General features: G+C 43.1%; 1 protein-coding gene and 1 pseudogene across 1 annotated transcript; one reads left to right on the forward strand and one right to left on the reverse strand.

The window, feature by feature from the left end:
- Nucleotides 1-2821: 2821 nt before the first annotated feature.
- On the forward strand, nucleotides 2822-10909 carry LOC129406621 (GTPase IMAP family member 8-like). Its single transcript, XM_055144974.1, has 2 exons — nucleotides 2822-3296; nucleotides 8042-10909. Exons 1-2 carry the CDS (start codon nucleotides 2843-2845, stop codon nucleotides 8776-8778), a joined length of 1191 nt encoding a protein of 396 aa, XP_055000949.1. The 5' UTR covers nucleotides 2822-2842; the 3' UTR covers nucleotides 8779-10909.
- Nucleotides 10910-44199: 33290 nt separating this feature from the next.
- Nucleotides 44200-51193, reverse strand: LOC129403304 (GTPase IMAP family member 4-like; annotated as a pseudogene).
- Nucleotides 51194-72089: the final 20896 nt, after the last annotated feature.

The raw sequence follows: 72089 nt of genomic DNA on the forward strand, positions 1-72089 counted from the left end.
CTATCATTTCAAGAAAGCCTAAAAGTCAGTCTAATTTGTAATTTCCCTTCCTGCCCCCACCATGCCTGCCCCACTCAGGGAAGCTGTGAGTCCCAGTTCAGGGCATTAGTCAGAATATTGATGTTCTCACATTAACCTCCTGCTGCTTCAACTCAGGAACTTGATCAAGTTTTGGAACTCTTTTTTTTTTTGCTTTTTGGGTCATACCCGGCGATGCACAGGGGTTACTCCTGGCTCTTCACTCAGGAATTACTACTGGCGGTGCTCAGGGGACCATATGGGATGCTGGGATTCGAACCCAGGTCGGCCGTGTGCAGGGCAAACGCCCTACCCGCTGTGCTATCGCTCCAGCCCCAAGTTTTGGAACTCTTAATACAGAACTTGAGAAAGAATGTCAAATAGATTTAGATAGTGTGTTTCCTGTCGACATTTGGTAGTAAGGGATAGAGTCTGTATTGCTGTCTGAGGTCATGTTTGTATTAGTGTTGTCTGCAAAGAAGTGTTTCAGAGTCTTTGCTGCCCATTTGAAATTTGAAGTTTACAAAATATAGACATCTGGGCACCTACTATGGATTCTGAACTTGTACTTTTAAGGGAAGCAAATAAGCTTTAGAAATGTTTTCTTCCTTCCTTCCTTCCTTCCTTCCTTCCTTCCTTCCTTCCTTTCTTTCTTTCTTTCTTTCTTTCTTTCTTTCTTTCTTTCTTTCTTTCTTTCTTTCTTTCTTTCTTTCTTTCTTTCTTTCTTTCTTTCTTTCTTTCTTTCTTTCTTTCTTTCTTTCTTTCTTTCTTCTTCCTGAATCACCGTGAGGTACAGTTACAGGTTTTCAAGCTTTCGTGCTTGTGTTTCAGTCATACAATGCTTGAGTACCCATCCCTCCACCAGTGCCCATTTTTCATCACCAGTGGTCCCAGCATCCCTCCCACCACCCCCACCCCATCACCTCCACCCTGCCCCACCTCTGTGGCGGGGCATTCAAGGTAGGGATTTTCTGAAGATAGAGGTGAAATTATTTCTGGGAAAGATAATCAAAAGCACCAAATACATTATAAAACAATGCTTAATGTTAGTAACAAATAGCCATTTCCAACAGTGGTTATCTATATGAGTAATCTTCCTTTGTAAGTTAAAGACACTGACAACATATGTGGTACAAAAAGCTTAAAACAAATAACAAATATAAACCTGGTGTTTATTTGTCAAACTTCTTCAATGGTGTATTCAACTGGATTTTAAAATATAAGGGCAGTTTCATGATCTGGCATCATTGACGAAGCATGAAAGCACAGAAACTTTTTCCCAAGATTTTAAAAAAGGGGCAACGCTGGTCAGGATTTGTAAATATAACAAATATTTGTAAATATAACAAATATTTGTAAATATAACAAACGCTGATAAGTAAATATAACTCACCTACTGAAATTCTTCTCTCACATCATGGAAACTTGGAGGTAAGTTTTAAAGGCGGAAATGTCTTCATTTTAGAATGTTACACACAAAAGAAGTCATTAAGAGTGGAAAAGTGGGATTTTTTACATTCAGATTATAATTAGCAACACAACTGGCTTCTGAAGTTACATTAATTATCCTTCAAGATCCACAGTGTGAGGCATAAAACTTGATTGCTTTGATAACAGAATCCTAATGTTTCTTTTTAACAAATGGCTTATGAATGCTCTTGCAATCTAATCTTCCAAGAAAACGTAGTTTCCACTCTTCTTTTGTTCTACATACTTAGTGCAGTTCAGTTTGTTTATTCTTGGCCAATAGTTGTTTGGATCCCTTCTGAATGTAATTTCAAGCTGAGACAAAAACTTATTTATGCTAGCCGAAAGAGTTTGAGGACTGTTTGCGAGTATGTTCCTGGATGGAACACCATCAAAAATGATGATTGGATCGGCAAGGTCTGTGGACATGACCAAGTCATGCTCCACGCAAAGGTTGCTTTCCTTGCCTGTAGGATGACACGTTTGACAACTGGAGCAGCCCTTAGTCTCTGCGCAGAATCCAAATAGGCAGATGATTCCTCAATTAAATAGACATCAGCAGGTTTGCCCAGACACAGGGCTAGAAGCTACTTGCTGCAGTTCCCCACCAGACAATGTCTGGACCTCTTGATCAATGGTGTTTTCAATCTGCACAGGCTTTGTTACATCAGTTACAAATTGCAAATGAGTATAAGCGTCTGTGAGTTTTTTTCATGTAACAGCTGCCATGAACCAACACTGCCTGTTGTTTTGAAACTGATTTTCTGTGGCTTGTAACTGGGTACTCCTCCTGCATCAGGTTTAAGTTCTTCCGGCAAGCATTCTGATAAATACAGTGTTACCAGCATCACCATGATTTGAGAATCTGTAACCTTAACTGTAGAATTTCCCAGCATGCTCCATATCAAATGTAGTAATGGAATGAGAGAAATTAAAGGTTTGAGACTAGCAAAGGCCAAGCCTACTATGGTCATGTTTCTGGGCAATCTCACACTTTCTGCAGTGTGAGACAGGTGCATTTGCCTGTCACCCTTTCCCGGCTTCCACCTACTGGGTATCTTCTGACCAGGTCAGAGCTTTATGGGTTCACAGTCCTGCTATCACTGTCTATAAAAGTTGGCAGAAATGGGAATCAATCCCTGTCATCTCCACATTCATCTGCAAGCAGAGACTGAGTCTGCCCGTTTTGCCTACGGGGTCCGAGGAGATGCAGCTGCAGTCGGCCGGCAACGAGCTGGCCCCCGAGACATCAGAACTGAGGGTCCTGCTGGTGGGCAAGCACGGCGCGGGAAAAAGCACAGTCGGAAATCGCCTTCTGGGGGAGCAGGCCTTTGACAACGGATTCAGTGAAGAACCCATGACCACAAAATTTCAGTCTCAGAGTAGAGTCTGGGAAAATAGGAACATTTTGATCATCAATTCTCCAGACATCTCATCTCCAGATAGTTTTAAGGGGCGGTTTCAGAGAACCACAGGTGGGGGCCCCCATGTCATCCTGATGGTGATTCCCATCGGCTCATTTTCCAAGAAAGATGAAGATCTGCTGGAAACCCTTCGAAAAACTTTTGGAACCAAAGTCTTTGAGCACATGTTCATTCTCCTCACCAGGGAAGAAGATAGACATCAGAGTACAGAAATGTTAAAAGATAGAGATGATTCTCTCAATAGTCTCAAGAAGTGTAAAAATAAAAAATTCTCCAACTACAAAGCAGTGGGGGAGGAGGAACAGCAGCAGGTGGATCAGCTCCTGCAAGAACTCGTGATTCTGACGCAGCAGAATGCGAATAAGCCATGTGCCATGGTAAAGGAAGGTAAGTAACGCACAGAAAATCTTTCTACATTCTTTAAAAAGGAGCAGAAAATACATTTTTTTTGCTTTCTGGGTCACACCTGGCGATGCACAGGGGTTGCTCCTGGCTCTGCACTCAGGAATTACTCCTAGCGGTGCTCAGGGAACCATATGGGATGTTGGGAATTGAACCCGGGTCGGCCGCATGCAAGGCAAACGCCCTATCCGCTGTGCTATTGCTCCAGCCCCTCCTATTGTTTTCTTGAACTGAGTTCTCTCTCCCCATATGCCAGTCTCTCTCTCAATCTCTTATTCTCTCTCTCTGCCTCTCCGTTTATTACTCTCTGTGGAATCTCTTGTTTTTTTTCTCTGTCGGAGAGGGGAGGCAAATCTCTTGACTTGATAAGCTCAGGGATCTTGAACTCTCTCATGGGCAGAGTCACATGGCACTAGGTGGGCTTTGGAATCCGCGTCACTCTGTCATATCTACTGCTTAGGCAGGAGTCTCCAGATACTTCTCCCTATTGTTCTAACCACTCAGTCGGAGATTCTTTCAACTCAGCCTTACACATCCCTTTCCCTCATTCAGATGAGAATGTTTGAAGCAGAGGAGAAAGGGTTGCTGTTGGCTCGGGGTCTGAGACACATCTGTTTATTGACTTGTCATGTTCTGCATGGAGGGAGCCAGGCTCTGGGAGCCTCTTAAAGGAGGGACATGTGGGAAAGTGAGTAGAACCTTTGTGGAGAAAATACTACTTGCAGTGGGGTCCGGGGAATGTGTAGGGTATGGGGGCAGGTGTGGGAAGTTGGAAATGTGTCTGTTGGGACACTCAATTGGAATTTAAGTGCTGGATTGAGCACAGCATTTGTAGGGAACAAAAGGGACGATCTTTATGTAGATGGAGGTGTCACACTTCTTGATAATGGCAATGAGAGGGGATATCAATGATAGAGGGCGTTGAATGTCATCCTGAAGGTAGGAAGCAGAGACTAAATTAAAACAATTTTTAAAAAATTTTATTGAATCACTGTGAGATAGTTACAAGCTTTCATGTTTGGGTTACAATCTCACAATGATCAAACACATTCCTCCAGCAGTGCACATTCCCTACCACCAATATCCTGGGTATAATTCCCCTTTCCCTCCCTCCTCCTGCCTCTATGGCAGACAATATTCCCCATACTCTCTCTCTACTTTTGGGAATTATGGATTGCAATACAGACACTAACAGGTCATCATGTTTGGTCCATTATCTACTTTCGGCATGTATTTCCCATCCCAACTGGTTCCTCCAGCCATCATTTTCTTAATGATCCCTTCTCTATTCCATCTGCCTTCTCCGCTCTGCTCATGAAGCAGTCTTCCAGCTATGGGGAAATCCCCCTGGCCCTTGTACCTACTGTCCTTGGGTGTCAGCCTCATGTGAAAGCAGAGACTAAATTACATGACAAATATGGAGGTGTTAGAGGGTCAGTCTATTTCTTTTCATCCTCTAAACATAATTATGAGACTATAGGTTTAGGATAAGATATTTTAAAATTTCTCCTAGGTAGAAGTCTCTCCTTTATGTGTTGAGGTGGATATTCATCCCTTGGCAAAGGTTTTATGGCTGAGGAGATACATAAAAAGATCTAATGGATGGACAGGTCACAGTCTGTCTCAGACACGAAGACACAGGGACCCCTAACAAACATATTGTAAGATCTTTTCACCTGACATTTCATTAAGTGACATTTATTCTCCATCCACACATACAGAACCAAGGTAGTGGATTATCCTTTATTAAGATCATGAATGGCTTTTGATTCATCGTGAAGACACAATTAAACACAAGTTTAAATTTTAACTTAACATATTTTTAAACACAAGTTTTTTTAATTTAATAGTTTATTTTTAATTAGTGAGTCAACGTGAGGGTACAGTTACAGATTTATACATTTTTGTGCTCATGTTTCTCCCTTACAAAGTTTGATAATCCATCCCTTCACCAGTGCCCATTCTCCACCACCAGTAAACCCAACATCCCTCCCCCCCTCCCCAGTCCTGTCTCCCCCCACCCCACACTGCCACTATGGCAGGGTATTCCCTTTTGTTCACTCTTTCTGATTAGGTGTTGTGGTTTGCAATAAAGGTTAAACACAAGTTTTAAAGAAGTGCTCTTCTTGCCTTCCAAGTGGAGCTCAGGGGGCATGTGGCTTCTTTTAGAAATTCTTGACCAATAGGAAGGGCATGGTAGTGTCAAGTTCTTACTGTGCCAGGGACCCCAGTGGCCACCCTGGAAGTGCTCAGGGACCTCCAGGGCTGCATCAGGTAATGCCTGGTACTCAGAGGCAGTGTAGTTCTGGGGATGAAGGCCTGGCCAGGTATTTGCCCTCACCCGCCTGTTATCTCCTGGACCCCAAGTTGATTTAAATGAGAAATCATGCATGCTAGCATGATTCTGCTGAAGGAAGCATTAATCCTTCCACAGTCTGTGTAATTTACTTGCTTTTTAATAAAAATGTAAAGTTCAATAAAATAAGACAAAGTCACACGACAAACAGAAGACAAAGATAAAATATTAGACTGGAGCCAGATGAGTAGGACATGAATGAGAAAGCCAGAGCACTCACAGCGTGCTAAGAAGTCAGAGAAGATTCCAGAATAGAAGCAGAGGAGATTCAGTTCCCTGTCTGGCTTAGCACAGGACAGAGACTGGGTATCATGTCCTGCTTCTGAATTGATAAACATTATGACGTACAAGTCATTTCTATGTGTAGGGCTGGAGCTTCCAGGGGGAAGAGGGCTTGTGTGTTCTGAGCATCCTCTCATGTAATACGTGGCCTAACTGGGAAAGGTGTACTCAGGTCAACTACTTTTTCTTTTTTCTTTTATCCTTCCTTATTTGTTTATTTATTTATTTTCATTTTTAATTGAATCACTATGAGATGGTTACAAAGCTTTCATGATTGAGTTTCAGTCATTTAATGATTGAACACCCATCCCTCTACTGATGCACATTTTCCACCACCAATGTCCCCAGTGTTCCTCCCGCCACCCCCACCCCATCCCACCTCCTGCCTCCATGGCAGAGACCTTCCTTCTTACTCTCTCTCTACTTTTAGGCATTGTGGTTTGCAATACAGATACTGAGAGATCATTGTGTTTGGTACTTACTCTACTTTCAGCAAACATCTCCCTTCCTGAGTGACCCCTCCAACCATCATTGACTTAGTGATTCCTTCTCTATTCCAACTGCCTTCTCCCCCAGCACATGAGGCAGACCTCCAAATTGTGGAGTGATTCTCCTGGCCCTTGTCTCTAGTGTCCTTGGGTGTTAGTCTTATATTTTGTTATTTTATATTCCACAAATGAGTGCAGTTATTCTATGTCCGTCTCTCTCTTTCTGACTCATTTCACTTAGCAGGATACTCTCCATGTCTATCCACTTATAAGCAAATTTCATGACTTTATCTTTTATAATAGCTGCATAGTGCTTCATTGTGTAGATGTATCAAAGTTTTTTTTTAACCAGTCATCTGTTCTTGGGCATTTGGGCTGTTTCCAGATTCTGGCTATTGTGAACAGTGCTGCAATAAACATACAAGTGCAGATGTTATTTCTGTTGTTCTTTTTTGCACCCTAGGGATATATTCCCAGAAGTGGTATTTCTGGGTCATAGGGAAGCTCAATTTCTAGTTGTTTGAGGAATGTCCATATTGTTTTCCAGAAAAGCTGGACCAGTCAGCATACCCACCTACAATGAATGAGAGTCCCTTTCTCCCTGCATCTGTACCAGCACTGGTTGTTCTCATTCTTTTGGATGTGTGCCAGTTTCTGTGGTGTGAGATAATACCTCATTGTTGTTTTGATTTGCATCTCCCTGATGATTAGTGATGTAGAGCAATTTTTCATGTGCCTTTTGGCCATTTGTATTTATATTTTGAGGAAGTATCTCTTCATTTCTTCTCCCTATTTTTCTATGTGGTTGGAAGTTTTTTTTTAGAAAAGTTCTACCAGTGTGTTGTATATCCTGGATATTAACCCCTTATCTTATGGGTACTGGGTAAATAATTTTTCCCATTCCATGGGCTCTCTCTGTATCTTGGTCACTGTTTCTTTTGAGGTGCAGAAGCTTCTTAGTTTAATGTAATCCTATTTGTTTATGTTTGTTTCCACATGCTTGGTCAGTGGTGTGTCATCCTTGAAGATGCCTTGAGCTTCAATATCATGGAGGGTTCTGCCTACATTTTCTTCCATGTACCTTGTGGATTCAGGTCTGACACTGAGTTCTGTGTCAGTTAATCCATCTGGATTTGACTTTTGTGCTTGGTGTTAGACAGAGATCTGAGTTCATTTTTTTGTATGTAGTCCAGTTTTCCAGTTTTCCCAGCATCTCATGTTGAAGAGGCTTTTCTTGCTCCACTTCACATTTCTTGCTCCTTTATCAAAGATTAAATGATCATATGCTTGAGAGTCTGTGTCAGAATATTCAACTCTGCTCCATTGTTCTGCGGGTCTGCTCTATTCCAATACCATGCTGTTTTAATTACTACTGCTTTGTAGTACAGTTTGAAGTTGGGGAAGGTGATGCTGCCTGTCTTCTTTTCCCCAAGGACTGCTTTAGCTATTCGTGGGGGTTCATAGTTCCATATGAATTTCAGGAGTGTTTTGTTTATTCCTTTGAAAAATGTTATGGGTATCCTTATAGGGACAGCATTGAATCTGCATAATACTTTGAGGAGTTTGCTCAAATATTTTTTTCTTCTTCTTCTTCTTCTCTACAGATACCCTGAGCATTGTCCTTGTGGGGAGAGGCGGGACTGGGAAGAGCGCAACTGGAAACACCATCCTCAGGAGGACGGCGTTCCCCTCACATCTCAGTGCTCAGTCGGTTACCAAGACCTGCCAGAGCGGCAAGGAGAAGTGGGGGAAACAGGAAGTGGTGGTTGTGGACACGCCCTCTCTCCTCCTGGTACCCAACGACTCTGAGGGCCCATCCCAGCTAGTAGAGGAGGTCCAACGCTGTTCGTATTACTGTGAAGGGAACAAGATTCTCTTTGTCCTGGTGTTCCAGTTGGGAAGGTTCACTCAAGTGGATCAAAGTGTTTTGGTGCAGTTAGAGAAAATCTTTGGAGAGAAAGTTAAGGAATACACAATTGTGCTGTTCACCCGGAAGGAAGATCTAGGGGGTGATAGCATCGAAGATTACATTGAGAGTGTAGATTGCAATGCTCTTAGGAACACTGTTGAAGAGTGTGGAAGGCGATTTTGGGCCTTTAATAACAGGGAGTCAGGTGAATCTGGGGAAACCCAGGTGACAGCTCTGCTGACAATGGCCAATGAACTGATAAAGAGCCATAACGGGTTGGGATATTCTTTTACTTTGGATGAGATCATCCAGAGAATTAAAGACATGAGAAGTGTTCAGGAAAAGTCCAAAAACAAATCTCAGAAACAAGATTCAAGAAATAGGCCCAAAAAGACGGTCCCAAATATATTTGGTGAACGTTCTTACAAGTAAGCTCCTAAGCTCAAGAACTGGAAATTTCAATCCACTGAGCATGGCCAGGAGTGATCCCAGAGCATAGCCACGTGGGACTCCCTGACCATCCCACCCCCAATCAGTTACCAGGGGCTGGAGAGATCACCCAATGGGTTGGGCACATGTTTGTGGGTAGCAGGCAAGTTTCAATACCTGCCACCACGTGGTTTCTGGAGCATCCTGGAGTAGCTCCTGAGCATCATGTTTTTAGCCACCCAAAATAAAGTAACAAACAAACAAACAAAACGTGAAGTTCCCAAAGGTGTCTATCATAGCCAGGGCCTCTTTAATTTAGAGACCCTCAGGCTGGGGGCAGGCATGGTAGAATGTAGCGAAAGGAAGAAGGTCTATGACTTGGAGAGTTTGAGAGGCAGACACCCACTCCTCATCACCCTTCTGTTTGTTGGAGGGCTATAAATGAGCAGGCAGGGGCAGATAGTAGGGGGTCAGAAAGGAAGGAAGAAATAAGGTTGAAAAACCAGGAAAAATGTTTCGGAAACCAAGCTATATAGACCTATGTTTATATAACTGGAAAATCAGTCTTCTGTTTTTGACATTTAGGTTATACTCGTGTTGTTCGGGACTTACTCCTGGCTCTGTGCCTAGGGATCACTCTTGACGGTGCTCAGGTGACCATAGTGGTTTTGGGAATCAAACCCCAGGCAAGTGCCTGCATGTAAGGCAATTGCCTTACCCCCTGGACCATCTCTCCAGCCTTAAATTTTATTTTATTTTATTTTATTGCTTTTTTGGGTCACACCGGGCAATGCACAGGGGTTACTCCTGGCTCTGCACTCAGGAATCACCCCTGGCGGTGCTCAGGGGACCATATGGGATGCTGGGATTTGAACCTGGGTCGGCCGCGTGCAAGGCAAACGCCCTACCCGCTGTGCTATCTCTCCAGCCCCCTTAAATTTTAATTTTTCTTGCAGTTCAGGTAACAGTGATAATAGTGTTAGTTTTTACAGTTTTGATGTACAAAAGACCTCACCAATATCAAAGTGCCTAAGACCCTTCACCACTGTCCTTATGATATTTCTAGTCTCTTTCTCTCTCTTTCCCTGCTCACTCCACTGCTGGGTAATCTGTTTCATACCAGAGTTCAAGGGTTTGTCATCAGAGGCACAAGTCACAACAGTTATGTGGGCAGGTTGGAATCAGTAGACACCATGACCCAGTAGAGGTTGGCAAAGGGTCAAAGGACAAGATATTTACACATAACCAGGGGAAGCCATTTATAAATGCTTGAAAGTAGCCCACACCCAGCTAGGAGCTGAGAGTGACATCTGGAAGAAGCCTGACTCCCGTGGCCGTCCTACTACCCAGGGCTAGTGGCCACTGGCCTCGGGCAGGTGCATGGCCATGTTGCTCTTATGGCTGCTCCTCAGCCAGTGCTCTTCTCATTTCAAGACTAGGGAAGAGTGGAGTCCACCTGCCTTTTTTGGGTTAAGGACAAAGGAGTCTGTGAGTATTTGAAAGATTTTGTTGCTCATCACCACCATGAATAGACTAGGGAAAAAATCAGAATATGGTAAAATTGCCCAGATTAAATACATATGCAAAAAATTCTAAGTGCATGTCTAGGTCTTCTGGAAAAAAAATGAAATTTCTCCTCTACACTGTCTCTTTCATTTTTAAAAAATTCCTAAGAACCAGAAATTAGGTCACGACTTAGAGAACTCAAGTAATGACGTGTGGCCTCCTCAGGAGCTCATTTTCTCATGTAAGGGAGCCCAGGACGAGGTGGTCAAGGGCGGGTTGGCCCTGGGCTCCCAGCTCTGTCCTGTCTTCGTGCTGAAGGAGACTGCGTGGAGGGCTCCTCCAGGTGGGGTGTGGAAGAGGGAATCTTGGAATCTTCTCCCTTCCCAGGAGGAATGTCGGGTGTTTTCTGTGTGAACACTTTACACATGGCTTGAGGACAGGATCTGTGTCATCTGCTTCTTTCTGGGAGAATCTATCAAATTCCCTTCAAGATTAAACCAGTTGTAAGAACATGTAGTTCCACCATTAATACTTTTGTTCCTACATAACTCTTCATATGATGACTTCAGGGATGTATGTACAAATTCAGCTGAGTGAAGAAATAAAGAGATATGAAGCTCAGAGTTCATGTCTTCATGTTTCATTTTATTCATTTCAAAATGGTGCTGGTGCCCCTTCCCCTGCCCCTCCCCCCTCGATGACTTATGTGAAGCAGAGAGGGGAAAGATGCCACGTTCACTTCTTCAGACCCACTCCTGCCACCTCAGAACAAGCTGGGAAGTCCAGGACTGATAAAGTCTACGATGAGCCCCTGCATGTGATGGACTTCGAGTCCCACCAGCCCCACAGGGTAGCTCAAGCTACACCTGGCGTCCACTGGGTCTTCCAGTCACAAGAATTAATTCCCACCATCTGATTTCTCAGGGAGCCATGGCCTCAGTGTAGGAAAACATGGGGCTTGTCCTTTTAGCCTTGCCTTAGGGAACATAGTTTACCTTAAAGCAATGTCCTTTCTGTATGGACACAGGAAGACAATATTGTGCTTGTAACTTGGGAGTTGATTGACTCCAATAATATTTACTCCTGGGCATCTGCTTTTTTAACTCAGTTTCCCTCAGTTCCTAGCACCCCAAAAGCAGGATCCTGACAAGGGACAGGATGGATCCAGGGCAAGCAATGAGTTATGTGCTACCCTGGCATCGAAATGGGCCAGTCCAAAGCGCCACAATACTCAACTATAAGTTGAGAGCATGGTCATGGACAAATGCTGTCATGATCCAAAAGTAACAACGAGATTAGGACCCTGCTGGGGTTAGGAAGATTAACCTGGCCTGAGGACTGTGGTCTGAAATGTATAGTGAGATGTCCTCAGGAAGAACCAAACTTTATATCTCTTATTGTGCTCATACAGAATGACATTGCTAGAAATATTAGAAGTAGATTTACTATAACTATTTAAATAGATTACTAGCTCACACCCTGATACATCCTTGTTTGGAATCACACCCTTGAGTGGATCTCCTTAGATGAAATTTCCTTAGATGAGATTTTGTTAATCTCCTCAAGAAATGGTCTTACCCTTCTTTGTTGATTTGTTGATGTTAAACCCACCTTTGTGTCACCACCCTATGTAGTTTGCTATATAAACTAAGACTGTGGGGCACTGGAGGGGGAGAAAGAAGACAGGGGGGAGAAAGAAGACAGGAGATAGGGAAGAAAGAAGAAGGAGGCAGAAGAAGAAGAGGAAGAAGACAGAAGACGCAGAGAGACAGACACAGAGAGACAGACACAGAAAGACAGGCACAGAGAGACAGGCGCAGAGAGCACAGTGGCACACACATAAGCAGAGTACAAGGTGAAAGAAGTGAGAGCGAGCGGGGCAGAAAGGGGAATAGGGGAAGATCCAGAGAGAGATCGAGAACCGGGGGAGACTCAGAAGAAGCAGAGAGAGAGAACGAAATAAATTGATCCAGCAACCAGTTTGGCCTTCTTCCTTCCTTCACCTGGCTCATCATTGCCATCAACCTCCCCCGGGGTGGGGAAGTGGCATGAGACTACCGAACGTGGGCAGCGGGAGAGATAGAGCCTTGCTGGGCCTTCTTTTTTGTGTTTTAACACACCTCAGGGTGGGGTTAGGCATTGCTCTTTGCAGGAAAGGAAAGTCAGTTCTAGGCCTTAGCCAAGCTTGGCTTGGTCCTTTGCCTTCTCACAGAAAAGAATATCAGGAGGAGATGAGCACTAAAGTAAAAACAGATTTTATTTGGAGTTTTTTTAGGGAAGGGGAAGGAGGGAGAGAAAGGGAGAGAGAGTAATGCATTCAAGAGAGAACACGGGCTTCTCCAAGGCGGAGAGTGCCTCAGTGCATCTCAAGAGGGGAGATGCAGGTATGACATGTGCTTGGCCACAACATGTGAACACGGGCAGCATAAGCACATGTTTCCTGTGGAGAGCCTCCATGGAACCGTGCTTCGTGAACACCTGTTTCTTGTTGGTTGCACCGTGCTTCGTGAACAACACCTGATGGGGAATCAGGATGTCTTGTCACGCTCACAAGTTATGGCTGGTTTATCAGCTGCAGACACTTGAGGGCAAACAGGCAGGGAGAAGTATATAAGGGGGGAAGTCACCTAGCTAGTCGGTTCTCCCTCATGCGTCCCCTTTTCCTCCTTACTCCACGTCCCCGTTCCTGATTTCTTCTCTAACGCATGAGAAAGTTCCTGAATAAATCGCAGCCAAAAGGATCTCCGAGTTGCGTGTTTCTTTGCTGGACGAAGCGGCGCGCGACAGTTTCCTGTGTTCAAATTGGCGCTTATAGGGTTCTCCCCACCTGCCTCACATGGGGCTTTCTATGTAGGTAAGAGTCTGTTGCTAGGGTCGTTTTCGAGGGGGTAGAATTGGGAGCAGTTGATGATATTCTTTGAAATTTCTTTTTTTGTTGCAGTTTCTCTTAGAGCCAGGGGGGAGGGGGGTCCAGCCTTCTCTGGGTTTGTGTTGGTGCCAGACAAAGGTTTTATCAGGCATTAGATCTTGTATCCATGAGGTGGGTCCTGAAAGCCTTAGGGTTAGTGGTTATTACTTCCCAAGAATGTCATTGCCATGGGGCCCTTCCCTATCTACCTGTGACACAGCATGTGACCTGGAGAATGTACTATGTGTGCTTGAGAAGAATGTGTTCTGTTGCTATTGGGTAGAATTTCATATATAAAATTAATATAATTAATTGTATAAAATATATTAATATATTTTATAAATATAAGGGCTTTATGGATAGCACAGTGGGTAGGGTGTTTGCCTTGCACACGACTGACCCGGGTTCAATTCCTCCGTCCCTCTCGGAGAGTCCGGCAAACTCCCGAGAATATCCCACCCGCATGGCAGAGCCTGCCAAGCTCCCAATGTCATATTTGATACGCCAAAAACAGTAACAACAAGTCTCAAAGTGGAGATGTTACTGGTGCCCGCTCAAGCAAATTGATGAACAATGGGGGGACATTAATATATAAAATATATATCATGTGTTTCAAAACATTGAAACATACCTCATGCTAAATGTTCCTAGTATTTCTATGTTTCAATGTTTCTGCATTATTCGTTGTTTAGGTGACTTTGTTTCCAGGTTTGGAACCCCCCCCCCTCGCAGTTTGATGTACTGTTATCTCTTTGTCCCTTTGTTGTGAGGATAAATTTGGAGAAGTCTTTACTGACACCAGGCTGTCCTGTTGGCAGGAACAGCAGCCTCACAGCAGAACCACTGGCACTTTATTAGGAAAAACCTCATCCTGGTCCCCGAGCATTTTTGTAAGCACCTGCAAAACTTGTTCTGCCCACCAGCGTCCACATCCTCTTCAAGCGCTGCAAAGCAACCATTACAGAAGCGAGAAAAAGTAGATATAGCCGGAGTACATGAAGCAAACAATTAGTCACCTTTAACCATATCCCTTTGACACCCGCCCATTGTTCCTGTTTGCTATCCCTGACGGGCTTTCAGACCCTTGCAGCAAGTTCGGTGTATTTATGGAATGACGCAGTTAAGTCAGCTCAAACAAAATAAACTTTTAAAGAACGAAACTTCTAATTCCTCTTTTTCAGTCTCCCCTTTAACACCTTTTGATGTGTTAGTATTGTTTTAATGATTTGGTTGTTCCAGCATTGGTGGCACATATATTAATGATTGCTGTTATATCCTTCTATGAATTGATTTACTTATATTTATGCTTATATTTATACTTATATATATCCTACATAGAGGGAAATATATATGTATATATATGCCTCTTGGAGAAACCAGCAAGCTACCGAGAGTATCCCGCACGGCAGAGCCTGGCAAGCTACTCCTGGCGTATCTGATTGCCAAAAACAGTAACAATAACGAGTCTCATTCCCCTGACCCTGAAAGAGTCTCCAATATGGCAGCATTGGGAAAGATGAGTAAGGAGAGGCTGCTAAAATCTCAGGGCTGGGTTGAATGGAGACATCACTGGTGCCCACTCGAGTAAATCGATGAAGGATGACAGTGATAACAGTGGTGACAGTGATAACAGTGATGATATTTATAAAAATAGTTCTTTATGTTAGTGGGAAAATTACTCAGTCTGGTGGTTCTTGAACTGGGTTGTGAAAGAATTGGGTGACTGAACTGGATTTAGTGAGCTTTGAGTAAATTTAAATTTTATTGGAGTTGAGGTTATGTGGTTACAATATTGTTAACCATATTGTTAATATGCTTTTGCTAAACTGCATTTCACTGTCACCAGTGTCAAAGTTCCTCCACCACCATTTTTAGGTCATTTCTAGTCAGCCTCTTCCTTCCCCACCAGGTGCCCTCAGCAGCCACTATTAGGTCACCTCAGTGCTGTGTTTTATTTCTCTAAGTCAAGGAGCAGGTAAACATCTGACAGGGACAAATTCAGACCATTGTTCACTTAGATGGCCCAGGGTTAGGGGCTTCAAAATGCTGCTGTAAGGGACAGGACACTAAGCCTTCCCCTGGGTGGGTTCACGTTGTGACCTAGGACTTAGGGTAAGCTGCGGAGATGACAGGGGCCATAGGATCACAAAGTTGCTATTCAGTCCCTGCTCTACATGGGAAGTGGACAAGTGGCCAGAACGTGAAAAAGATCATTTTATTGAGATTTTTGGCCTTGTTATAGTAGTGGCAAAAGCCATGTCCTATAATTAAAGGGCTTTTGGCACTGACTCTTGGTAAATGACAAGGGGTAATGGAATATACAATAATTAAAATACAATAGAATAGCACTAACAATTATGTCTTGTTATAGATTTTAAGTTAAAATCTATTAAATCTGTTATAAATAAAGGCAGCTCCGTTGTTTTCACTTTTGCATGGACTAAAACTTTTATTTCTTCACTTCAGTCTATCTATGTGCTTGAAGCTTAAACGAGGGTCTTATATAGTCTGGTCTTCTCCACTCCCCATGTCTACTCAATAACTCTTTGCTTTTCTATTGGAGGACTTCACCCATTCATATTTAAAATATTTGTTGATTAGCAGGGACTTAGTAATGCCACCCTACAGTCTTCTGGTCATTTTGTGGTCTCTATGCTTATGGAAAGTGCATCTCCAAAAAAATCTGTGAGACTATGTTGGTGGTCATGATTGGACACGAAGCCAATCAGGATGCAATCAGGAACAGTATGAAAGCATGTGGACGTCCTAAGTTCCTCATCCACACAGAGCCGGTTCTGCTGAGGCCAACCACCACCGACACCAAACTTCCCTTCAGGTTCAAATTCATGGTGGTTTCTTCCCCCAGTGGTCAACACTGGGCACAAAGCTGAAGCTTCCAGCACAACTTGCCCCTTACAACTCCGAGGCCCACCCAAGGGTGGAAACAGAACTTGGATTGGCTGCTTGGCCAGAAAAGGGGAGGGGTTGAGGGAAGACCTGGAAAGAAGGGTCCTATTCTCATGTCCTCTCCTGGGAACTAAGACCCAATCACCCTACTCTCCTACTCAGTTCCTTTTTTATTTCCAAAAAAAATAAAGAAAAATCTTAATTTTCTTCCAGTGAGCTAAACTTACTTAGCTGGATTCTTGTTCTTGCAGTAAGGTCATCTGTGAATGATTTTCTTGTTACTGCTGTTGTTGTTTTGGGGACACACCTGGCACTACTCAGAGCTTACTTTGAACTCTGGACCCCGGCAGGTTCAATCCCTGACACCCCATATGGTCCCTAGAATTCACCGGGAGTGATTCCTGAGTCCAGAAATAGAACAATCTTCATACTGTTTCCTATATGAACACTTTTTTTGTAAGCATGTTCAGCAGGTCTTCATAACAGACAATACGAAATATATTATTTCGGTTGTGTTTTGGGACAGGGTTTGGAAATTGGGATGGAAACATACTGAATTTGGTGGTGGGAAGGTGTAATGGTGGTGGGATTGGTGTTTGAATATTAAATGTAATCAAATATTGTGGACTAAGTTATAAAATAAAAATTAAGAAATCATCCTGTGTCTGTCTTTCTTCTGACTAACTTTACTCAGTGGAATACTCCCCAGATTCCCCCACATCATGGCATATTGCATGATTTAGTTTTTTTCCTTATAGCTGAATAGAATTCTTTTGTGTATAGAAGTGGAAAATGTATAGGCAGAAGCAGGAAACTAAGAGACAGGACCTCTGAGTGACCCATTCTAGGAGCTGGGATGAGATGAATGAGTTGTAAATCATAAAGTTAAAACCAGAACAGAGGAGATGTGATCCCGGGGTCCGCATGCGTGTGCGGCCTCTCCACAGCTGCACAAGAGTGAATCCAGACCCAGCAAAACCTCTTTCGGCATGGGCAACTCCTCGCAGAATGTCTCCAGCCTGAGAACTAAGCCTCGGCCCCGTGCCCGCCCAGGAGGGGAAAGGTATTTCTCTCTCTCTCGCCTCTTTCTCTCCGGGGATGAAGGGCATGGTGTCCGCCATATTAAGACGACCACAGATTGGGTTTTCAAGCCTGCAATGATCCAATATCTGAAAGAAATCTCCCTGGACTTTGTGTTAAAGTACAGAAATTCAAAACCACGCGGCCGCAGTAGCGACCTTCATTGTCTTCACAGTAGGTCTGAATCTAGTGGGGTACTCCTAACAACAATGGTGAGGTTTGTGTTGAAATATTGAATGTAACCAAAGTAAACAGAATGTAAAATGAAACTTATCAGTTACAAGGTAGGGGGTGGGGGGGCGGGATGGGAGGTGTACTGTGTGGGTTTTTTTGGTGGTGGTATATGGGCACTGGTGAAGGGATGATTGTTTCAGCATTGTATAACTGAGACCTAAGCCTGAAAGCATTGTAATCTTCCACACGGTGATTTAATAAAATAAAATTTTTATTAAAAAAAAAACAGAACAGAGCAAGTGAGCAAGGCCCGTCAGGGTGAGCAGGAATAGAATAGGGTCACAGAAATAATTAATAAATTCTATATGGAACTTAAAACTAATTATATTAATCACTGATTATACCAACTGCATATGTGTCAGCAGTTATGCTAGCAACCGTTGTTAGAAGAAAAATCCCCCATAGATCCTTATGTAAGCTATAGAAACTGTGAACTACATTAGTGGCTCGGTCTGTTTTGGTGATAGGTGCGTCAAGGTCACTTGTGTAGAACGGACTAGGTCGCCTCCATCATACATCTAGGGTGCTTCCTGTTTCCTGGTCAGGTTTCCATTACATATGTACCACAAAACCATTGTAAACATTTGTGTATTAATCGGAGATGCCTAAAGAGATTTGGCAGAGAGAGGGAGAGAGGTCAGAGACCGTCTGCAGGGCCCAGAGTGGGATGAGCTGGAGAAGGAGGGAGAACAATCTCCCGGAGGCCTGCCCACCTCCTCATGGCCCCGAAAGGGGCAGAGCACAGCAGCAAGAATTCAAAAGCTCAGCGCCTCTTCACGCTACATGATCTGCGTGTGGGTGTTGTTTGGGCCCACGACTCGAACACAAGACACTCAAAAGGAGCTCAGAGATTTATTGAAGAGAGTTGTTACACAGAGAGAGAAGTTGTTACAGACTGACTGGGCTGGACCCCATAGAGAAATGGTTGGGGTACAACCCCCTTCAACCACAGGGCAAAGTTAAGGAGACTTGATGACCACCTACGGATTGGCCGGTGCCACCTCCAAGTATCACAAGTACCTCAAGCCTTTGTTTCTCTATTGGCTTTGTTTGTTTTCAGGGTGTGCTCCGGGATAGGGTCTGGGGTTCGTGCCCAGCTCAGTTGTCAGTCACATACTTTCTAGCATGGCTGGCTTCTAAAATGGCTACACTTAGGTTCTTACTCAGAAAGGTTATTCCAACAGTATCTTCCCTGGGGTCCTTGATGTTCTCATAATTCACTGCGTCTTCACCCCTCCACCCCATCGGAGCTAAGAACAGAGCACTGTGGATATTGTGAGCTGGAGGACTGGAGAGAGAGTACAGGGGTTAAGGCACTTGTCTTGGAAGTGGTAGAAGCTGGTTTGATGGTGGAGTGGCCGCTGTGGGCCTCTGTGTTGGTCCACAGTATTCAGGTTCTTCCAAATTTTTAAGAATGAAAATACGTAGTTATAGAGATGCTCAGACTCAGAGTTAGGAAAATAGAAAAATTTATGGAGAGTAAGTAAAACCGAAAGGGGAGGAACTTAGTTATAGGACTAAGTTTAGTAAGGCTCATTTTGGGATTTTTTATAGAGAAACTGGGTCTTTGTGTTACTTGCCCAGTGACCATAAGGTCACAGAGAATGCGGGGAACTTGCAGAGTGGCCTGGGCGCTTTGGGTCTTTTGGGTTTTCTGTTTGACCTGAGATATAGGCTCTTAGACTTGATGAGCTTAAGACCTGGGGCAGAATTTATGATTTTTGGCAACTGTTAACATCTTATTAGAGAGAGCCTGGGGCTGCAGGAATATTAAAAATGTAGGATAAGAGCGGTAAAAAAAATTGGACTGCTAAGAGAAGCTGGTAAGGAAAATCTGAGGTTTCTTCTTTCAGGGATCCTCTGTTTCTTGTATGGTCCCCCCCCCAGCACTGCCAGGCATGATCCCTGGGCCCAGAGCCAGGGGTGAACCTTGGGGATGGCCAGGTGTGGTCCTCAAACAAACAAACAAAAAACAAGACAAAAATGTGAGCTCCATTCAGCCTTACCATCCCAATAAAAGTACTGAATGCCCTGAACAAACACCATGACCTCTTAGCACGTGTATGGCAAACCATCATGCACAAGAGAAAAAGGAGAGAGAGAGCAAGAAGGAAAGTGCCTCCCATAGAGGCAGGCTGGGGTGGAGGGAGGGTTGGGGTGATGGTGGGAGGGAAATAGGGGAGTTTGTGGTGGGAGATGTACACTGGTGGAAGGATCGGTGCTGGATCATTATGTGACTGAAACCCAGTTATGAACAGCTTTTTGTAATGGTCTCTCCCACAGATATTCAATTAAAAAATTTTAAAAAATAATGTGGAGTTCATGCCCACTTCAGTCAGCTTAATCAATGGCTAAATAAATAGCAATACTCCTACATTAAAATAAAATGTGAGCTGGAGAGGGGCCTGCCCGCTGTGACTCCTGAGTGAGGCCTGCTCAGTTCCTCACCCCTCACTCACTAAAGCCTCTTCCTGTTTGTTCCTCAGGAAGAAACAGTTCTTCAGTCTATTTCCCGTCACCCTCCTCTGGTCAGGGTCCAGCTCTGCCCTTTCCTTCCTCTCCACCCACTTTCTGCTTGAAATTCTTTCGTTTTCACTTTTCCCTGAGGCCAACAGTATGTTTTGAAGAACTTGGGTTCTGGTAATTTCCACCAAGTATGGAAAACAACGTTCTCATCTGTGATCAGAAACCCCAAGACGCAGAGCTGCCACTGAGGGTGCAGAGGCCAGTGTGTCCTGTGTGGTCAAGACCTGGATCCCCTCCACACCACCATCGCGGCTGCTCCCCTGAGCACTCCTGTCTATGAGGAAAGGTTCCACCAGGACAGTGCTCAGGCTCAGGAAGAGACACAAAGAGACACTGAGGAGGAGGTTAAGGAGCCCGCAGAGGCCCAGCAGTCCCAATGGAGAGTTAAGAGCCAAGTCCTGTCCTGCCCTTGGCTACTGAAGACTGATGCACAATTCCACCGAGTTAAGCCATATTATAGCTCGCGTCACTAGGCCAGTTTTCCAGGATGAGTTTAGGGAACTGAGATCAAATTTAGGTAATAGTAAATGGTCACTGAGCGACATGAGATTGTTTGAAATCACTCTAAGGCGGTGAAAGGAGGACATTAAAATTAAAAGTTAAGATAAAGGAGTAGGGAAACTGACACTATTGGAGATTTACAGAAAAGGGTCCTGCATTAATTAAGCTATTTATTACTCTAAGAAAGGACAAGACTAGATTTCTATAATTGTTCTGGTAGAATCTGGACTCCATACTCATTATAAATTACCAAACTAATGTTTTGTGCTATCAAACCTGGAGGATTTCATCTTATTAGAATCTTGAGATGAGAATTTAAAGGACCGCTAATAGTGATTACATTTGTCTAAGCACCAGAGCCCTCTATTAGTCACGATTTCCTCAAGGCTCCCCTCAATCCATTCCTTCTCCCCCCTATTCCATAGGAAGAAAACTTTTAGGTACCCATAATTTGAAAGGTTAATTCTATTTTACAGCATCCTCTTGCATGTAATTATTTCCACATGAACAAGTTCTACCAATATGAATGGTAGAACAAAAATATGAATGAATGGAAGTGATGGCAGTTCTAGATGGTACCCAGAAGATAGCAGGCAGCAGGCCCTTCTTCTTTCCCCTGGCCATTTTCTTACTCCTATGGACAGGACGGGAAGGTATGTGTGATGACTGACCACCTTGGGCCTCATAGATGAGGTACCCAAGACAGTGGAGCAGCCTCCATCCTAGAGGTGACTCCTGGATCCAGACCCCAGGAAAGCCACCCAGCTCTGGAGAGTTTTCAACTGACCCCCAGGACTGCTCAGGACCATCCCTGTCGTTCAGACTCTGCAGTTGTGTGTCTCTATTGTGTTACTCACAATAGATCTTGTGCTGTAGCATCACTCTGCATTCTAATGTACATCTTTATTACAGAATAGTATGTAGTTATTGACTGATAACATCATCTAAGAACATTTTTATATGATCTGGAGAAATATGGGAATATTTTGTACATATAAAAGGAAATAAAATATAGAGAAGTAAAATAGAAAAATAAACATGTTAAAAAAAAAAGGATCCAAGTGCACAGCACCAGGCTGGCGTTTCCTCTGATGCGGGTTCTAAACCGCTGTTCTCCAGGCACAGCATCTTATGAGAGCGATGAGTTTCACAGCTCTGATTTGCTGCTGTATCTTAGGTTGAAATAACACTTATTGACATTGTTGGGCTTGTTCTGTTTGCTCTTCTTATAATTTCCGTCTTCTTCCTGATTCTCATGTCTCTCACACGTATTGTAACCACCAGGGACCACAATGTAAGTAAACACGTTTCATAGTTCCAGTGGGGTTTTGGAGTGTAACAGCTTTTTATTCCATATATGCATTTATATGTTTAGGAAACTCTCCCCACTCCATTGAAGTCTCCCAGAAAATTACAACGTGTTAATGGTCAAAAGGAAAATAGAAGAATTCATAAGAGAACCTGGCTCTGGGAGAGAGGGAATCTTCCCAGTGACTGACAGGGTGGTAAATCCGTGTGTGTGTGTGTGTGTGTGTGTGTGTGTGTGTGTGTGTGTGTGTGTGTATTGGGAATATGTGATTGTGATTGGTTTTATTTTGTTTGTTTAAAAAATTATGCTCAGAGATGGAGATTGTTTTTGTCAATTGTTTACTTAGCACAAGTTTACCATGGGGTTATGACTTATAGTAATAATTTAAAAAATATATATGCCGCTGCTATGGAGGTTGAAGTCTTCAAATACACGGAAGAGAAATAGCAGACACCAAACCAAAGATGAATTAATAGTATTATTGTTGTAGAAAAAGAGACAAAGAAGTTAGGTTCAAATTTACTGAGTATTCTGAAAGAGCAAAGCTCATGTATGGGAAGGGCCATTCAGTATCTAACTCTCTTCAGGTTACTGACTGACCGAGGAGCTATCACCTCTAAAGTGCCCATGGAGAACTTTCTGAAAGATTGGAAAAACTGCTCAGAGAGGTCAGCAGTTGTTGCCATAAGCAGAGGCAGAATTTGAAGTTCCATTCCACTTACCCAGCACCGCATGGACGTCCCTAAATCCTGCTAGGTATCACTCAATTTCCTAAATTATAACAGTGAAATGAATGAAGCTGAGCAGGCAAGTATCATGATAGAAACAGGCAAGACAAAAAAAACTGGAAGGTGACAGGTTACAGAATTTATAACCAATAACAATTGCACTCTTCTTTAGAAGACTAAAACAAAAAAGAGCAATTAGAGTCATTTATAGCAAACCATAGCAAATTTGTTAAAACATTTTCTCTAACATAAAAAATTAGTCAAACACCTTATGTTGTGTCTTAGGACAGATTTAAAACAATATAGATTATTACACAAAAAATTAAGACACTAGTTGAAGAGGTGATAAAAGAAACTATCCTTTGGCAGAGGAAAGTTTGGTTGGAAACTTTTAGTAGGAGATGAAAACTTTAAACTATAAGAACAAAGAAATTACATTCTTCATAAATGTACCAAACAATTATCTTCAGAGGATGATAATTTTTTAGTATTATCAAGGATGTATTGATTTAAAACTTGTATAATTTCAAGTACTTCTCTTTGGAGTCTTATGAAAAGTATAATATAAGACACTGTCTTTTCTTTGAATGTCTTAATATCCCTAATCCTATGAAGAGATGTTGAAAATTTAAAATAAAAATCAATTTGCCTTATAGATAAAAATATTTAAATTTTAGTTTAACGTATTTTTTGGGTCACACCTGACTGTGATGGAAGTTCTCCTGGCTCAGTGCCCAGGGGAATTGATTGTGTGGTGCTAAGGGTCAAATGTGGACTTTCCACATGCAAACCATGCGCTTCAACTGATGGAGCTATCTCACTGACCCTTAAATCTTTAAACCTGCCAGACGAGAATATTAATTGGCACTTGTCACAAATCCCTTGGTCTGAAAGAAGTAGATCAGATAACTGACTTATAGTAGTATTTATTTAATTTTATAAGTTATTTCACAATATTTGATTACATTTAATATTCAAAGACCAATCCCACCAAACATTACATCTTCCCACCACCAAATTCAGGATGTTTCCATCCCAAGCCACAGTCCCTGTCCCAAAACACAACTGAAATCATATATTTCATATTGTCTGTTATAAAGGACTGCTGAACAAGCTTACATAAAAGTGTTTATATAGGAAACTGTGAAGATTGTTCTATTTTGGCAGTTGCCATTAAGACATCCTATAGGATATCAGTAACATGTTGCTAAAGTTTGGGGATGTGAACGCTGTTATATATATCTGAAAATATGTATGTATGCACAAAGGAGACGGTGGTCTGATCCCGTTTGGAATTTTGGGACAACAGTGACATAGGTCAGGCAAAACCTTCGATTGAATATGATGTGGTCAATTTCATTGTGGAACTGTCCACTGGGAGACTCCCATCTTCAACGTTTATATTTGGCCTTCTGGAACTGTGAGTTACCATGGATGGTCTTGGTCGACATGATGAACTCACAGTCTCTCACCCTCATCATTCCAATATGGCCCTGGGTCCCAATATGTAGTTCTTCGGGTGACCTTCTTGGTCCTATCTTGGCATTAAAATCACCAACAATGATCTTGTAGAAGGTGTGGTCTTCTTTATAGAACCTCTCAAGTTCCATGTAGAACTTCTCAATTTCTTCATCATAGTTGGATGTTGGTGCATAGACGACGAAGATAGAAACTGCAGGCAGTGAGCCACATCTATTCAAGCGTAATCATCCTATTCAGGTTGTTAGGCATTCAAATGAATAAATGCTTATGGCCAAATTCGTGTTGACAAGGACACCAAAGCCACTGACACCTCTGTTGTCACATGTTCCGAGGAACAATTCTTCTCCAGTGTCGAAAATGGCATGATGTGATTGATGTCTTCTCGTTGCAGTCAGATCAATGATGTCGTACTTGATCTTCTGTGCTTGCACCATCAGGTCTTTGATGGATACTTCCAATGCCAGTGTACATGCGTTGAAAGTACAGATAGTCATTTTAGTCTTTCTTCGCTTTGGCAGTCTAGTTCATCCCTGAGATTTTTTTCAGCCTCTCCTTGCTCATCTTTCTTAACGCTGTCATATTGGGGGCTCTTTCAGTGTCGGGTGAATGAGGCCCATTGTTGTTACTGTTTTTGGCATATCCAATACGCCATTGGGTAGCTTGCTAGGCTCTGCCGTGCAGGCAGGGTACTCCTGGTAGCTTGCCAGGCTCTCCGAGAGGGACAGAGGCTTTTAGGGTGGCCTCCAATCGCCCTTAGAGGTGTTTCCATGGTTCACACCATATTCGAACCCTATCAAATACGGTGCGGGAATTATGGGAAATAGGTATTAAGTGACTTATGGTGTGTCGCACAGCCGCAAAATGGCCATGCAGTCTGGAGAGCGTTCTGGAGCGAAATTCTACTTCAATGAAGCAGAATGAAGTAGAACGAAGCAAAATTCTACTTCAACGAGTGGGGAGAGAGGTCTGCAAATTTAAAGCTTAAGAAAAGAATTCCCAGAATGACCACCAACTGGCAGGTATTTGGCACTATTGTGGCAACGTGGGAGGATGCCGTCCTTGACAACATTGACAAGGAATGCGATCAATTGGTTCAGCACTTCCATGACTGCACGAAGAATGCCAAGAGTGAGAAAGCCACAAACAGACGCCTGTCTCTGGAAACTCTCGAGCTCATTCATCAACGTGGTTTGGCGCGAACATCAGGAAACCACAATCTAATGTCCAAGCTCGTGAAGCTGTGCAGAGAAGCGATAAAGGAAGATCTCAAAGAGAGAAGAGCAGCAGTGTTGGCCAGTGCAACTGAAGCTGGGAAAAGTATTCGCAATGCTCACCTGTCCTTCACCAACTACAAGACCAAGATGACTGCCTTCAGACATCCTGATGGATCTATCACATCTTCCAGAAAGGCAATGGCAAATATTATTCACGATTTCTACTCAGATCTCTTTGACAGCCATGTCCACCTGCACATATACCAAATTCCGCAGGATGGATATGTCATTTCCAACATCCTCCCTTCCGAAATCTGACACACCGTTTTGTCGATAAAGACGTGAACAGCACCTGGTCCAGAAAAGGTCAGACCTGAACACCTGAAGAATCTTCTGCTCAGCTCTTCACATGCTACCTGTCTGAATGCAAAGTTCCGTCCCAGTGGAAAACTAGCAGAACCATTCTGTTGTACAAGAAGGGAGACATCCATTACATTGTCAACTATCATCCAATCTGCCTGCTGTCTGTTGTCTACAAGTAGTTCACTCATGTCATCCTGAATAGAATAGGCAGAACACTAGATGAAGTACAACCATGAGAGCAAGCCGGGATCCGAACGGGATTCAGCACGATCGACCATATTCACACAGTGACCAAACTCATTGAAGTTTCTTGAGAGTTTAAGATGCCACTCTGTCTAATGTTCATCGACTTAAAGAAGACCTTTGATTCTTTTGAGTCTGTAGCAGTCATCGAAGCCCTAGCCAAACAGGGCGTTCAAACTCAATACATCAAGATCCTCCATGAGCTGTATTATGGATTCACCACCAGGATCTCACCATTCTACAAGGAAGTGATCATTGACATAAAGAGAGGGGCTCGGCAGGGCGATACCATTTCACTGAAACTCTTCAGTGTCACCCTGACTACTGGAATGGGAAGGAATGGGAGTGAAGCTAGATGGTTGGCAACTACACCACCTCTGCTTTGCTGATGACATCGTTCTCCTAACGCCAAACATTAGCCAAGCGGCACAAATGCTGGCCGACTTCGACAACTAGTGTGGAAAGGTAGGATTGCAGCTGAACCTCAACAAGATGATGCTCATAAAAAACAAACTAGTCCCTGACGCTCCATTTGCTCCCAATGGAATGAACATCTCCGAATGCAGCAGCTATGTGTCCCTGGGTCAAGAAATCAACATGAGAAACGAGTTGGCGCCAGAACTGCGCAGGAGGAAGAGAACAGCGTGGAATGCCTTTAAGAACATCAAAGAAGTGGTTAAGAGGACGAAGGACCTCTGACTCCAGGCACATCTTTTCAATTCCACCATTCTTCCTGTGCTAAATTACACCTCTGACACCTTGGTCCTATGCAAAAAGGATGAGAATGCTATTCACGTATCCCAAAGAGGAATCGAAAGAGTTATGGTTGGAGTATCACTTCTCACTCAAGTGAGAGAAGGAATCCGGAGCTCTAACCTCTGTCGATGGTCAAGAATCAGGGATGCTGTCTCGTTTGCCAAGACATCAAAAATCAGATGGGCCAGACATGTAATGCGATTCAGAGACAAGTGCTGGACTAGAGCTGTTACAGGCTGGATTCCACAGGACTTCAAAAGAACGCGTGACCACCCACCAACGAGATGGTCAGACTTCTTCGTCAAAATCCTGAATGAATGGTTTGAGGCTCTTCCTGTTCCTGGAGCGAGCAGATATCATTAGGCTACACTAGCATGCGACACGGACTAATGGAGACATTACTGGCACCTGCTCGAGCACATTGAAGACCAACAGGAAGACAAGTTATACAAGTGATGTATGTATGCATATATATATATATTCCCTCTATGATATGCTGCCTATATCTGTACCCAATCCAATATGGTGTGGTAATTATGGAGCTTAGGTAAGGAGTGTCTTATCATGTCCAGGAATCTGTTTACTCATACGTGAAGCTCAGCCTGACCGTGTGGGGAGAGGCCTTGAACATGGCGGTGGTTGGGTTGTGGAGGCTTTTGGTTGGTGGAGCTGGGTCCCTTGGGGAAGGGAGGGCTCTCATCTGCCCCCTTCTGGGGTACCTTGAGTGAAACAGTCTGGTGCAGAGTCTGGTGGCAAAGCTATGGGGGCCTCATGTCAAATAACTGACTTGTAACTTGCTCCTTGAGGTGGTGTGGAGAGGCCTGAAGGGAGAAAATTTATTCAAAGGGAATACTTCCCTGGGTTCTGCTTAAGGATCTAAATACCTACAGGCTCTATAATGCCTTGTTTTCTCTCTAGCATTTTTATTGGTGGGAGGCACCACCTGGCTGTGCTCAGGACTTACTCCTGGCTGTGCACTCAGGGATTGCTCCTGACAGTGCTCAGGGTACCGTCTGGGGTGCTGGAGACCGAACCTGGGTTGACCACGTGCAGGGTGAATGCCCTCCCTGTTGTGATATCACTATGGTCCCCTCCAGTGCTTTTTGTATTTGAAATCGTTTGCTCCGGTTTATCTTTAGGACATTTCTTTGCTCTCTGTTTCTTTTTTGGGGGGACCAGACTTTCCTTGGACTGAGACTTTGTTTTCATCTCCACTCCTTGGATCATGTATCAAATGGACAACAGTTTAAAATTACATGAATCCACCTACACTTGACGTCTTCCTGCATAGAAATGGCCCAGATCCACAACTGAACCCCATTAAGCCAGCTAGCACCAACCAGTTCAATAACATCATTGTGAGATGTAACATGGATCCTTCATCTTAACTGCCTTTTATTGATTTGTCTCTTGATAATTTCATTTGTCTTTTTGTTGCAACAAGCAACATAAAGTAAACTTGTTTGTGTCTGCTAAGGGGACAGGCTTGGATGGAGGTGGGAAATTAGGGACATTAGTGGAGGGAAGGTCACACCAGTGGTGGGATTGGTATTGAACAGCGAATGCATGAAACAAGTGCATTATAAACAACTTTATAAATAATGATGTTAATAATGATGTTATTATAAAAATCAAATAAAAGAAACAGGAATCCTTAAAAAATAAAATGACAGTAACACTTGGGTGTGAGACTGTGAAAGGAATTAAGTATAAGAGAGAACATGAGATCTGTTGAGAGGAAGGTCCAAACCGCAAGCAAAGTCACAGTTGTAAAGAGTGCAGATCTGGTCCTCTGTTTAGCATTGATTCCTCTTACTTATCAACAAAACTACTATGCACTAAAAGCAGCGTGCCTGTGTGAGTGGTAAAATCTCACAGCCATGTCACTGTGGGGTCTAGGCATTTCAGCAGGCACCCTTGTGAGGATTTTGGAGTTTTGCTTATCTTTTGTAACATAAATGTTGTTATGTCTTGTTTCTTCTCACTTAACTATATCTGTAATTCAGACAAGAAGTTTTGAGGTATACTCCCAAACAGCCAGTTGAGGACAAAAATTAGTTGCCAAGAAATTGGTGCAGATAGGAGAAAAAGAATAAAAGCTTCCTGGGTCCTTAAGTCAGTTCTGAGCTAACCATAGGTGGACTTCTTGTATCAAAATCAAACCCTGGGCGTATGGTGCCACCAGCAGACTAACCTGTACTTGTGGTGCGAGTGTATCAGCAGCCTGATGATGCTTTCAGGCTTCCTGATACTCCAAAATTGCCGCTGTGCTATGGCCAGACCCCAACAGATTGGGACCAAGTTTACCAAGATATTAAACAGCCAAAATTTAGGTATGTGGGAGCCACACCCACAAACCATCTCTGGCTCAGCTATACAAGCTCGTTTATTGGTCTTATTTCAGAGACCCACAGATAAATCTCGAGAGAGATCAAACCACAGTTAATCTCGGACACTCACATGGCTGAACAGACTGGGGTAAGCCGGAGGGGGGCAGGTTTGCTTGGTGGCCTGCCAAAAGGGCCTCCAGTAGCCACTTGCTTCCACAATCCAAAATCGCTGCCATATCCTAGCCAGACTCCACCATCTCAGGATGGACCTCACCAAGATATAATCTACTGAGAATTCTGGTATGCGTGTTTTGTGACTGAAATCTCCAGGCTTTTTCAGAGTTGGGGTGGGCTACCTCCCCCCACTTCCCAATACACATAGGAGCACTGGCAGTCACCCACATAAACCAACTCCAGCACCATCCTGTAAGCTCTACAACCGGCCTTGCTTCAGAGACCTGTAAATAAATCTGGAAAGAGATTAAAAGCTGCAGAAAAGCTTGGACCTGTGCATGGCTGAACTTACCCAAAGGATAAATTGGAGGGGGGCAGGTTGACCTGTGCCTGCCCAAGCAGAGCCCCCAGCAGCCACTTGCTTCCAACAATCTAAAATTGCTGCCACACCCCCAGCCCGACTCCACCACCTCAGGATGGACATAACCAAGATATAATCTGCTGAAAAGTTTGTAATGTGGATCTTAGCACACCAATAGGCCTGACCCAGAGACACAGCAGCGAGTCCCAGAAGACACCACAGCACTGGATATCTTTCTGGGCCCCATATCAGACTAATTTCATCGGGGCACCCCAGATGGAGCAGCTACAGTCTTCCCGCCTACTCCAGATGAAATCCCAGTGACCGAGAGCTTCCACAAGGATGACCACCCTCCCTCAACCCCTACACTGTATGTGGGTTCCAGGACCAAATAGCCCTAGCCCCGAGACTCCTAATTGAATCCCAAAGTAGATGTCTCTGGAACCCACCATTTACAATCTAGAAATTTACATTTACAATCATGGCCGTGCGAGTGCTCATGATATTCAAAATGAGCAATGGAAAATAAATTATCTAGTATCTCTTCCTGGCAGGTAGGCTTGAATGGTAGTGGGAAATTTTGAGAAAAACATATTGCCCAAAATTAGAGCGAGAGTATTGGGGAAATTGTCTGCCACAGAGGCAGGGTGAGGACTAGGATGTGGCTGGTGGAAAATGTGCACTGGTGGGTAGATGGGTGTTCCAACATTGTATGGCTGAATCTCAAACATGAAAGCTTTGTAACTGTCTCACGGTGATGCAATTAAAACATAAATAAAAAGTAATGTGGAATTCATGCCCAATTAAATGATCTTAATCAATGGCTGAACAAATAGCAGTACCCTTCCTTCTCCTCCTCCTCCTCATCATCATCTTCATCCCGTTGATCTTTGAATTTCTCAATTGGTCTCAGTAACGTCTCCATTCATCCTATCCCTGAGATTTTAGAAGCCTCTCTTTACATGTCCTTCCCAACGATGCCGCATTGGAGGCTCTTTCAGGGTCAGAGGAATGAGACCATCATTGTTACTGGTTTGGGCATATGAATACGCCACGGGGAGTTTGCGAGGCTGTCCCATGCGAGCAGAAAACTCTTGGTATCTTGCCAGGTTCTCCCAGAGAGAGAAGTAGGCTATAAGATGTCGTGTGGCCTCAAAATGACCGCATGCTTCTGGGGAGCTTGGTTTTAAGTCTCTGGATGTTGGCCGTTGGTGGGATTACATGGCCCTGGGGGCAATCCCTGGGTGTGATCACCTAGCTACTGGAAAATGGGAGATCTGGGCGGAAGAGGCCCAGTCCCAATCTGAGTAGGCTTGGAGGTCTCATCCCCGGGTCCCAAACACAGTGTAGCAGTACTCCTACATTATTAAAAAGAAATCAAACCCTGTTTTGTTTTGCCTCTTGATAAGGAAACTGTTGCCTGTGGCCAAACATATGAATGCTGGGGATTGAACTCAGGTCAGCCCTGTGCAAGGCAAGCACATTACCAACTGTACTATTGTGAAGGCCATATAAATGTAATCTTAAAAAGAATTAAAAAGCTTGTTTACCTTTTGTATATCAATGTGTATCATTCATCTTAAATAGACTTAAAGTAAAACAATAATCAAAAGAATTATTTCCAAGGTAATTACAAATAAAGGAGTCAGAGACATAGCATAGTGGGTAAGGTGCTTGCCTTGCATGCGGTTGACCCAAATTTGATCCCTGATATCCCATTTGGTCCCCCAAACTTTCCAGGAGTGATCTATGAACACAGAGGCAGGAGTAAGCTCTAAACACAGCAAGGTGTGGCCCCCAAACAACAACTAAAAATACTTAACACTTAACAAAGTTTAATGGTTATTCATAATACAGCTTGAAGAACTGAGTCATTGGGGGAGAGTTGTTTAACTTGTCACACACCAGCACACACGTGTTGTATACTACTATAGTCAGTATCTTACTTAAATGGGAACAACTAGAAAGTGTATCCAGAAACAACGCAAGCATGCATATCCACTACTTCCCCATATTATAACATGGATTTAAGCCAATGCAATTAGACAAGAGAAATCATTTAGTGGTTTTAGAATAAGGAAAGAAGTGACAAACTTTGTCCACCTGTAAGACAAAACAAGCAATAAGAGGAAACAAGTTGCTCTTACATACAACTTGAATTATTCTCAAAATCATTGTGCTAAGTGAAAAAACCCATTCTCATAGGGACTTATTTTACTATTATTGCTACTATTATTTTTATTTTAAACTACTGTTATTAATAGAATTGCATGCTTACAGTATTCCAACACCACACTCTCCACCAGAGTATCTCCTTCCCCCATAGCTATTACCCCCTGAAATCTCTGTTCTGTATACCAGTTCTCAGGCTCTGTTTTTTCTGTTTTCAGGCCCTTTGTGATCCCCTTACTATGTTAGTTTCTTTATATCTCACATCTGAGAGAGGGCATTCTCTCTCCTTCTGACTTACTTCACCCCAGATCCATTCATTTAGCAGCAAATTGCATGACTTTATATTTTCCTATAGTAGAGTGATATTCAGTTGTGTATATATACATCACAGTATTTTTTTCTTTTTGGGTCACACACGGTGATGCACAAGGGTTACCCCTGATTTTGCACTCAAGGAATTACCCCTGGCGGTGCTCAGGGGACCATATGGGATGCTGAGAATCGAACCCAGGTCAGCCGCGTGCAAGGCAAACGCCCTACCCGCTGTGCTATTGCTCCAGCCCCTACATCACAGTTTCTTTATACAATCTTCTGATATTGGGCACTTTAGGTGTTTCTATATTTTGGCTACTTTGCTATTACAAATAGGAGTTCAGATGTCTTTTCTTAATAGGTTTCTTTTTTTAATTATTTTTTTTATTGAATCACCATGTGGAAAGTTACAAAGCTTTCAGGTTTAAGTCTCAGTTATAACACCCACCCCTTCACCAGTGCAAATATTCCATCACCAAGAATCACAGTATCCCGGGGCTGGAGCGATAGCACAGCGGGTAGGGCGTTTGCCTTGCACGCGGCTGACCCAGGTTCGAATCCCAGCATCCCATATGGTCCCCTGAGAACCGCCAGGGGTGATTCCTGAGTGCATGAGCCAGGAGTGACCCCTGTGCATTGCCGGATGTGACCCAAAAAGCAAAAAAAAAAAAGAATCACAGTATCCCTTCCCCCAAAACCCCACCTGTGTAGCTGATTGTTGGTATACAAGATCCCATAATCTCAGGCCTAGCTAGGCCTGGATGTAAATGGTTGAAATCTCAGGCCTAGCTAGGCCTGGATGTAAACGGTTTATATTTTGGTTACTGTAACTTTAAATGGCGGTTACTGCTTCCGTTGGTTGATTTGCATATTTGCCTATGTGGCTGAATATGATTGGTTTGTATGTTAATTTTATAAATAAAAGGAGGTTGAACAGGCTGTTCTTGGGCAGGCCATAACACAAAACCTCCGGAGGCAGTCCTGTGATCCTCCACAAAAGATATATTTATTCTCTGAGTAAAGTGCCTCTGACTCTCCGGTAAAATTGCAACATTGTTGCAACACTGTTAAATTTCACTTTACTTTTTCTTTACTTTGATTACATTCAATATTTCAACAAAAAAAAACTCACTATTATTGTTTGGAGTTTCTTCCCCCAAAGTCGGACCTGCTGAAAGGGAAGCATTTGATAATTTCTTTTCCATCACTGAGAATGAAAAGATATGAGGTCGTGAGGCTGCAATAGAGACTGCGCAGCTTTGGATTTCTTTATTTTAGTATTTTAGTAACTAAGTCCAGAGAAATTTCTGCCAGAAGTTGCATCATTACAAGCTCGTACCTCTCAGCTACTTTATATTCCACATATGAGTGCAATCTTTCTATGTCTGTCTCCTTCTTTCTGACTCATTTCACTCAACATGATACTTTCCATGTTGATCCACTTAAATGCAAATTTCATGACTTCATGTTTTCTGACAGTTACATAGTATTCCATTGTGTAGATTTATCAGAGTTTCTTTAACCATTCATCTGTTTTTGGGCACTCCGTTTTTTTTCCAGATTGTGGCTATTGTAAAGAGTGCTGCAATGAACATAGAAATGCGGATGTCATTTCTACTATACCTTTTTGCCTCTCCGGGAAATATTCCCAGAAGTGGTATTGCTGGGTCAAATGGAAGCTCAATTTCTAAATTTTTGAGAGTTGTCCATATTGTTTTCCAAAAGGGCTGAACCAGTCGGCATTCCCACCAGCAGTGAAGGAGAGTCCTTTTCTCCCCACATCCACGCCAACACTGATTGTTTTTGTTTTTTGGGATGTGGGCCAGTCTCTGTGGTGTAAGATGATAGATATCTCATTGTTGTTTTGGTCTGCATCTCCCTGATGATTAGTGATGTCGAGTATTTACTCATGTGCCTCTCAGCCATTCGGATTTTTTCTTTGGGAAAGTTTCAGTTCATTTCATCACCCCATTTTTTGATCGGGTTGGCAGTTTTCTTCTTGTGGAGTTCAACCAGTGCCTTGTATATCCTTGATATCAACCCTTTATCGGATGGGTATTGGGTAAATATCCTTTCCCATTCTGTAGGCTGTCTTTGTATTTTGGTCACTGTTTCTTTTGAGGTGCAGAAGCTTCTTTTTTAAGATAGTCTCTCTGTTTTCACTTGCTTGGCCAGTGTCGTGTCATCTTTGAAGATACCGTTGGCTTCAATGTCATGGATGGTTTTGCCGACCTTGTCTTCAATGTACCTTAGGGATTCTGGTCTGATGTTGAGGTCTTTAATCCATTTTGATCTGACTTTTGTACATGGTGATAAGTGGAGATCTAAGCCCTTTATTTTGCCTGTAGCTTTCCAGTTTTGCCAGCACAATTTCTTAAACATGCTTTCCTTGCTCCACTTCACATTTCTTGCTCCTTTATCAAAGATTAGATGATCATATGTTTGGGGATGTGTGTCAGAGTATTCAACCATGTTCCATTGGTCTGCAGCTCTGCCTTTGTTCCAGTACCATGCTGTTTTCATGACTACTGCTTTGCAGTAGAGTTTGCAGTTGGGGAAGTTGATTCCCCCCATTTTCTTTTTCCCAAGAATTGATTTATCTATTCGTGGTGGTTTATTGTTCCATATGAATTTCAGGAGTGCTTGCTCTATTTCTTTGAAGAATGTCAAGGGTATCAGAATAGGTTTCTGAATAGAAATTTTGGATTAAGTCATATGGAAGCTTAATTCTTAGTTTTTTGAGAAGTGAAAAGGGATGTCATGTAATTATCTCTAGAATCTTAGTATTTTAAAAAATAAATCTGCTAGGAAGAAATGCAGTCAATGAAAAAAAAAGAAATGTAGTCAATGAATTTTTAATGAATGGGATAATAAACATGAGTTATCAAAACTTGAGAGAGGAAACATGCCTCCTTTTATGGTACTGTTTTTCAAAGTTGGTGAGAGAGTCCCCAGGGGATGTGGAATGATATGTGGGAGTGAAGAGCAGAGGTACAGCTGTAGCCTTGGGTGCAATTGGGTGAACCTTCATTTTGTTTTGCATTTGTCATGTACATTTCTTACTAGAGTTCAATTATTGTCACCCTATATGGTCCCTGAGCCCGACCAGAGTGATTCCTGAGTGCAGAGCCATGAGTAAATTATGAGCACTGCTGGGTGTTACCCCAAAACCCTCCCTTAAAATTATTGAAATGGGTTCATTATTTGATAACAGCTTGTATACATGTAATACTTTTAAAATAAGACTTGATGGGAGCTCCTTAACAGGATCAATATCAAGGTAAGAAAGCTTGTTAGGGGACTGGATAAATAGTATAGGGGATAGGATGCTTGCCTCACATGTGGCTGATTCAGGTTTTAAAAAAATTTAATTAAATTTTTATAAAGTTTTTCATGATTACTTATCACTTTCAATATTTCAGTACCAATCCAACCACCATTACACTCTTCCACCACCATTATTTCCAATTTTCCCAAACATCACCCAAGCTGGGTCCAATATAGGCCCTAAATAATTTATTTTGTATGGTTTGTTATGAATAATTTGCTAAAATGATAAAAAAATTTTCTTAGAAGAATGTGTATGAAGATTGTTGCATCTGACCCTGAGTCATTTAGCTGTTTTATAAGAGAATACTAACATCTTGTTACAGGTTGAGCTTGTGGACTAATATTATCTTAATTGAGATTGGTTGCCTTCTACTTTACATCCCATCCAATGTGGTGTGCTACTCCTGGAATATCAGTGGTATAGAGTATGAGATGCTGTGCCTCTGCAAATATACCCACATGCTCTAGGAATTCTAAACTTTTGAATGGGGTGATATAGCTGGCCTTAAAGTTTTTAACTGGATGGTGACTTTGAGGCCCAGAAGCGTCTCTGCAGCTTGTGGGTCTATTCTGAGATTTATTTCTGAATCTCTGGATCATGGCTAGTTAATGGGCTTATATGGCACCAGAGGCAGTTCATGGGTGTGTCTGCCAGGATCCTGGAAGAAGAGGGGAATGGGGGGAGGTCACCTATCCCTGACTCCATGAGATCCTGGAGATTTCTGTCACAAAACCTACATACCTGAATTTTTCAACCTGGATGAGGTTCATCCGGAGACTCTGGAGTTCATCTGTGAGCACAGGAGCTATTGGGTTATGGAGTTTTTGGCTGCTGGAGCTCTGTTTGGGTGGGTGGTGGGCTAATCCGCCCCCCTTTTGGGTGCCCCAGATAACAGTCAGTCTGGAACAGGGTCTGGAGGCATTTCTGAAGCTTGTTATCTCTTCAGAGATTTATTTATGAGTCTTGAACTTTCTGTTAGTTCACTAAAAGAAGATATATTTTCACGGGGGCACTGAGTAATTTACAGCAGAGCCTGGCAAGCTACCCATGCCATATTTAATATGCCAAAAACAGTAACAATAACAGGTCTCATTCCCCTGATCCTCAAAGAGTCTCCAATGCGGCAGCTTTGTTGGGAAAAACGAGTAAGAATAGACTGCTAAAATCTCAGGACTGGGACAAATGGAGATGTTACTGGTGCCCACTCAAGTAAATTGATGAACAGTAGGATGACAGTGATACAGTGATACTGAGTAATTATTTTTCTGAAAAAAGGCCAGTAGGCCAAGTAATTTAAGTGTGGGGTGAAAAATAATAAGCAGTTAGGACACTTGCCAATACTCCATCCTATCTGGGTTCAATTTCCAGCATCATGAGACTCCCATGCATCACCAGGTGAAGGCTTGGAGGTCTCCTAGTACTGCTAGGTTGGGCCAGGTAATCCTGGCCCCGCAGAGCCTGAGTGGAATAACATCCCTGGGCCCTGACACTGAACTGCCAGCCTTGTTAGCCGAATATCCCTGAGACTGGCCCCTGAAGCTCCTAAGCACTGCCCGGGGGTCTCCAACCAACTAGCAAAACAACCAAACAAGCAAAAGCCAAAAACAAAAATGGCCAGACTAGGGGCTTCTGTTTTATTCAACCACATTGTGCACATTTGTGACGGATCTGTCAGCCCTGGAAGTGAAAGGGCAACACTGGTCACTGACTCTATCACGTGGCGTGGTCTCCTCTTTCTGCTCCTCAAGAGATTTTTTTTCTTTTTGGATAACACCCAGCAATGCACAGGGGTTACTCCTGACTCTGCACTCAGGAATTAACCCTGGCGGTGCTCAGGGGGCCATATGGGATGCTGGGAATCGAACCCAGGTCAGCAACGTACAAGGCAAATGCCCTACCCACTGTGCTATTGCTCCAGCCCCAAGAGCAGAGATTTTTGAGATATCATCTTGTATCGGGCCCGAGCGATAGCACAGCGGTTGGGCTTTCGCCTTTCATGCCACCAACCCATGTTCGATTCCTCCGCTCCTCTCAGAGAGCCCAGCAAGCTACCGAGAGTATCGAGTCCACGCGCCAGAGCCTGGCAAGCTACCCGTGTGTATTAGATATGCCAAAAACAGTAACAATAATTCTCTCAATGAGAGATGTTACTGGTGCCCGCTCAAACAAATCGATGAGCAACGGGATAACATTTGGAGCTAACAAGCGGAGCATTTTGTATCAGTGACAATGGCACAATCAAAAACCCAACCCAAACCAAAACAAAACACTATCTGGAGACAATCTCTGTTGTGATGAAAAAGGAATTGTCACCCACTGCTGTGGGAATGTTGCTCTGTGGAAAACGGCATAAAAGTTTCTAGGCAAAGTAGGAATAGAACTGCCACCCCACTCAGTACCTAGATTCTCGGTGTCTACCCTCAAGACAAGCATATTCATCTAAAATGACTATTACTCATTACAGCACTTAGTACAATAACTGGTATTTGCAATCAACCCAGGTGTCCAATGACACAGGAGTCAATAATGAAAGTGTGGTAAATGTGAACACTGGAATACTATTTGCCACAAAGAATGATGAAATATGCCTTTTGCTGCAACTAGAACGGAACTGGGAAACCTCACATTAAGTGAAGTAAATCAGAAGAAGGGCAAATATAGAATGATTTCACTTATCTGTGGTATATAAAGCAACAGGACAAGAGAATACAAGGTATCAAATGGGGGACACCTAGATTACCCTGAAATGTAGATACAGGATGAGGACAGGGAGGAAAGAAATCAGTAGGGGAGTGAAGAAGAGAAAGACGGGACATAGCAGGGGCAGAGGTGGGTCCTCGGGCACATTGGTCTGAGGTGGGATATATTTATATATTTAAACCACAGAACCTCCTTTTGACCCTGCTGCGGAGCGAGCATGATGGAAGAGCCCAAAAGAGCGCCCTTGGACTCCAACCAGCCCACTGAACTAATTCCGGCACGGGATCAGAGAACCCACGGCGGGCTGAGACAGTGGAAACCGGGCATCCCCCAATTCTTTTAACCTCTCTCTCTCAACCCCTTCCTCCCGAGCACAGTGCAGGGTCCACGGCTTTCTGAGCGCAAAATGGAGACGTCGAACCTCTCTCTAGGTTTCTCCATCTTATGAGCAGCATAAAAGGGTAAAAGTTTGTAGTGATGTTATTTCTGGTTGTACTTTCCCAGCGGCCGCGCGACCTAATGTCATCTTAGCATCAACAATATGTAATGGTTCCTTTTTAATGGGTCGGACTTTTGTGGGTGATCCTAACAAGAATAGTAAGTCTTTTGCTGAAATATTGAAGGCAATCAAAGTGGTAGCCATCTCTCTAGACTGAACTAAGCTATATCCCCACGCTGGCTGAGAAGAAATATCCTTCTTTCTCGGGAAGAAACGCGGCGTGGCGTCAACCATAGTGTGATGTCCATTAAGCAAACAGACCTGGTGACGTGGGAATGGGAAATAAGGGGAAAAATTATGTACATGGAACAGCGGGACGCTGGTGGAATCTCGAGCCAGAGCCGATACCAGCGCAAGACCTTTGGTTCCAGAAACTGCTTGCAGACACTCTACTAGACTATCAACTAAGCCAGAGCCCCACGCCTGCTGATGACGGGAAATAACCATCCTCTTCGGTTTTTTTCCCTTTGTCAGGCACTGTGGCGATTACTAAACAGGCGTGAACTCGGTGGCGCGGGGCAAGAAGGAAAAAAGGAAAGTTATGTAACAAACAGCGGGACTTAATATCTCTATATTCTTAGCAATGGAGAACTATCAAATGCCTCCTTGGTAATAGGACTGTCTTTCTTTAGGGGGGGAAACCCCAACAACGGTAGTGAGTTGTGTGTTGAAACATGGAATGTAATCGAGATAAAGCGTAAAGGAAGTGAAACTTATCACTTACAAGGGCGGGGACTGGGGGGGCGTGAGGGGGCGGGAGGTATAATGGGGTGGTTGGTGATGGAATATGGGCACTGGTGAAGGGAAGGGTGTTTGAGTATTGTATAATTGACATAATCCTGAGAACTATGTAACCCTCCACATGGTGATTCAATAAAATTTAATAATAATAGTAATAATAATAATAATAAAAAACCACAGAACCAACAACTCTGTAAGCATGGGACCCCAACTACAATAACCAAACTTAAAATGTGCCTGTTAAGGAGGCACACTGGGAGGTGGGAGGGAACCTGGGGAGGGAATTAGTGGACACTGGTTGACACTGGTGGTGGGACTGGTGTTGGAATATGGTAGGGCTGAAATTCTATTATGAACAACCTTTGTAAATCATGGTGTCTTAATAAAAAAGCTAGAAAATTAGCAGATATTTTCACAGTTTTATCTACAACATTAACCTGAAAACATGGGAAAGAGTAATTAAATAGATTTATGCAGAAATAACCATCACAGTTAAATACTCATTTTACTTATATTAAATATACATTTACGTTTCTTGGAAAGATATGTGTCTCTGGTTAAATATTTGTTCATCAGTGTTGTAATACAGTGGGATGTTAAGTGCATCTCAGTATTTTGGCCACAATTGCTATGATGAAAATAAGAGACACAAAGTAGGTAGACATTCTGTAGAGTGAAATTAAATCTATTTTACTCTGAGTCTCTATTTCTAAATTATTAAAATTATCAAAATGATCATAAGAAATTTAAATGGAGGCCAGGAGGAAGTACAAGAAAAGCACTTGCCTCACCTCGGTCAGACCTCAGTTCAATCTTTGGCACTATATGTGCCCCCTGAGCTCTGTCTGGAGTGATCCCTGTGTGTATTTACCAAAGGCGGCATTCTATCTCTCTTGCTGGTGCTCTATCTCTCCTGCCGCTTGTGTCTGGTGGTCTCCACTTCCCCTACCCCAGGGAGGTCAATGGAGATGGGCAGGTGAAGGAAGGAATGAGGGCCAGGCTGGTCAGTCTCAGTTGCAGTTTATTCCATTCCCATCTCCATTCTCCTCTGATTCTCCTCCTGCTTCTCCCTCCCTCGTGCTACTTGATTCTCCTTCTGCTTCATTCTACTTCTCCTTCTCTTCCTGTTTCTCCCTCCTCCATGCTACTTCATTCTCCTTCTGGCTATGGATCACCCTTAGATCTTACAGTCTGAGTTTATATATATCAATCACGTAGGATGGTGATACAAAGGTGGGTTGAACATTAGCAAATCAGCAAGGACAGGTAGACCACCCCTTCAAGAGATTAATCCAAGGACAAAAATCTCATCTAAGGAGATTACTCCAGATTACAAGGAGATCCGCCCAAGGGTAGGAGCCCAATGAAACTGTGTTGCTTTGCTCTTTCCTCAGCTAGCAATCCACTTAAATAGTTGTAGTAAATCTACTTCTAATATTTTCTAGCAATGTCATTCTGTGTGAGCACAGTAAGATATATATCAAACTTAAGTTTGGTTCTTCCTGAGGACATCTCACTATATATTCCAGATCACAGTTCTCAGGTCAGGTTAGTCTTCCTAACCAGAGCAGGGTCCTTATCCAGTTACCTCTTTGGGTCATGACATAATTTGTTCATGACCGTGCTCTTAACTTATAGTTAAGTATTATGGCACTTAGCCTGGCCCATTTCGATGCCAGGGTAGCTCACAGATTGCCCTGGGTCCATTCAGTCTCTGGTTGGAACCCTCCTTTGGGGGTGTTAGGAACTAAGGGCAACTGAGGCCTAAGTAGAGAAAGCAGATGTCTGGGAGTGAATAATATTCAAAGTCAATTAAATCACAAGTTACAAAAGCATAATATTAACTGTCTTCCTGTGTCCATACAGAAAGGACAGTGCTTTAAAATAAACTACTCAAAAGATGGAGAAAAGCAGTATTTAACTTACAATACAAGTTCAGTGTTCTTAGAAGAATCTGACCTTACAAGTTAACAGAATCTGATTAGGGAAAAAGGGTGTTTTACTGGTTGGGGAGGAGAACACAGAGAAGGGTTTACAGATAAAGGAATGGGAGTGACTCGGGAGCATGTGACGGGGTAGAACCTGATAAACCTAAGTTCCCTGTGGCACGGCTGAGAGGACAAACCCAATGTTTTCCTACACCCTGAGCACAGAGCCCAGAGTTATCCCTGAGAGCAGCCAGACAGACCCCCCAAACCGAAATATAGATAATAAAATGGAGATACAACATTCCATGAATGAAGCAAGATATCAAATTAGTTGAAACAATTAAACTTATTCTAAGTCAACTAGCAAGTTTCCAAGCATAGCCTCTTCCTGCTGCTATTTAAGGCACCCTTTGTCCTTCCTTTTTCGGGGAGCCTTTTCCGGCAGTGCTAAGGGGGCCTACGGGCTACTTCCAGCTATAAGGGTCCTGAAGTTCAGTGTGAGGGTTTGAGGAAGTGACGCTCCTTGGGCCCAGAGGTGTGGGGTGTCCAGAGCCCTGGGGTGCTGGGTGGATTTCACATTCAGTCACATCCAGTGATGCCCAGTGACCATTGGTGCCGAGGATGACGTTGGGTCAGCCACCCACACCTAACCCGCAACTCCCTCTGTACCCCAACAGAGCTTTGCTTCAGTCAAAAACAGAGCAATTACCGCTTTACTGGGAAAGGCGTCACCACGGACCTGGCCCTGGCACAACCCAGACGCAGTTTTCCCCCTTGCTCTTGGCACACGTGGTGCCCAGCCCCACCCAGCCCGTCACAGTTCACGGGCTTCGTCCCTCCATTCCCACTTCCAGTGTCAGCTCTTTTTCTCAGGACAGACCCCAAGTAGACTTTCTTTTTGAAAAAATGTGTATTTACAATTTCAGAACTGGACCGATAGCACAGCGGGTAGGGCGTTTGCCTTGCACGCGGCTGACCCAGGTTCAACTTCTCCATCCCTCTCTGAGAGCCCGGCAAGCTGCCAAGAGTATCCTGCACAGCAGAGCCTGGCAAGCTACCTGTGGTGTATTCAAAATTCCAAAAAAAGTAACAAAAAATCTCACAACGGAGACTTTTTTTGTTTAGCCACACTCAGCTGTGCTCAGGGCTTACATCTAGCTCTACACTCAGGGATCACTCCTGATGGGGCTGAGTAGAACCATCTGTGGTGCCAAGAATCAAACCTGGGTCGGCTATGAGACTTAGTGAATTTGTTAACTCTTATTAGTGTAGTCATCGCATTTGGGGGAAATAAGGAAGTAGTATGATACATTTTGGGGTAAAATGTGGTGATGGGGGAGTCACTTTCAAGATGGCAGAGCAAGATGAATTGATCCAAGTGACATGTGATCACCAAACCTTTGGCATAACATGAAAGTGTACTTTGGGAAGTCTTAGAAATTTCTAGACATGGAGTGCCAGTAGAAATGAGAAAAGAGGGGCTGGAGCAATAGCACAGCGGGTAGGGTGTTTGCCTTGCATGTGGCCAACCCGGGTTCGATTCCCAGCATCCCATATAGTCCCCTGAGCACCCCAGGGGTGATTCCTGAGTGCAGGGCCAGGAGGAACCCCTGTGCATCGCCAGGTATGACCCAAAAAGAAAAATAAAAGAAATGAGAAAAGAAATAGGGACTTCAATGCTTTATATATAAATATATTTATATACAAATATATATTATATATTGGTTTTTGTCTTGGTTTTTGACTTATATCTGTTACTGTCACTGTCATCCTGTTGCTCATCAATTTGCTTTAGCGGGAACCAGTAACATCTCCATTTTGAGACTTGTTGTTACTGTTTTTGGCATATCAAATACACAACGGGTAGCTTGCCGGGCTCTCTGAGAGGGGTGGAGGAATCGAAACCGGGTCGGCCGCGTGCAAGGCAAATGCCCTATCGTTGTGCTATTGCTTCAGCATTAAAAGTAATTTAAAAATGAAAAAAAATTTAAACATGATTTAAACGTAATTTATATCAGCTCCTAATAAAAGAATCCAAGTTTTTTCAGCTGGCACAAGGGCTGACAATGTGGCTCAAAACTTCCAGGAGAGGGAAGAGAGATATTATGAGGGGATCCCTTAGCTAGCTCTAAAATTCCCTTAAAATTTACCTGAAAAATGTTCACATCTACAGTGAAAAAGTAAGGCATATCTATATGACCTAAGAAAAAGTAGTGTCATTTTCCAAAAAAAATCAAATAATTACACAGATTCCAGTCTTGCAATATGAGAGAACAGAAAAGTTTATTACAATCATAAAGAAACTAATAAGTCTGGCACTAGTATAGAGATAAATGCTCAAGCAGTAATAACCAAGGTGTGGGGTGTTGGAGGTGGGGTGGTAACAGTGTCGCAGCAAAAAGAAACTGCAAGCTATTAAGCAAATTGGTAGTGAGGTTAGCCACTGAGTTTCTACAGATACACATAATTAACTGAGCACTTCCGCACTGCTCTCTTCCTGTTGACCACACCCCTCCCCCTGCCTCTTCCTCCAGTCACACTCTCCCTGGCATTTGAGTTTAGTAGTATTCTGAGAGGTCACTTTCTAGAAAGAACTTTGTTTACAATGGGTAATAATAAGGAACAATTTGAGCAGTTCTGTAACTATGAATAAAATAAATCTATGGTTATCTAGAGTGAATTCATCTATAGTAGGAACAACTCCATTTCTTAAGATCACTGAATTCAGAGACGTCATTATTTCAAAGATCCATTTGGGAAAGTCATCACGGAGGAGCCAAAGGCAAAAGCATATGAGGGTAAGACTGGGGCGGGGGAGTAAGTGTCTAAAGCAGAAATTCTGTAAGTGTTAAAGAGACAAATGCTGGGTCACCTTGGTTGGCTGTCTGCATGGTCTTTCTCCATGTTTCTGAGAAAGAAGTCATAAGGTGGGGATGTTGAACACAAACCTAGAATATGTCTGCCCTCCTGTTTCATAAATTTGCCTCTTGCCAACTTCCCACAGTCACCTTGTTGACTCCTTAGTCCTGAGATTATCAGTAAAATGAGAGTGCTCTGTCTTTGAGCAAATGAGTCATGTGGAGCGGGGCAGCCAGGGAATGCGCAGGAAACAGAGATTTTCATTTGGTTTTGTCTTTAAACACTTCTGTAAGAACTAAGGAAACTACTTTCAGTAACTCTATGAGGAATTCAAGGATCCGTTTCTGAGTCTCCACTTGTTCTCTGGCATTGTCTCGCTTCGTGACATACACAGATTCCCTTTCTACCAAAGCTCTCTCCATTTCATCCCTTCTTGCTTGCTTCTCTAGAGTATCCTCCAGATTTCTGATTTTCTCTTCATACTCCTTTCTTATCTGGGCTTTCTCTTTCTCCAGCTCTTCTCTGTAATATCCTTGCTTCATGAGGGTTTGTTTTTGAATTTCCCGCTCAACCAATTGATAATACCTATTAGTGTAGTATGTTCCTTCATTCTCTGTCAACACCTTCTCAACCAGAGCGATCAGCTGTGCCTTCTGGGCCTCCTGCTCAGCTCCTGTTGCCTTGTTGTTGAACAGGCATAGCGATTGTCCAGTTTAGCTATCAGTTCTTGAAGGACTGGAGCGTCCTTTAAGTACTCTGAGAAATCTTGGGTACCCAACTCATCTTTCCGGGTGAATAAGAGAATCATGTGTCTCTGAGCTCTGCCATCAAACATTTCCAGGATCTTCTCTGTGGCCATCTGCTCCTCTTTGGTGTAACATCCCAGAGGGACCACCAGGATCAGAGCATGAGGACCTGGGGAGGTCAGCAGGAGGCAGAGAACAAGCTCACTCTTGGTGGTTGCATCAGGCACTTCGGTGTCAAAAATGCCAGGAGTATCCACAACAACAATTTTTCTCCCCTTCCAATTCAGACTCCCTTTTTCACAGGATTTGGTGATGGATTTTGCTGCTGTGCTTGACTGAAACACAGTCTTTCCCAGGATGCTGTTTCCTGTAGCACTTTTCCCTGCTCCAGTCTTACCCAGTAAGACAAGTCTCAGTTCTGGAAATCCGGGGTCTTTGTTTGCAAGTCCTGGGGAAACAATAACTGCAGGGTTAGGATAGTTTCCAACAGTTTCCATAGCTGGTGCCCTTCCCTTTGTCCACTAGGCACCTCTTCTGGAGTGCCAACTGTTCTCATCAGAAGTCTGTGGGAACCCTGAAGGCCTGGTGTTCTTCTTGGGGGTTCTGGGGAACCACAAGTACTTTTTCGGATTCCGATGAACTATTTTTTTTCCTGAACCTTTTGTAACTTATTAGTCTACTGAGTAGGAAAGATAATGATTTAAGAAGAAGAAGAAGAAGAAGAAAATGTGAAAAAATAAAAAAATAGAAAAATGGAGCTGGAGCGATAGCACAGCAGGTAGGGCATTTGCCTTGCATGTGGTCAACCTGGGCTCGATTCCCAGCATCCCATATGGTTCCCTGAGCAGTGCTAGGAGTATTCCTAAGTGCATGAGCCAGGCCAGGAGTAACCCCTGCACATTGCCGGGTGTGACCCAAAAAGCAAAAAAAAAGAAAAAAAAGAAGAAGAAAATGTGAGCTGTTCTTGTAGCTATTCTGAGGAGACCCAGTAGGAAGTAATATAAGATCTGAACTAGAACATCCCAGTTGGAGATTCTACCCACCCCAACTACTTTTTTTAAAAATAGATCTTTTCTTCTTCCCTTAAGAAGTCAAATCAGTGCACTGTGTAACCACCCAGGCTGGGAGAGGAGCAGAGAGATAATTGTCCCTCTATAGTTCACATGAGATCCTGAAGGGGACTCAAACCCTCAGGAGAATAGGAATCCTCTAAGTAAAGTTAAAGACATAGTTAACAAGTGAGGAATAGTGGCCAATCCTCACTGCTTACATATTTGTTGCTGAAACATTTACTAACACTGACATAAGAAGAAGCATTCCTAAATCAAAGTTTCACATTTGACAACAAAAGTATTTGGAGGAGCAAAGAAAGTGAGGTGAGAACACAGTAAACAGGATGGCTTAGGTTATTGAGGTGAACATGGTTGGATGTTCAGATCATTATTTGTTAGATCATTTCTTGGTTACCCCACTTGGGACTATTCTGAGATTAATTATTGCCATAGAAAGGGGCACAAACAGCCACCTCCTAACTGTCACAACTTGCTGATGCCCAGAGCATTTGTATGACATTCTGTATGATCAATTGCAGATAAGATCTCAATTCACCCCAGTATGCACATAGGACGCAGATGATCCCAATCTGCACAGTGGATTTGTAGCTCCTTCCCTCAAGATGCTGAGTCTATTTCTCCAGCCTGTGAATCTGGTGGGCCAAGCGGATTGTGAAACCAAAGAGGCCAAGATTCCAAAAGTGCCTATGTTCAGTACCTTGCCTGTACCTGCTCTTCAGAACCCTTAGCTGCCCTTTGATGAGGTCTGAACTGGTCTACTTGAGGATGAGGGACACAAGGTCCTGTTACACCTGACCCTGGGCTGCTCAGGAGACTGCTAACTACCAAGGACGCCATGAGGCCATCCAAGTTCGTTCATACTGAAACATAAGTTAGCTACAGATGAATGAGTGATTCTGAGATTAAACATATGGATCTGAGCCCGCCTCCCAAATTGAGAGACATCTTAATCCTTGATGTTTAAGCTCTACACCCTGGGGTGGCTGAAGTGATATAGTGAAAGCCTGTGGATAAGGGCATATGTCTATGGATATATAGATTTCGTCAGTCATTTGGATTGGTTGGTTATAGTGAGGTCTCCAGGAGCATGGAAACAGGGAATTGTATGAGGAATCCATGATACCCAGGTAGTCCTCCAGACTGGAAAAAGTACAGACAACAAGACCAGCTGGCCCAGCTGCTCTGGTGACTCCACAGCATAGAAAACAGGAAACAAGACATTTATTCCCTCCAGGATCGGTCAGAATATTGGAACTGCTCTTCCTGGCAGAGTGAGTAGAAGGAGGAGAAACATATAAAGGGTCAGAGAAATGGGAAAGCAGAGCCTATGAAGAAAGAAAGAGATTGAGTAGGAAATATTTGGCTTTGCTCAGGTGGTGACTGGCTGGAGAAACAGGTCTCTGCCAACTCTTCATGCCCAGCCTGACCTGGGGACCTCCTTGTCCACCTTACCGTGGGTTCTCCAGGGATTGCAGTGGAACTGTGCTTCCATGGTGGTCAGAATTCCTGCAGATAAGAAGACATAAACAGGTTATTTTAGAGAAGTGGACATAACTGAACATTTCACCACTCAGATAGCAAACAGTTCCTTTTCCCATAAACTTTCTGTTTCAATTTTCACATCTCCTTTCTGACATTCCTCTCACTTCCTGTTTTCTGCCTCAGTTTCAGACCATTCCATTTTCTTTGCACAAAGAAGTTCAAAAAAGTGCTCCTTGACTGTAAATCCCAATCCTTCTCCTCTCTCTAGTCAGTGGAGTAGAGACTCTATCTTAGATCCTAGAAATCCCAACTGTTTTTACCCCGTTTATCTTTTTTTCCACTTGGAAGTGTCATGGGAATTTCCAGTAGAATCAGCAAAACTGCACCCCTTGAGCTGCAGCCCGCCTGCACTGCTCCATCATGTCGTTCCGTGAATGTGATAGCTCTCATCAGAGCTATTGACTCCCGGGAAATCTTGGTTCGTCCCAGCTCTTCTTTCCTCATTTCCTCATTGTCCATCTCCAAATCCTTTTGGCTGACTCTACTTACAAAGTTCACAGAATGATATATTCTTTTTAATTTTTATATTGTTATTTGTTTGCTATGAAAACAGATCCTTCATTACTTCAGTTTAAATCTCCTTTTCTCGGGGCTGGAGCGATAGCACAGCGGGTAGGGCATTTGCTTTGCACGCAGCCGACCTGGGTTCGATTCCCAGCATCCCATATGGTCCCCCAGCACTGCCAGGAGTAATTCCTGAGTGCAGAGCCAGGAGTAACCCCTGTGTGCTTCTGGGTGTGACCCCTGAAAGAAAAAAAAACTCCTTTTCTCTCTTATAATCAAATGCTTTGTTCTGCTTTTGTTTTGAGACCCTACCCAGTGGTGCCCAGGGCTTACTGCTCACTCTGTGCGCAGGGATCACTCCTGGGTAAGATGAGGGGACCATACATGATGCCAGCTATGAAAGCCAGGTCTGTTATGTGCAAGGCAAATGCCTTCACACCTATATTCTCCCTGGCCCATAATCAGATGCTTTGAAGAAACTGCGAAAATTTCTGGGGGGATGTTGACACTGGAGATAGGTTTGGTGTTAGGATATTGTATGCCTCAAGCTTAACTATGAATAACTTTATAAACCGTGGTGACTTAACAAAAATATATAAAAAAAACAAAACTTAGATTTTTTTTCTAACTGACATTTCCCAGTGGCTTTTTCCATAAAGAGATAAACATCAATGAGGTGGTTCACAAGATGGTGCTCGAGCAGTTTGTCTCGCTCCAAAAGGGTTTAAAGCTCCCACTCTTGCCGCTCTCTGGACTCCGTGTCATCTTCCCTCTCCCTAGAGCACTCCCAGTCCATTCCACAGCCTGCTCTGTCCCCGCTCCTGAGAAGCCTCGGTCTCAGTGCTCTGACCCTCACTGCTCCTGAGAGAGTTTCTGCAGCACCGTGATCCCCAGCTCCACCACCTCGACCAACATTAGCATTGATGCTCCACTTGCTGTTTGCCCCTATAACTCTCCCGGGGGTTCTCAGAGAAACCACTTTACATTAGGTGAGGTCTGATATTTCCCTGGTGCCTCCACAAGACGTTGAGATCTTATGATGATTGGACAATCTGTGTCTCATATTTTAATCTAATCTATGGGTACAATCACAGTCCTGGACAAAGAGATGTGCAAGTGATTTCTAAATAAACAAGTTGACTGAAAAAAAATCTTGATTCTTGCTTCCTCTCGGACTGATCTTTCTATCTGCTCTTATCTGTGAAATAATTTTTCTTGTTAAATAATAAATGTTATAACAACTTGGTAGTATGTTTTTAATATTTATACAAAGGTTTTGATGGTTTGAAGACCTCTTACATGCAGAAACTTTTCTAGAACAGACTGAAGATGCTGATTGTATACAGAAAGCTCAATAGAAAATCACCAAGTACAAAAGTGCAGCACTGAGAAAGAGGGGCGATTCTTTGAAAGGGAGGCTATTTATTCATCCTTTAGGTGTAGGCAGTAGGAAACAGAGTTTTGTACACTAGGAAGAAAAAAACATCAAGAATTTTTATGAAGCATTTTAGGTCCAGTGATAGTGGTAGCGATTGGTATTAAGAGAGGCTGCCCCATCAGAAAACGGGGAGAAGAGATGAGCAAAAACTTCCTCAAAGAAGAGATATAGAAGACCAAAATGTATGTAAAAACGTGATGCACCATACATCATCAGGGAAATCCAAATCAAAACAATAATAAGATGTCACCTCATACCAGTGAGACTGGCACACAACACAGATTAAAAACAACTATGTCGGCAGGGATGTGGGGAATAAGGAACCGCAAGTGGGAATGTTGATTGGTCCAGCTCTTTTGGAAAACAATATGGATATGTCTAAAAAACTAGAAATCTGGGATTAGAGTGACAGGACAGTGTGGAGGACACTTGTCTTGCGTGTGACCAACGTAGGTTTAAACCTCAGCATCTCATATGGTCCCCTGAGAACCACCAGGACTGATTCATTAGTACAGAACCAGGAGTAAACCCTGAGCATTGCCAGGTGTGTCCCCTCCCCCCAAAACCCCAACAAAACCCAACAAATTAGGAATTAATCTCCCATATTGTGCAGCAAATTCACTCTGGCATTTACTCCAAGGGCCCTAAAACTCTATTTAGATAGGATGCCAGTGGAGAGTTTCACTACAGGACCGAGACACACAACTGTGTCATTGTTCTTGCAACACTATGTTCATTGCAACACTATTCAAAATACGGAAACAACCTAGGTGTACAAGAACAGATGAGTGGGTAAAGACACAATGGTAGGTACCATTGTGTATATGGTATATATATTCAGTGGAATACTACTTGGCTATAGGAAAAGATGAAATCACACAGTTTGCTGCTAAGTGCATGAATATGGAGAATATCATGCTGAGTGAGGTTAGTAATAAGGAGAGGGATAGATACAGAATGCTCTCCCTCAGATGTGGGTTACAAAGAAACATAATAAGGAACAACCGAAACCCAACCAGGGCCTGAGAACTGAGTGGTCGTTAGTAGGGGCCCACAGTGAAGGCAGATGGAGCAGCGGGGAAGAGTTGGATGACAAAAACTGGAAAACAAAGTTTTGGGCATTTCTTCTAAAACTTGTACATTCTGTAGCCTTTTAGCCTGCCAATTTATTTTCAGTAAAATTTATATCGAATTACTATTGGTTGACAATACTGTACGCGTTTTGGGAGTAACTCCACACTTGGATGCGTTTCTCTACCTTCCTGCCAGCTCTATGCTGATCCCACTCTCAAACCCACACCCCCTCCTCCTTCCAGCGGACTCTCTGGTCAGAGGTTTCAGCTCTGGACCATTTACCCTGACCCAAGAAGGAACCAAGAGTTGCACTTCTAGGGGTGTTCGCATGGCTTAGCTCCCGTTCTGCAATTTAAGAACAAGCACCTGCTGACCCCCAGTCTCCCCTGAACCTCCGAGTCACACGGGAGGAATTTCACTCTTCTTGCCTCCTGAAGGTTCCCTTTCCTGACCTGTATGTGACTTGGGACATGCCCAGTTGTGCGTCTCGGTCCTGTAGTGAAACTCCCCACCGGCTCCCAACAGAATTCATTCTGACAGCTCACTACTGTCCCTGGAAGTTTCAGATTAATTGGAACTCCCCAAGAGGCAAAAGAAAAAACTTATTTGAATAAATATTTTTATTAATAATTAATATCCCTTGAGAGGTTATGCCTGAAGGAGGCATTTGTTCATAATGAACAATTTTGAAAATAGTTCACAGTCCCAAATCAGCACAAACAGGAAGCAGGAAACAATGAGAGATACATTTTGAGAACAAGTTTTTTCCCCAGTTTGATAGACTCGGGATCGGGCACTCCTTTATCAATTACACGCAGGCACCCTCGTTTCCCACTCACAGATCCCCCATAACCCTTACCTGGAAAATCTGGGTCCAGCTCCCTTCTTGAATTTTACAGTATAAGTGAGTCAGGATATTGAGAAGGAGGAGGAGGAGAGAGGAAGTGAGGGGAGGGGCTGTCGTCCCTGCTCAGGAAGAGGCCTGGTGCCTATTCAAGCATCTAGCAAACCTGAGCTGACTGTCCGCTGCTGGGCTATGAGCGGATGAAGAGTGGCCTGACCCAAGACTGGCTTGTTTCTTCTTTTAGTCTCCCAAGCAGCGCTCAGGGGGCCCAGGTGTCATTGCTGAGAGAACTGGGACGAATATTTCACACCTAGGGCCTAAAGATGCAGTGTTGGGGGTGCCCAGGGGTAAGCAGGGCACAACCAGCATTTTTCCTTTTATATAATCACTTTTATGGAGCTACTGGGATTTACAATACTGTTAATCATACTTTTTTTGTACATACATCACTCCGATACTACAGCCATTACTGAGACAGTGGCGAGGCAGCGGGGGCTGGGTCGGGGGAGTCAGGCACGAAGGGGGTGTTGAGGAACGATAGAGCCAAATATCCAAGCCACAGAGTCAGCAGCACTGAAGTGAAGAGACCCAAACTTTAACAACTGAACCTAGAAAGGTTCCTGTCAGGTGTGGGAGGGAACCTGGGAACACTAGAGGAGGGACATTGACACGGGTGGTGGGACTGATGCTGTGATATCACTGTCACTGTCACTGTCATCCCGTTGCTCATCGATTTGTTCGAGCAGGCACCAGTAACGTCTCTCAATGTGAGACTTATTGTTACTGTTTTTGGCATACCAAATAAGCCACGGTAGCTTGCCAGGCTCTGCCATGCGGGTGCAATACTTTCGGTAGCTTGCCGGGCTCTCCGAGAGGGGTGGAGGAATTGAACATGGGTCGGCCGCGTGAAAGGTGAATGCCCTATCCACTGTGCTATCACTCCAGCGCTGCAATATCATGTGTCTAAAACTCAACTCTGAATAACTTTGTAAATCACGGTGCTTAAGAAAAACTACCTACCTCTCTATGTGTTATTATCATCTATCTTCACAGATCTATAAATAATAAATAATGTGTAAAAAAATTGGAAAACTGGGCTTGGAAGGTGGTAAAGTACTCGTCCTGTATATGTGAGGCCATTGTTTCAACTTTCAGGACCATAGCACTGTAGCACTGTTGCACTGTTGCCCGTTGTTCATCGATCGCTCGAGCGGGCACCAGTGACATCTCCATTGTGAGACTTGTTGCTACTGTTTTTGGCATATTGAATATGCCACAGGTAGCTTGCCAAGCTCTGTCATGTAGGCGGGATACTCTCAGTATCTTGCCGGGCTCTCTGAGAGGAACAGAGGAAACAAACCCGGGTCGGCTGCATGTTCCAGGACCATAAATGAAAATAAACATAAAAATTGAAAAAGGAACACCAAATTGAACACAGAATAAACAGGATTAAGAAAATAACATTGGGGACTGGGAGCTAGCACGTGGATTGGGGTGCATGTACAAAACCCCGGTTTGGTCCCTGATCACCAGATATAGCCCTGGAAGTTGCCAGCCCCTCTGGAATGAGCCCGGTGATGCCCTCGGTTTCCTGAGAACTGCTTTGGAGGATTTGTGTCTCCCACCCTTTCCACCCTCCCCCCAAAAGAAGGAATGAAACAAGGAAGACATCATTGAAACAAATACAATGAAGAAAATAGATGAAAACCAAAACAGCTTCTTGGAAAATAAGTAACAAAACCAACAAGCTTCTACCTGCATAAATTTTAAAAAATGGCAAAAGTATATAAATAACCAATATCCGGGACCGGAGAGGGAACATCACTACACTATTTCAATCATTAAAGGCAAATTATAGACTGTAAACTAAAACTTTATGCCAACTAAGTTGACTATGTAGATAATATAAGCATGCGCCCTGAATAAAAAACAACTAACCTAAGAAGAACCAGGAAATTTAAAAATACTTATATTCATTAAAAAAATTAGGTTCATAATAGTAAAAATTCCCTCAAGGAAAACTTCACTGTATCACTGTCATCCTATTGTTCGTCTATTTACTTGAGCGGGCACCAGTAACGTCTCCATTCATCCCAATCCTGAGATTTTAGCAGCCTCTTCTTTTTTTTAAAATTTTTTAATTTAATTTTATTGAATCACCGTGAGATAGTTACAAGCTTTCATGTTTGGATTACAATCTCACAATGATCAAACATCCATCCCTCCACCAGTGCACATTCTCCACCACTAATATCCCTGGTATACACCCCTTTTCCCACCCTCCCTCTGCCTCTAAAGCAGACAATATTCCCCACACTCTGTCTCTACTTTGGGGCATTATAGCTTGCAACAGAGACACTGAGAGGTCATCATGTTTGGTCCATTATCTAATTTCGGCATGCATCTCCCATCCCAACTGGTTCCTCCAGCCATCATTTTCTTAGTGATCCCTTCTCTATTCCATCTGACTTCTACCCTCCTCTCATGAAGCAGGCTTCTAGCTATGGGTCAATCCCCCTGGCTCTTGTATCTACTGTCCTTTGTTGTCATCCTCATGTGATGTTATTTTATACTCCACAAATGAGTGCAGTCCCTCTATATCTGTCCCTCTCTTTGTGACTCATTTCACTTAGCATGATACTCTCCATGTTTATCCATTTGTAAGCAAATTTCATGACTTCATCTTTCCTAACAGCTGCATAGTATTCCATTGTAGATGTACCAAAGTTTCTTTAACCAGTCATCTGTTTTAGAGCACTTGGGTTGTTTCCATATTTTGGCTATTGTGAGCAGTGTAGCAGCCTCTTCTTAATCGTCTTTCCCAACGATAGGAGGCACTTTCAGGGTCAGGGGAATGAGACCTGTTATTTTTACTCTATTTGGCATATCGAATACGCCATGGGTAGCTTGTCAGGCTCTTCCGTGCAGGTGGGATACTCTCAATAGTTTGCTGGGCTCTCTGAGAGGTATATATATATTTCCCTTTAGGATGATGTGTCCAGGAATATGTTTGCTCATGCGTGAGGCTCGGCCTGAGTGTGCGAAAAGCGTGGAGCGTGGCGGCGGTTGGGTAGTGGAGGACGGCTGCAGGGGCTGGGTCCCTTGGGGCAAGGAGGGCTCTCACCCGCCCCCTTCTGGAGCACCCTGAGTGGAAACAGGCTGGAGTGGAGTCCAGTGGTATGGGTATGGGGGCCTCCTTTTTTCCTCCCTTCCAGGAAGAGCAGTCTGAAAACTTCAGGGAATTAATTGATGTATTTCACTAAATACATCAATCCCAGTATCCCAAATGGTCCCCTGATCACTGCCAGGAATAATTGCTGAGTATAGAGCCAGTAGTAACCGCTGAGCAAGCCAGATGTGGCTCCAAAACAAAACAAAAATAAACAAATGAAAGACAAATACACTTCTTTCTAACACCTAGGAATTCCACTTCAGCTTGGGTCAGTGGCTATTGGATCTAATAAAGCACTTGTCTAATCTAGTGGCTGGGTTCATGGAGAAACATTTTCACATGTTTCTATAACATTTCTGAATGTTCTGTTTGTGTTTTGTTTGCTCATTTTGCTTGGGGCCTATACCCCGAAGTGCTCAGGGGATTCCCCCAACTCTGTGCTTGAGGGTCACTATTGCTTTCGGGACAAGCATGCATTCAGCTGGTAAACTCTGTTGTCATGAATGTTGAGGAAAGGCAACATTTATGTGTGATATACTATAAAAGGACTGGAGCAATAGCAAAGCAAGTAGGGCATTTGCCTTACATGCCGCCGACCCAACTCCATCCCTCTCGAAGAGCACAGCAAGCTACCGAGAGTATCCTGCCAGCATGACAGAGCCTGGGAAACCACCCTTGGTATATTTGATATGCAAAAAACAGTATCAACAAGTCTCACAATGGAGACATTACTGGTACCTTCTTGAGCAAATCGATGAAGAACAGGATGACAGTGCTACAGTGCTATTCACTAAATATTTAAGGAAGAAATTATATGATATTAATCTAACAGAAAAGCAGAAAACAGAAAATAAACACATGAGAAAGGTGCTGAACTTGAATAATTTGAGGGAAAGCCACATTAAATTTACAAAAATTAACACTACATCCAAATTAATAAGACTAATTTAAAAAACACTGATAACACACATTGTAAACCACTGACAAGTTAATTAATAAAAGTGGGGAAAATGACAATGCCAAATGAAGTCTTGGCTCTCTTCGATTTCAACAAAAATTTGTAAGGCATTACATTTCAGGGAAAACACTGACAGTATGTCATTTGAGTTCAGCATGCAAACCAGATAACCAACTTCTATATATTTACTTAAAAATAAAACTATACATATGTGTTGATAATTGTTTATTCTGACATTTATTAGCAGTCCACAGTAGAGATGCTCAAATATTCAAAAACCAGTGAATGAATATACAAGTTCTGGTACATCCAAATTATTATGGGTTAAGCTGTTTGTCTCCCAACTAAAAAAAATTTATATTGCAGATGTAATTGGTCATAATGAATGCAGATTGACTCTTAATCTAATATTCATGGTGTTCTAATGAGGAGAATTCATTTGATGACAGAAGCATTGTCACGGGAGGGACTTTTCTCTATAGGACAGAGGGGAGATGAGAGGCAAAGATAGAAAAGAAGTTGGAGCATGATCCCCAGAATCCACGGAGGGAGCCTGGCTCTGCACAGCCCTTGATTTTGGTCTCCATTCCCCGGTGTGGGAGAGCATATATCTGTCTCTGCTGTCCTTGGAGAGTGTTTGGGCAGCTCTGGGAAACAGACACTCACGTGATGGATTTATAGCCATCAATTAACAGGAGCAATTAAAAGGTTATACAACTGTGAATTTAGCAACATTCATAATCTGTGTTTTTAAGACTGATCATTTTTAATGTTAATTACAAATCAACAGTGAAAAGTTATAGTCATTGTGGTATAAGCAGATACCACTAGCAGAATCTCTTGTGGTTGGCTGTGAAACTGTCCCCAGGTCTTTTTTGTCCATGACCTTTCAATATGAACCTAAACTTGCTTTATCTGGTCATGACCCTTCTTTGCATTTCTCTTTTCTTTGGGGAGGCGGTCACATCAGGCAATGCTTAGGGGGTTACTCCTAGTTCTATGCTCAGGAATTACTCCTGGTGGGCTCAGGGGACCATGGGATGCCAGGGATCTAACCCAGTCAGCCATGTACAAGGCAAGCAGCCAATGCATTGCACTATTGCACTGCCATCCTTTTTGCTTCTCTTGAAGTTCAAAGAAAAGTTGTTTTATAGTTAGTTTTAAAAATTTTCTTCATTTTTATGTATTCCCTGTTTTTATCTCACAGTTTGGCGCTTGTCCCAACCCCTTCACTATGCTGCCATGCACGTAACCTCTTTGTTGTATAATAGAGACCAGAGGATGATTTTGACATCTTGAGACCCTCCCCAGAGAGTCTGTGTTTCATACTGGTGTCACCACACTTCCCAGAAACCCCTCAAAGAGCAATAAAAGCTTTTGCAACTCACCCGTGTGAAGTGATACTTCCTCTCTGTCTCTGCCTCAGCTGCGTCTGCAGCACCGACTGCTTTTTTCCGTTTATTAGTCACACACAATTTGACTTCACGTGACAGAAAGGTGAGGTAGGGGACAAGTTCATGACTCCACTCTGCAGGGAATGGTGCTCCCTCTGGTCCAGAGAAAGAGACCTGAAAAAAAAATCACCCAAGGAGATGTCAGACTTCTAATTGGACTTCTTTCTTCAGAATAGCATTGGCTCAAGGACAGGCCAGGAAAATATTCCACGAGACTCAAACCAGGGGAGGAGCCTCTTCAGGGCATTCTCTTGTGTGGAGCTGAAGAGAATTCTTGAAGTAGCCAGTGGAGGCAAGTGGTTCTCCTTGTCACAGCTTTTGAGATTTTTTTTTTTTTTGGTAATGGAGCTATGTATAAAACATAGCAGCTTAATTGTTTTTAGTTTACTACTGCTTGTTATGACCTAATCGCAGCTTTCAATACTTTTTTCTATTTTCAAATTGCAAAAGACCACAAGAGATTCTGTGTAAAATAGACGTGTGAAAATAGCCTACACAATCTCACTTTCATTCTACTTGATAGGAGATTGGGGTTTCGAGGCGGGAGAGCTAATTTGCCAGGTACTGGTGTTTCTATAAAATGGAATAACAAAAACTGCAGACCACAAATGTCCTGTATTTCTAAACATCCTCATAAAAGTATGATGTAATAAGGGAGTTGGGAGTCTGAGAATCAGTGACAAGCGGTTTTAATACATTTATTTAAAGCAGAGGTGAACCGCAGTAGCTGTGAGGGTCACTGGAGCATCTTCCATGGGGGTTGTACAACTTTCAGACTTCAGCTGCAGAGGAATGAGCTGTGGGGCTGAGAGGGAGCCTGAGCTGAGATGGTCTGTGAGTCCATGGATTCCATGACTCCATCAGAATCCCCAAATCCAGAGCCCAGACTTCAGCACATCTTCCCCAGACGAGAGGTCTAGATAGCAAAGCCTCTGCCTGCTGTATCATGGGTTCCCCTGCTCTGAGCAGTCACCGTCAGGGCAAGTCTGTTTTCACCCAATGTGGCTACATGCCCTGTAGCACTGTTGTCTCATTGGTCATCGATTTGCTCGAGTGGGCACCAGTAACATCTCCATTATGAGACTTGTTGTTACTATTTTTGGCATATCAAATACGCCATGGGTAGCTTGCCAGGCTCTGCCACGCGGGCGGGATACTCTTGGTAGTTTGCCGGGTTCTCTGAGAGGAACGGATAAATCAAACCCAGGGTTACATGGATATTAAAGATTTATTGGTAATTTATTGAGTAAAGGCCATCAAGGAGAAGTGACACTAAGTAAAAATTGTAGCATGAGAGAGAGAGAGACAGAGGGAAAAGATGAGCAGAATAAACAACCCAAGAGGGAGCTGTTAGTTCCAGAAACAAAGACCAAACTATGAAGATACCAACCCAAGCCGAAACAGACAAAATTAATTATTCCCTCTCCGTTAACTAGTTTATTAGTTCTATCTCTGACATTATCGAGAAAAACTGAAAAAATATTGTGTATTGTTGGAGCCTGACCAGAGTCACGAGGAAGTTCCAGGAACGCTGCCTTGCATACAAGGCCGTGTCATAGCTGCTAACAGCTAGGAACTCTGAGTGAACTGGGTTGGGGTCAGCATGTCCCAATGCAGGCGCTTTCTGTTATAGATGAGCTGTCCTGTGATTGGATGAAAGTTAAACAAATACCTGATTGGGTCATTGTGTAGGTTTGCATAGATTCTGATGTGGAATATATGGGAAGTGGGATGTAAAGATTTACAGGTGGTCTGATTTACTTCATCAGGAACTTTGTGCATCATCAGGCTCCCAAATAATATGTACCTTAAGGTGTTTTGATCTTATGTGCTTTGACCTTATGTACTTCATGCTAGATGTTTTGATCCTTAACCCAATAAAAGAGGGCTATAAAAGCCGATAAGTGCCAAATGGCCTGAGTGAACTTTAGCCCTCCATGCTTTAACATTCCACAGACCTTGCTTATTTCTGCGCCTTGACTGATCACTCCATCGAGAACTAACAGCTGGCACCCAAACTTGGAATCTGAAGGTAAGACATAGGGAATTGGGTGGAACCATGAAGGTTTGGATTGCACTAGGTCTGCGTATTTTTCTAGGATCTGGAGTGAGAGAAGATGGGGAATTTTCCCTCTGCTATAGAAAATTATATTACCACCTAAAAGTCATTACTCGAGCTGCTGGCATGCCTTTTTTAAATTTTTGGGTCACACCTGGCGATGCACAGGGGCTACTCCTGGCTCATGCAGTCAGAAATTGCTCCTAACAGTGCCCAGGGGATCATATGGGATTCTGGGAATCTAACCCGGGTCAGCCGCGTGCAAGGCAAACGCCCTACCTGCTGTGCTATTGCTCTAACCCCCTGGCATGCCTTTGAAGAAACAGGTTGTTAGGCATTTGCTAGAATGCATTCAAAAGCATTGTTCTTGGTATACACCTGAAACTAAGGGCCAGTTTAACTTGACACTGGAAGCAGGTAGGGAAGGCTTTGCGCTGAGCACACCAACAGGGGGATTTTATCATAGCGGAAGAATCGGGAGCCTTTGGCATAATCACTTCCGCTCTCCAGCCATTTCAGTCTGATTCTGAAACGTCCTCAGAAGAGGATGGTGAGTGTGATTACACCAAAGTTGGAAAATGCATGGCTACTGCTTACCTGTACTGTCTAGGGGGAGACGGAAAAAAAATGCAGGTGAAAAACCAGAAAAACTAGCTTTTCCGGGGAAATGCGCTGGAGGGTTGCTGGTTGGAGAGTGTGGGAGACATCCCCGCTGCCCAGGACACCATTTTTGTAAGCCAAGTTGTGACAGGACTGGCAAGAATAACAGGGTGTGGAGTCGCCCTGGAGGGGCGATGTTGTTGGCTAACTAACGTCTGTGTCTGTCTTCTCCATTTTTGAAATTAAAATTATTAATCTAAATTTTGTATTGGAAAAATGTTAATGGTTATTAGCAGTTGCTTTATTTTCTTGCTTTTTGGGTCACACCCCGTGATGCACAGGGGTTACTCCTGGCTCATGCACTCAGGAATTACTTCTGGCGGTGCTCAAGGGACCATATGGGATGCTGGGAATCGAACCCGGGTCGGCCGCAGGCAAGGCAAACGCTCTACCCGCTGTGTAACACGCCAGCCCCACCAGTTGCGATTTTTTTGAGCTTTAGAATTTGTATTATCTCGAAAAGAGCTGCAGAACTAGAGCCTGAAACAAAAGTGAAATAAAAATTTAGAGAATGCAAGGCTTTATCTTACAAGACTCAGCCAAATTTGATGAAAAATTAGTTTGCTTTTAGAGTTATAAAATTGGCTGCGAAACTCGTACCCCATCAGAGTTTAAAGATATCAGGCTATTTTTGCTGAAATTTTTGACCAGCTTGAGGTCTTCTTGCTGAAGGAAAAAAGTGAGTCACTTGAAAAATCCAAGCTTGCGCACGAAACGGCCCCTCTGTTCCTTAAAGACTGATCCGGTAGGTCTACCTTTTGGCACCCAGTGGTTTCTTATAGAAATGCATCTAGACTGTGAACTGAGCTAAAACATCAGAAATCCAAAACCGCACGGTCACTGTCTTGCTCATATAATGAGCCAGCTCATATAATCTTCATTCTCAGCAATGGAAAACAAATTATCAAATGATGCCTTTTCAGCAGGTTTGATGGTTGGGGGAAAATTCCAAATAATAATAGTGAGTTTTCTGTTGAAATATTGAATGTATTCAAAGAGAATAAAGTGAAGATCATTAGCCACTCAGGTGGGGGGATGGATGTGGAAGGGGGGTATATTGGGGTTCTTGGTGGTGGAACATGTGCACTGGTGAAGGGATGGGGGTTTGATCATTATATGACTGAGACTTAAACCTGAAAGCTTTGTAACTATTCTCAATAGTAATTCAATAAAATAAAAATCAAAAAGAAAAAAGAAAATCCAAGCGGTTAAAATCTGCCCCTCTGGCTCTGGAGACTTTGCAGCCAAGGAGAGGTAGCTGCCGTCCGCCCACCCCTTTCTTTCCCCTCCACCGTTTCTTAGCTAAGGCCAAGTCGAGCTGAGAATGGTGATAAGTCACAGCTAATACTGATTCCAGTTTTGAAGTTAAGAAGTCTATATTTGAGTGTAAAAAGTTTTGAATACCTTTTGAATTGAATATATCCAGAAAACAAAATATTTATTTTGTAAAAGGGGATTTAAAGTTTAAAGTAGTCTGGCAGAAGAATTTTATTTCAAAATAAAAGGAAAAGGGAGATAAAATGGAAAGCTAGAAGGATTATTTGACCTTCAGACTAAGATACACATAGACAATCTGAAATTTTGTCCCCTTTTCCTATACCATGTGTTTTTCAAAGATTGCTTAAAATATAAGCTTAATTTGCATTTATGACTATTTGAGTTGTGTATTGGAGAGAAAATAAAATTGAGGTTAGAGCCATTTAAATAAATAAATAAATTCAAAATGCAATCCATTGGAAGTTATGAAGTGGGCAAAGATTGAAGGGAAGGTTCAAAAATTATAAGTCATGATGGATCCTGGAGCAGATGTGTTAATTATTACCTCACACCACTGACCACAGAGATGAAAAAAAACGCTCTGTAAATGTTACCTTCACAGGTTTAGGTGTGTTAATGGAAAGTTTTAACCTGTACTGGCCCGGATGACACAGTTTCTAATTTACAACCATATATTGCAGACATTGCCATCACCTTATGGGGGAGAAATTTACTAGAACAATGGGAATTAAAACGTCCAGAAAAAACCTTTTGGATAGGGGCCACTGCTTGTAAAAAAATCTTCTCCCTGAGCCGCTCTTTCCATTACATGGAAGTAGACTGTCTGGGTTTGTGTATTCACGAGACGGCTTGGGAAAGCTCCGATGGTTTTCCCTCTCGCCGCCTGAGTTTGGTGGTCTCGAGCCGCTCTCCCACCCAGGATGGCCAATGCCACAGGTGAATGAAGGAGGAAACGAGGGCCAAGCCAGCTGGTGATCAGTTGCAGTTTATTCCATTCTCCCCTCATGCCTATTTGAGTCTCACTGAGCCCCTCATTCTAGTCTCACACTGCCCCTCATTCCTGTTTCCTCCTGTCTCTCCTGCTCATCTCTCCGTGCTCTATCTCATAGCCTTGTCTCTCTCTAGTCTCTCCCTAGTCTCCCCCCAACTCCCCTGCATTGAAGGTAGCACAGTCACACCCCTTCAGGTAGCAAAATCAGCATATGAGAGCCCTTCTTCCACTCAAGAACAAAATACCACCTAGGGGGGTTTCTCCTCTCCTTAGTCCAATAACTTAATTAACATTTTAATTGACATCTTAATTCTACTTCTTAGTATCAGTTATTTTGTATGGACACAGTAAGACATACATTAAGCTTGTAGGGTAACTCTCCTGGGAACATTCTTTTATAGATTTCAGACTAGAGTACACAGGCCAGATTAGTCTTTCCTAAACTTAGCAGGCTCTTAACTTATAGTTATGTATTATGGAACTTTGGCCTTGCCCATTTTGATGCCAGGGTAGCTCACAACTTGCCCTGGGTCCATCAGGTCCCTCGTTGGGACCTTGCTTTGGGGTGCTAGGAAGTAAGGGCAACTGAAGCTTAAGTTGAGAGAGAACAGGTGCCCAGGAGTGAATATCATTCAGAGGTAATTAACTCCCAAGTTACAAAAGCATAGCATTAATTGTTTTTCTGTGTCTATACAAAAAGGACATTGCTCTGAATTAACTATGCAAAGGACTTAAGGAGAAGAGAAAAGCAATATTTACAAGTGAACAGAGTCTGATTAGTAGATAAAGGTGATTGACTGTCTGGGGAAGCAGAACACAAAGAAAGAGGCTACAAATACACACAGAGGAATGGGAGTACTGTGGTGGGAGTAACCCAATAAACCTAAGCTCCCTGTGGCAAGGCAGAAAGGACAAACCAATGTTATCCTACAGGTTGATCAGTGGCCCTTAAAACAGGAAAAACTGCTTGTGCTGCATGAATTGGTTAAAGAATAACCAACACAGGGTCACACAGTGCCGAGTCATAGCCCATGGAATTCCCCAGTTTTTATAATTAAAAAGAAAAGAAGAAAATGGGGAATATTGACCAATTTACGAAAGGTTATTGAATGTATGGAACAATGGACCCATTACAACTGGGCTCCCCTCCCTGATCTGGCTCTCACCTCTCAGCAGCAGAGGATAATAAGCATTGATTTTAAGGATTGTTTTTTATGCCATTCCCTTATAATCTGACGATATGCCAAAATTTGCTTTCACTATTCCCTCTCTAAATAATGAAAGTCCTAGTAAGATACCATTGGACTATATTGCCTCAAGGAATGATGAATAGCCCTACAATGTGTCAATATTTTGTAAACCAGCCCTTAGAAAAGCTAAGAGAAAAATTTACAGGTGCCAAATTCATTCATGATATAGATGACATATTGCTGGCCACTCCACCAGAACAGAATATAGAACATATGTATAAACAGACCTAGAATGAATTGGAACCTTGGGGCTTACAAATAGCTACTAAAAAAGTCCAGAAAATGCCTCCTTGGGAATACTTTGGACAAAGTGTTTGGGAAACGAAAATATTCTTCAAAAGATACAAATTAGGAGAGATAATCTAAAAACGTTAAATAATTTTTGAAAATTATTAGGGATATTAATTGGCCCGAAGAACTGTCTTCTAGAATTTCAACTTATGCCTTAGAAAATTTATTTCATACTTTTGAAGGCGATACTGCCTTGACAAGCCCATGTGAACTTACGAAGGAGACAGAACAGGAACTTGGCATAATAGAACAAACTGTGCAAGAAGCTCAATTAAATACAGTTGAACCTTTTTAGAAAATCAACTGGTAGTGTTACACTACCCGGCCACCACCACGCTCCAGGCCGCTTTCCAGACACTCAGGCTGAATCTCACGCATGAGTGAAGCCCCACAGAACCAGGTAGAGCAGAACTTTGCGACCTTGGACTCCAGGCTCAATGAGACCCAGAAACAAGATCCTCTGTCAGCCTCCTCCAATCTCAGGGGCTCCAGGGATCAAACCCAGATGCCCCACCCTACCGCAGCCAGATAAATACCCCACCGGCAGACCTCCACTACCTCCACTACCCAGCCACTGTCACGCTCCAGGCTGCTTTCCGGGCACAGCATAAGACACTTAATAACCATTTTCCATAATTTCCACAACATATTTGATGGGGTTCAAATATGGCGTGAACCATGGTAACACCTGTAAGGGTGATTGGAGGCTGCCCTAAAAGCCTCCTTCCCTCTCGCACTGCCCAGCAAGCTACTGAGAGTACCCCGCCCACACGGCAGAGCCTGGCAAGCTACCCATGGCGTATTTGATATGCCAAAAACAGTAACAACAACGGGCCTCATTTGCCTGACAACGAAAGAGCCCCCAAAAGAGCAGGATTAAGAAGGATGAGCAAGAAAGAGGCTGGTAAAATCTCAGGGACAAACTATACTGCCAAAACAAAGAAAGGCTAAAATGACTGTACATTCAACGCATGTATGCTGGCATCAGAAGCATCCATCGAGGACCTGATGATGCAAGCGCAGAAGATCAAGTACAACACCATTGGTCTGACTGAAACGAGAAGGCATCGATCACATCAAGTCATTTTTTTTATTTTTCATTTTTTATTTTTAATTAGTGAAACACCGTGAGGGCACATTTACAGATTTATACACTTTTGTGCTTATGCTTCCCTCATACAAAGTTCGGGAATCCATCCCTTCACCAGTGCCCATTCTCCACCACCAGTAAACCCAGCATCCCTCCCACCCTCCCCAATCCCATCTCCCCCCACCCCACCCTGCCACTGTGGCAGGGCATTCCCTTCTGTTTTCTCTCTCTAATTAGCTGTTGTGGTTTGCAATAAAGGTGTTGAGTGGCCACTGTGCTCAGTCTCTAGCCCTCATTCAGCCCGCAACTCCTTTCCCCCTCAGGACCTTCGACTACATTATAGTTGGTGATCCCTTCTCTGAGTTGCCCTTACCCCAGAATGTGAGGCCAGCCTCCAAGCCATGGAGTCAACCTCCTGGTACTTATTTCTACAATTCTTGGGTGTTAGTCTCCCACTCTGTTATTCTATATACCATAGATGAGTGCAATCTTTCTATGTCTGTCTCTCTCTTTCTGACTCATTTCACTTAGCATGAAACTTTTCATGCCGATCCACTTAAATACAAAATTCATGACCTCCTTTTTCTGACAGCTGCATAGTATTCCATTGTATAGATGTGCCAAAGTTTCCTCAACCAGTCATCCGTTCTAGGGCATTCGGGTTTTTTCCAGATTCTGGCTATTGTAAACAGTGCTGCGATGAACACACATGTGCAGATGTCATTTCGATTATACTTTTTTGCCTCTCTGGGATATATTCCCAGCAGTGGTATTGCTGGGTCAAATGGGAGCTCAATATCTAATTTTTTGAGAATTGTCCATATTGTTTTCCAGAAGGGCTGAACCAGTCGGCATTCCCACCAGCAATGTAGAAGGGTCCCTTTCTCCCCACATCCTCTCCAACAGCGGTTGCTTTTGTTCTTTTGGATGTGTGCTAGTCTCTGTGGTGTTGAGGTGGTATCTCGTGGTTGTTTTGATCTGCATCTCTCTGATGATTAGTGATGTAGAGCACTTTTTCATGTGCCTTTTGGCCATTCGTATCTCTTCCTTGGTAAAGTTTCTGTTCATTTCTTCGCCCCATTTTTTGATGGGGTTGGATGTTTTCTTCTTGTAGAGTTCAACCAGTGCTTTATATACCATTGATATCAACCCCTTATCTGATGGGTATTGGGTAAATATCCTTTCCCATTCTGTGGATAGTCTTTGTATTCTGGTCACTGTATCTTTTGCGGTGCAGAAGCTTTTTAGTTTAATGTAGTCCCATTTGTTGATCTCTGTTTTTACTAGATTGCTTAGTTCTGTGTCACCTTTGAAGATACCTTTATCTTCAATATCGTGGAGGGTTTTGCCGACCTTGTCTTCAATGTACCTTATGGTTTGTGGTCTAATGTTGAGGTCTTTAATCCATTTTGATCTGACTTTTGTGCATGGTGTCAGGTCAAGGTCTAAGCCCATTTTTTTGCATGTGGTTGTCCAGTTGTGCCAGCACCATTTGTTAAAGAGACTTTCCTTGCTCTACTTCACATCTCTTGCTCCCTTATCGAAGATTAGATGGTCATACATTTGGGGTTGTGTGTAGGGATATTTCACCCTGTTCCATTGGTCTACGGCTCTGCCTTTGTTCCAGTACCATGCTGTTTTAATTGTTACTGCTTTGTAGTAAAGTTTGAGGTTGGGGAGGGTGATGCCTCCCATCGTCTTTTTCCCAAGAATTGTTTTAGCTATCCACATCAAGTCATTTTTGACAATGGAGAAGAACTGTTCCTCAGAACATGTGACAACAGAGGCGTTGGTGGCGTCGGTGTCCTTGTCAACTGGAACTTGGCCATGAGCATTGATTCATTTGAATGCCTAACAACCTGAATCAGATGATTACGCTTGAATAGATGTGGCTCACTGCTGACAGTTTCTATCTTCGTCGTCTATGTACCAACACCTTCTACGTGGAGCTGGAGAAGCTCTATAAAGAAGACCATGCCTTCTACAAGATCATTGTTGGTGATTTTAATGCCAAGATAGGACCGAAAAGGTCGCCCGAAGAACTCCACATTGGGACCCATGGTCTAAAATGGAATGAACAGGGTGAGAGACTGTCTGAGTTCATCATATTGACCAAGACCATCCATGGTAACTCACAGTTCCAGAAGGCCGAATCTAAACGTTGGACATTGGAGTCTTCTGGTGGACAGTTCCACAACGATATGCTTTTAAAAAAAATGGGGGAATATATACTGGTAATCACCAGCAACAAATAGCTAGAGCATCGTTTACTTTCACTGTCACTGTCACTGTCATCCCGTTGATCATTGATTTTGCTCGAGTGGGCACCAGCAACGACTCCATTGTGAAACTTGTTGTTACTGTTTTTGGCATATTGAATATGCCACGGGTAGCTTGCCAGGCTCTGCTATGTGGGCTATGTACTCTCAGTAGCTTGCTGGGCTCTCTGAGAGGGGCAGAGGAATCAAACCCAGGTCAGCCCTTTGCAAGGTGAATGCCCTACCCACTGTGCTATTGCTCCAGCCCATTGTTTACTTTATTTGGGTTTTTTTTGTTTGTTTTTTTGGGTCGCACCCGGCGATGCACAGGGGTTACCCCTGGCTCTGCACTCAGGAATTACTCCTGGAGGTGCTCAAGGGACCATATGGGATGCTGGGATTCGAACCCGGCTTGGCTGTGTGCAAGGCAATAGCCCTAACCGCTGTGCTATCACTCTAGCCCCATTGTTTATTTTAAATTTTAAAAAATTTGATTGAAATTCAAACAGCCGCTGAGTTACATTGGGACAGTCACAATATTTAAGAGGAGGATAGAAATCCTCCTAACTTGAAGGAACATCTCTCTGAGAATTGCAGAGTGGCACAAAATAAGGATCCTTGAACTCATGAGTGGGCCTATGTGAATGTAAAACAATGGGGAAGGTTTTGCTTTTGTTTCCACAGATAAGGAAAAATTTTGGTACCTTTCAAAAAGGCTCAAACTGATCAACAATACAGGTAAATCCATCTACTACTGATATGACATACTGTGCCTACATTCCTAACCCGCCTTTATTAAGGGGAATATCTTGGCAGGATGCTCCTATACCTGTATATGCTAATGAAACATCCTGGTTGCCTGTCACATGATGACAGAGGCCCAATCAAACCTGAAGAAGGCACAAACTTTCCTGAATATATTGTCAGGTTGGAAGGAGTGCCTATCTGCATTGGTAATGGGAGTCATTGTCTAAAAATACACATGGGGCTGGAGCGATAGCACAGCGGGGAGGACAGTTGCCTTGCATACGGCCAACCCAGGTTTGATTCCCAGCATTCCATATGGTGCCCTGAGCATTTCCAAGAGTAATTTCTGAGTGCAGAGCCAGGAGTAACCCCTGTGCATTGCCGAGTGTGACCCAAAAAGCAATTAATTAATTAATTAATTAATTAATTAATTAAAAATACACATACAAAACTGGTTGGCTGAACATCAAAATTTTACTGAGTTTAATAAAAAGTCATTGTTATTGCTCTCAGTAAACGGATTTTTAGATACAGGAAGTGAAAGCAATGATTCCCTACCGTCTCTCTCTGTTTATGAACTCCCTAAAGTTACAAAGCCCTGGCATTTACCAACTTATAATTGATTATAATCATGCTATAATATGGCATGAAGGTGGCCTTGCTCCTCCTGCACCCTTCCTTCCTGGGCATTAGAAACAAAATCATCTTTGGAAAATAGGGATTTTTGCACTCAGCAATTCCTGAGTGCAAAGCCAGGAGTAACCCCTGAGCATCGCTGGGTGTGACCCAAAAAGCAAAAAAAAAAATGCTCTTGGATTCATGATTGCCTGGATGGGCTATATCCAGTGTAACAACATTGGAGCAGAATATATTTTGTATTTTGATAGAAATCTTACCTGCTCTACACAGGCTTGTGTTCCATTGCCATATGTTATGCTTACAGGAAAAACGAACTGGGATAGAGTAGAAAGGGTAATACCTTGCACTGACTGTTCTATGTTCCCTTGCATTAGTAATTCTGTGAGTCTGAAAGCAGAGGAAAGCGTCTATTTCCTTAGAGCTTGTGTGGGTGTCTGGATGCCCGTGAGACTTAACTGCATGTGGGAAGATAGTTTGGCTACCAACATTCTTCACCAGCTGGTTGCTCACTTGTCACATCGCAGGCAAAGATTTGTGGGCCTCCTGATTGCCGTTGTCATGGGACTTATTGCCATCACTGCTACAGGAGCAACGGCAGGTATTGTATTGCAACAGGAGTGCCAGACTGCTGATTTGTCAAGAAGTGGCATGCGGACTCTGAAAGACTGTGGACGGCTCAAAGGCAAATTGATGCAGAATTACAGGAAGAACTGGCTGATGTTATGCAGAATGTTACCCTGCTTGGTGACCAAATACTGAGTCCAAAAAGATATTTTGCTCTAAAATGTGACTGGAATACCACCTCCTTCTCTATAACTCCTGTGCTATATAATGAATCTGAATTTTCATGGGAAAAGGTTAAAAAGCATTTGTTAAGTTATAAAAATATGATAGATAAAATGCCCAAAACAGTAACAATAAGTCTCTCAATGAGAGACATTACTGGTGCCCACTCGAACAAATCAATGAGCAACGGGATGACAGTGATACAGTGATAGATAAAAGTATATAATTGCAAAATAATATTCATTTTACCTTTTAGATTTAGCTGCAAACCTTGGGGCCTGATATCATATGGGGAGGATTGTTTGATGGAATTTCTTAATTCAATCCTGTAAATAATATTTGAGGTCTTACAGGGGGCTCTATGGGCATATGTATTTTTATGATTTTGTTGTTACTTTGGCTTTATGTAATCTGTAGAAAATTTTGAGAACAGGGCTGGAGCAATAGCACAACGGGTAGGGCGTTTGCCTTGCACGCAGCCGACCCGGGTTCGATTCCCAGCATCCCATATGGTCCCCTGAGCACCGCCAGGGGTGATTCCTGAGTGCAGAGCCAGGAGTAACCCCTGTACATTGCCAGGTGTGACCCAAAAAGAAAAAAAAAAGAAAATTTTGAGAACAAAGTGAGTTAACCTGACAATAACATGCTACACATGCTGTCACGATGGCTAACCTTGCTGCAAAACAAGAGGGAGGTGTTGGAAGTTCGGGAATGCTGCCTTGCAGACAAGGCCATGTCATAGCTGCAAATAGCTAGGAACTCTGAGTGGACTGGGTTGAAGTCAGCATGTCCCAAAGTAGGTGCTTTCTGTTATAGATGTGTTATAGATAGTGCTGTGATTGGATGAAAGTTAAACAAATACCTTATTGGATTATTGTGTTTGCATAGATTCTGATGTGGAATATATGGGAAGTGGGATGTAAAGATTTACAGATGGTCTGATTTACTTCATCAGGAACTTATGCATCATTAGGCTCCCAAATAATATGTACTTTAAGGTGTTTTGATCTTATGTATTTTGACCTTATGTCAGGGTTTCCAGTTGGGAGCTGACAAAAGAGTTGAGAAAAAAAAGACCATCTTATGAAATACAGAGAGATAAGATACTTTTATTATTTTACTATTTTTAATTTGGGGCATTTTTATTGAGTTCCAAGATTTCCAATGCTGTTACTTGTAGTTTTCATGCTTGTATCATTCTGACACCACACCCAAACCCAGAAAGCCCATTTCCCTCCACCAGTATCCCAAGGACTCCCTTACACCCCACACCCTCCCATATAAGGTCAGTTATTATTTTTTATTTTTTAATAACTTTATTAGTTCATTAGTTTAGTTAGAGACATTCAGTATAACAACACCAATCTTACCACCATTGCACCTTCCCACCACAATTATTTCCAATTTTCTCAGCCACTCCTTGAGCCTACCCCCATAGCAGGCCCTTAATAAATTATTTTACATTGCTTGTTATAAATAATTTGTTAAAAGGATGACCAAAAGATATTTCTTAGAAGAAAGTAAGTGAAAATTGCTTATCTCACTATGGAGCCATTAAGCCCATGTATAAGAGATTAATAAGATGTTGATACATGGTAAGTCTTCTGTGTTTATATTTTGTTAATTGAGATTGGTTGCCTGTACATTACATCCCATCCAATCTGGTGTACTACTCCTGGTTTATTAGTGTTATAGAGCTTGAAATGTTGTGTGGCTGTAACTGTGGCTGCATGGTCCAAGGTGTTCAAAATTTTTAACAAGCTGGTACAGCTGGAGTTAAATTTTTTTTTGAAGTTAAAGTTTTTTGAGTGGTGGCTTTGGGATGTGTGTGTAACTGCCTGGCACCTGAAAACCCCCACATTCCACAATCCCTGCCGGGTCCCAGACAGACTACAGGGAGGTGGGGGAGGTAGCCCATCCCTGACCCCATGAAAGCCTGGAGATTTCAGTCACAAAACCAGCATACTTGAGTTTTTCAACAAATTAATTTCTGGATGAGGTTTGTCTGAGCAGTGGAGTCTGGACGGGAGGGTGGCAGTGGTTGTGGAGGTTTTCAGTGACTGGGGCTCTGTTTGTGCGGGTGCTGGGCTCACCTGCCCCCCCCCACCCCAGACATCTCAGGGGAAAAATTCTGCCACTTGATCTCTTTCGAGATTTATTTCTGTAGCTCAGCTCTATAGACAAAAAACTTCAGTTCTGTTTGAAAGAGCTGCCGCAACTCCCTTTGGAAAGCCAGACTCCACTTTGAGCCTCAGGGTCATGAGTTTACAACTGAGTAAGAAACACTCGCCAGACCCCAAGGCATGGACCTAAATGCTCAGACATCTGACCACAGATAACAAGGATGATTCAAGTCAGCGTAACAAGATGTGTTAACTGCTCTGTTTCACTTCTGTGCCTCCGCTTGCTCAAGGCGGTGAGAGCGCACCTGGCAGGGCACCCAAACACTCAGGCAGCACCACGCACTAGGAGGAGGGCACAGGTCTTAAGAACCCCTCCCCGAGGGCCATCAGGGTCCCAAGCCCAAGGAGTGTCCCAGCTTGTGGACCCTCAGCACTGAGTCCCTTATATGAGTGTGTTTTGGTATGTGAATAAAACCTTGGAATATCTGTGCTGTCTCTGTGTGTTGCAGCTAGTGGCTAAGCTCAGGCTGTGGCCACTTAACACCCATGACTTTGACTATTTTGTATTCACTTATGTTTCCGTTGATAAAGTAAATATACTTTTCAATCACTGCATCACTGTCATCCCGTTGTTCAATGAGTTACTAAAACATGCACCAGTAATGTCTCCATTCATCCTAGCCCTGAGATTTTAGCAGCCTCTCCTTACTCTTCCTTCCCAATGCTGCCATATTGGGGGCTCTTTCAGGGTCAGGGGAATGAGACCCTTTATTTATTTATTACCTTGTAGAGTTCAACCAGTGCTTTACAAGGTAATAGCCTTTTAAAGAATTATTGCACTCAGCCTGCACCAGTGCAGGAAGTCAGGATTTCTAGGACTCTCAGTCAGGAATGAAATGAACTCCCTGACATCAAACTATAGACAAGAGGCAGCCGGTGGTGATGAATTACACTGGACTGAATGAAGTGTATATGTGTGAGATAAAGAAAGAATGAGGTCATGAAGTTTGCATATAAGTGGATCAGCATGGAAAGTATTATGCTAAGTGAAATGAGCCAGAAAGAGAGAGACAGACATAGGGAGATTGCACTCATCTGTGGACTATAGAATAACAGACTATAAGACTAACACCCAAGAATAGTAGAAATAAGTACCAGGAGGTTGTCTCCATG

Source organism: Sorex araneus, chromosome 1 (genome assembly GCF_027595985.1).
Source record: "Sorex araneus isolate mSorAra2 chromosome 1, mSorAra2.pri, whole genome shotgun sequence".
Taxonomy (NCBI): Eukaryota; Metazoa; Chordata; class Mammalia; order Eulipotyphla; family Soricidae; genus Sorex; species Sorex araneus.

Coding starts and splice junctions, on each gene's coding strand:
- LOC129406621 (XM_055144974.1), top strand. CDS start 2,843: ATGACCACAAAATTTCAGTCTCAGAGTAGAGTCTGGGAAAATAGGAAC. Junction 3,297..8,041: donor ATGTGCCATGGTAAAGGAAG/GTAAGTAACGCA, acceptor TCTTCTCTACAG/ATACCCTGAGCATTGTCCTT.